Below are 60,948 nucleotides of genomic sequence, written 5' to 3'. Positions count from 1 at the left end.
TCAATACAATAGCATTGGTGGTAACAAATATGGCTTTGTGATAGTGGATGATTATACTAGATACACTTTGGTACTCTTTCTAGTGGACAAAAGTGATGTGTTTGCAACATTTAAATCATTTGTTAAGGGCATTCACAATGAGTTTGAAACAACCATCAAGAAAGTTAGAAGTGACAATGGTAGTGAGTTCAAGAACACTAGAATTGATGAGTTGTGTGATGAATTTAGAATTAGACATCAATTCTCGGTCAAGTACACTCCACAATCAAATAGCCTTGTTGAGAGAAAAAATAGAACACTTATTGATATGGCAAGGTCTATGCTTAGTGAGTACAATGTGAGTCAATCTTTTTAGGCCGAAGCTATCAACACGGCTTGCTATTGTAGCAACCGCCTCTATTGTCACCCATTAAAAGAGAAGACGCCATATGAGCTCTTGAATGGTATAAAGTCCAATATTGCATATTTTTAGGTCTTTGGTTGCAAGTGCTATATCTTAAAGAAAGGAACTAGATTGGGCAAGTTTGACAAGAAATGTGATGAAGGATTCCTACTTGGATACTCAACTACTAGCAAAGCATATAGAGTTTAGAATTTGGATATTGGTACTCTTGAGAAAGTTCATGATGTTAAATTTGATGAAACCAAGGGTTCACAACAAGAGAATGAGAACTTGGAATATGTTAGAGGCATTCAACTTTCAAATGCCATGAAGAACATGGATGTTGGTGAATTGAGGCCTAGGCAAATGAATGATGATGAAGATGATCAAGTGCAAGTGCTCTCTAACTCAAATGTGCAAGAAGATACAAATCAAGCTAGTACAAGTGACTCCCACAATAATGAACAAGATCAAGTGGCTAGTGCATCATCTCAACCCAATGATCAAGCAAGTGCAAGAAATCAAGTTTCAATACTCCAACCAATCAATATTGCAAGGGATCATCCATTGGAAACTATCATTGGTGATATTTTAAGAGGTGTGCAAACTAGATCAAGATTGGCTTCATTTTGTGAGCATTTCTCATTTGTTTCATCCCTTGAACCAAAGAACATAGATGAAGCATTGAAGGATGTTGATTGGGTGAATGCTATGCATAAAGAATTGAATAACTTCACAAGAAATCAAGTATGGAAATTAGTAGAGAGACCAAATGGACACAATATAATTGGAACCAAATGGGTTTTTAGAAACAAGCAAGATCAAGATGGGATAGTAGTAAGGAACAAAGCAAGATTGCTAGCACAAGGATATACACAAGTTGAAGGTCTTGGCTTTGGAGAAACATATGCCCCGGTTGCTAGATTAGAAGCAATTAGAATCTTGGTAGCCTATGCTTATGCCCACAACATCAAACTCTATCAAATGGATGTCAAGAGTGCATTTCTCAATTGTTACATAAATGAAGAAGTATATGTTGAGCAACCTCCTAGTTTTAAAGATGATAAGAAGTCCGACCATGTGTACAAGTTGAAGAAGGCATTGTATGGCTTGAAGTAAGCACCTAGAGCATGGTATGAGAGATTGAGGTACTTCCTACTCTCTAAAGGGTTCATGATGGGCAAGGTTGACACCACACTTTTCATCAAAAAGATTCGCAAAAATTTATTTGTGTTGCAAATCTATGTTGATGACATCATATTTAGATCAACCAATCAAGACTTTTGTGAAAAATTTGGAAAGATGATGACTAATGAGTTTGAGATGTCCATGATTGGAGAGTTAAGTTACTTCCTTGGTCTTCAAATCAAGCAATTGAAGAATGATACATTTGTGAGTTAAGGCAAGTATATCAAGGACATGATCAAGAAGTTTGGCATGAGTGATAGCAAAGCTATTAGTACACCAATGGGAACAAATAGCAACTTGGATAGAGATGCAAGTGGCAATATGGTGGATCAAAAATTATATCGGTCTATGATAGGAAGCCTACTCTATGTGACCGTATCAAGGCCGGATGTCATGTTTAGTGTATGCATGTGTGCAAGATTTCAAGCCTTGCCAAGAGAAAGTCATTTAAAGGCTACAAAGAGAATATTGATGTACTTGAAGCATACATAAAATGTTGGTTTGTGGTATCCCAAAGGAGCAAAGTTTGAGCTAGTTGGTTACTCCGACTCGGATTATACGAGATGCAAGTTTGAAAGGAAGAGCACCTCGGGCACATGTCAATTGTTGGGAAGATCACTTGTTTCATGGTCATCAAAGAAGCAAAATAGTGTTACATTATCAACCGCCGAAGCCAAATACATATTCGCCGGTAATTATTGTGCACAAATACTTTGGATGAAGGCCACATTGAATGACTTTGAAATCAAGTTCAAGAAAGTGCCATTGCTATATGACAATGAGAGTGCAATCAAATTAACCAACAATCCGGTTCAATATGCAAGAACAAAGCACATTGATGTCCGCCACCATTTTATAAGAGACCACCAACAAAAAGGAGACATTTGCATTGAGAGTGTAGTCACCGAAGATCAACTTGCCGATATATTCACCAAGCTATTGGATGAGAAAATGTTTTGCAAGCTAAGATATAAGTTGAACATATTGGATTTCTCAAATATGTGTGGATGCACCCCCACTTATATGACATGCCTCTCCTTCGAGCAATCCAAGGTAAAAGTTGATTGGCATGGCATACATCCTTGCTAAGGACATGTTTAGTGCATCTAGTCATTTTTTATATTTAATAGGCTCATTCATGAAAAACAAATGATTTTGATGTTTGTATGGTACCACTATTGCTTCTATGCTTGACTTGGTCTAGTGGTAGCATATGACATGTTTGTGGGCTTGCAAACCTAGTGTTTGATCTAGAAAATGAGCTCTAAGCATTTAACTCAACATGGTACAAGATAACCCTTATTTAGAGGTGTGAAAAAGCTTGTCCTTGAATCAAACCGAGTTAAGTATCTTTGGCAAATGATTTAGATTGGACCAAATTTGGGAAAATAATCCTCACCCCATTGATTGACATTGATAATCTCAACCTATCTATATTTTGAACCTTTGTGGTCATTGATGACAAAGGGGGAGAAATAGTGTACAAAGATATAGTGAGAAGACAACAAGAGGGAGAGAAACAAAGATATAAGTGATAGGGGGAGAATTTGACATAGGGGGAGAGATATAACAAAGGAAGGGGATCTATTAAAATTTTAAGCACACAAGTAGGGGGAGCAAGCTCATGAAATTGTATGATGCATTTGAATGTGCATTTCATATATTTGCTTGCATGGCACAAGTTTTAAATTTCAATATCTATGCTTGTGTGGTGTATGCTAGTTGTAGGTTTAAATGATGAAGTGAAAAACTAGCATGCATAGGTTAAGTAACTAGACTCATGCTCACATTATGAAAACTAGACCCTTACTTCTAATATTGATCTCATGGGGTATTCTAGTTTTCGTGTATGTCTGGTTATTCATGGTGCTAAGGATGGAATATTGATGCACTCTGATTGGTATCACGCTTCAAAGCTCCATCTTTTATACCTTAGCATCATTTGGTAGACATTGTCTCCTATATTTCCTATCTAAGCATATGTGCAAGCAACAATCCAAACTCTTAGCACATATGAAGGGGGAGCAATTGCTACCATTTGGGGTTTATGAAACTTGTCCATATCCTTTTACACATGGTAAATATGCTTGGGCAAGCAACATGGATTCAATTAAATTTCAATTCATATCTTTGTGTAAGGATTGTCATCAATTACCAAAAAGGGAGAGATTGAAAGCTCTAGTTTGGTTTTGGTAAATTGATGAAACCCTTAGTGCTAACCTAGTTTATCAAAATGATTATGAGATAGGTAGCACTACTCCAAGTGATGAAGCAAGTGAACATCATGACATGATAATGATGATGGCATGGTGATGATCAAATGCTTGGACTTGGAAAAGAAGAAAGAAAAACAAAAGCTCAAGGCAAAGGTGAAATTGATAGGAGCTTTTTGGTTTAGTGATCGAGACACTTAGAGAGTGTGATCATATTTAGGATTGATAGCCGTACTATTAAGAGGGGTGAAACTCATATCGATATGCGGTTATCAAAGTGCCACTAGATGCTCTAACTCATTGCATATGCATTTAGGATCTAGTGGAGTGCTAACACCCTTGAAATCATTTGTGAAAATATGCTAACACATGTGCACAAGGTGATACACTTGGTGGTTGGCACATTTGAGGAAGGGTGGAGAAGTTGGTGAAATGACAGAGGCGAAAGGAGGTCACTGTAAGTGACTGGACGCTGGCCTCAACTGGACCGATGTGTCGGGTCAGTGGAAACAGTGAAGGCGCTAGCATCGGTCTTCGACCGAACGCTAGGCCACTTCGTGACCGGACGCGTGGTGGGTGCATCCAGTCCTACTGATGTGGTGGCGCAGAGAAGAGGAGAAGGACCGAACGCTGATGATGTGTCCGATCATGACCTACCGGACGCGTCCAATCACAGTTGAGCAGCTCTAGGAGCTCTCTGGGCTCTACCGGATGCTGCCCCTCCTGCGTCCGGTCATGATCGAACTGATGAGTCTGGTCGTCATTTGGCTCTCTCGAGAAATCCCTGGAAATGACCGGACTCGGCAGAGGTGTGTCCGGTCTTGGCACTGTGCTGCGTTCGGTCATCACTTAACCATTGAGATCGGGCGCTCAGCATTTGAAGGGAGGGATGATGTGGCAGCCATCCATTGACTGAACGCTAGTAGGGTACGTCCGGTAGATCTGATCGGCGCATCTGGTCGCCTCGTTTTTCAGTGGACTAAGGAGTCAACGGCTCTATTTCATGGGGGCTTCTATTTAAGCCCCATCGCCAGCTCAAGCTCACTCTCTTGGCCATTTACATTGACATAGCAACCTTGTGAGCTTAGCCAAAGCCCTCCCACTCATCTACATCATTGATGCATCGTCTTTGTGAGATTAGGAGTGAATCCAAGTGCATTGCTTGAGTGTTTGCATATAATGGCACTTGGTGTTTGTGTTTTGCTGTGCGATTCACTTGTTACTCTTGGTGGTTGTAGCCCCCTAGACGGCTGGGAGCAGTGAGGATCGTTGAGCGGAGGTTGGTGATTGTCTTCGGCTCTGATCGTGGTGATTGTGAGGGGTTCTTGACCTTTCTTCGGTGGAGAGCCAAAAGGTACTTTAGTAATTTGCTCGTGTCTTGTGTGATCCTCATCTTGTGTTGGTTGTGCAACACCCTATTGAGGGTTTGGCTTGTGATGCCAATTAGCGCGTGAACCTCCAAGTGAGTGAATCACCACAACGGGGACTAGCTTGCCGGCAAGCAAGTGAACCTCGGAAGAAAAATTATTATGTCTTGATTGTCTCCTTGGTATTCTTTGGTATTCACTCGTTGGTCACATGCCACGGTGGTATACCTCTCTACCACTCTCTTGTATTTCATTATACATTCACTTGGATTGAGCTAGTGGTAGTTAAGACTAGATAGTGTATCATTTAATTGTATTACTCTCACTAGGTTGATCACCTAGGTGTATATTAGTGACATAGCTTTGTTGTGATATACTAGTGATCATAGAAAATAGAATTGGATAAGTGGCTTGCAACCCCAAGTATAGTGCTAGCGCAAAATTCGCTTCGCCATCTTATTGACTAATCATTTGTCTTAGTGTTGTTGTAGAAATTTTTAATAGGCTATTCACCCCCCGTCTAGCCATTAGGACCTTTTAGCATTGACATAGCAATCTTGTGAGCTTAGCCAAAGCCCTCCCACTCATCTCCATCATTGATTCATCATCTTTGTAAGATTGGGAGTGAATCTACGCGCATTGCTTGAGTGTTTACATCTAGAGGCACTTGGTGTTCTTGTTTCACTGCAGGATTCGCTTGTTACTCTTGCTGGTTGCCACCACCTAGATGGCTTGGAGCACGAGGATCATCGAGTGGAGGTTGGTGATTGTCTCTGGCTCTGATCGTGGTGATTGTGAGGGTTCTTGACCTTTCCCTGGCGGAGAGCCAAAAGGTACTCTAGTAAATTGCTCGTGGCTTGTGTGATCCTCATCTTATTTTGGTTGTGCGTCACCCTATTGAGGGTTTGGCATGTGATGCCAATTAGCACGTGAACCACCAAGTGAGTGGATCGCCACAACGGGGACTAGCTTGCCGGCAAGCAAGTGAACCTCGAAAGAAAAATCATTGTGTCTTAATTGTCTCCTTGGTATTCATTGGTATTCACTCATTGGTCACTTACCACAGCGGTAAGGCCCTGTTTGGTATTGCTCCACTTCATCAGTGAAGTCATTATTTTTGGCTTCAGCTCCATGAGCGGCTCCATCTGGGGAGTTGGAGCCATTTTTGTAAAACTGTTTCAAATAGAGCTCCTTAAAATATGCTCTCCCAGAACCCCATGCTGGGTAAAGCCACTATTTTTGGCTTCACCCTCCACATATCATTTGTGAGAGCATGATTTAGGGTGGTGTTTGGTAGGGCTCCTTCGAAGGAACCAGAGTCGCTTTGGAGGAGCCAAAATCTAGCTCCACTATTTTTCAGTGAAAACGGCTCCTCCAGCAAAACTTTGGCAAGGCTCCTTGTCGGTGTTTTATAAACCAGACTAGTAAATTTATATAATTGTCATGCTGCTCTAGGAAGACAACGGTAGCATCCAAAAGACACGAGAATTTATACTAGTTCAGGCCGGAGCCCTACGTCCATTTTTAGAGATAATCGAGTGTGTGTTCCTCGCTTAAATGCTCTGAAGTTCTTACAATGCAGGTGCAAGAATGGTGGAAGAGGTAGGAGAGCTAGAGCTAGGAGATAAACTGCCTGAAGGGAAGCTTTAGGAGTCCGGAGGTTGTGAAGAATGTGAAGATGTAAAAAAGATGTCCCGGATGGATGCCCTGTCTGCCCTTATATAGAGTTTGGGTCTAGAACATGTACAAAGAAGAAGGTTCTCCCGACTGAATGGTCATAAGCCTAAGGGAGGGGACTAGCTAACTTGGCTTGCAAGCTATGTTGTCTTGCTACGCACATCCAAGCATGGTTGTCGTCATGGTCTTCTAGCCACGTCGTGGCATGGTGTGGCATGGTGCTACTGTGCCAACCATGGCTACACTGTAGGCACGATGGTGGTTCGCCAGCCGTCCTGTGCGACGGGGTCTCCGTTGTGGCCTTTCATCATTGCCTCTTGATCTCCTAGGGGCATTATATAGGAGTTGGTAGCTGCCCTCAGGTCGTCGATCGCCTGGTTAGCTTGTGGAGTTGGTGGCCATAATCTCGAGCTCCGGGGTCGTGGCTCCCGTCGGCTTGGATGGCCTCTAAGTCAAGACCTCCGTCGTGGATCCTATTTCATAGTGGGTAGAATCGTACATATGTCTTGTTGGACCGTATTTGGACGGTGGGTCACCGTACTGGCAGTCACCGCTGGGCGGTGTTGTCTCGTCTGTGCTGCGTGGCACAGTGATGGCGTCTGACCGGACCGAGGTGGCCGCTGTCCCCTCGGTCCTCTCGGGGTCAGCGTGGCATGTCCGCCCCTATCAGAGCGGTCCCGCCTAGCTAGGATTGGCCTCTCCTTGTTCCTCCTAGGGGTCAGGACGGTGAGAGGTCGTGAATCCTTGTTGCATGTGCGGCTAAGACAGATAGGAGGGGTCATGGCCGACCCTAGTCTTAGCATATGGCCTGGTCCGCTCGGCTTGGCTGGGCCTCGATCATATGGGCTTTCGCTAGCTAATGTGTTGTGGACCACTCATCCTGCTAACTAATCGATGCCTTGAGACACCCAGGGATCATAACCCCGACACTCCTCCTTCAGAGGAGTAGGAGCTAGAGCTAGGGAGGAGCCCTACCAAATAGGCCCTTAAGGGGCTCCTTGGTTGAAGCTGTCCAGTTTTACCCTGTTTGGCACAAAATGGCTCTAAACGGCTTCAGGAGCCAATGAAGAAGTCGTGCCAAACGGGGCCTAAAGAAAAAAATAAAAAATGTGTACTATAGGAAAATTTAAAAATGTATCATGTGTGTAACATGAATACTTTAGGAAGATCAAGAGACATCATCGAACATCTAAAAATATTACATATAATGATAATTTGAAATACAAATTATAATAGTATGAGAATAGTCTTATTATGCTGCAGAAAAAATCATCCATGTAAATATCACCACAAGATCATGAATACAATAAAAAGAATACTATGAAATATATAGGAAAGAAATGAAGACATAACCTTTTTTATCAAGCAAGGTAATGTTCTAAGATCAATAAATAATGCTTTGCCTTTAGAATAAAAATGTTCTATTTTTAGAAAAATAAAAGTATATGCTTAGAAGAAGAATATGCTATAATATACATATTAGTACTAAAAAAGAACATTTAAAATATACCACCGAACATCATATGGATACTACACGAATAACCTAAAATTCAATATGAATATCTCATAGGAACTGTGTGAAAAAGTTTAAATATATCATGGGGGAGCAACCAAAAATACATTATGGGACATCTCACAGGCACTATACAAACATTGCAAAATACATCTTTATGAAACATGAAAGCTTGGAAAATTGTAATACACCATGGAACATATTAAAATACTATTAGAATATATTGTCTATCTAATGAATAAAAATACACCACGGAACATAAAATAAAAAGAGAAAGGGAAAAGAAATAGAAGAAAAGAAAGAAAAAATGAAAAAGAATAAAACATGTAAAATAAAAAACTAGAAGAAAAAATAGTTAATTATAGTGTAAAAAGGAAGATTAAAATATAAAAATGAAAGAAAAATAAAAACATAGAATATGAAATAAAAATGGAAAAAAGAATAAATAGAAGCAAGGAAAGAATAAACAGAAAAGCAAAAAAAGGAAAGAAGAAGAAAAATAAATAAATAAAAGAAAAACCAAAAGAAGAAAATAGACACTACACACGGGGCACCTACGTACTAATGCACTGCATGCAAATGCAGCTGTACGCGCGTACGAACCGGAAGATTCAAGCTACGTCTTCGACAGCCCAGAGCCGCGGCCCAAGACCCAACAAAAAGACGTGTCCACAACAGGAGGCTGCCCCGACAAGAACTGGGCTACTGGGCCCAGTGAATCTCCGCGAGCCCAGCTCCTTTTGATCCGTATTTTGTTAGCACGTACGTAGTATTCCGTATGTTTTGTTTTAGTCCCATACGGCTTATGAAAGTTGCTTATCGCGGCATCAAAAAGTGTAACCTGGACAGTTGTGTCACCGTAAGGCAATCATGTTAAGCTAACATCAAATTGTATATGATATGCTGATATAAGATGTATGTATGTTGTATGTATGATATGATATATGATATTGTCCTACATACACAATGAGCACACTACTTGTGTGCAAAGCTTTTTTAAATTCCTTTTTGAATCTTATGTAGGACTCTTTGTGGCATCCTGCCCGGTTTGGAATTTGGCCTATAGTGGTCCATGTGCAAGTTAATGAGATGTTGTGAAGAATTTAGTCCTACCTTGATTGTTAAAGGTGGGATATAGGATGGTGGTAGGTGTGATTCACTTAGCGTGCAAAGTGGGAACTATAGGGCGTTAAAAATGGTATCGGAGCCGACCTTCGCGGCCATGGGCGCTTGCGGGTTAGGGTGCAAACATGGGGGTTCATTGCGCGTGTAGGCCCTGCGACGTGCACGGCATGGCACATGTGCCGGCACTGGATGCACGGTCGCATGTGCTAAGAGAGAACGTTCATGGTCATCGTTTGCCCGATTGTGGGTGTGTTGGGCCGACGAGGACGTCAGTTCCTTTGAGGGGGATGTATGTGATATCCGGTCCAGTTTGGAATTTGGCCCATAATGGTCCGTGCAGAGTGGATCTAAGCCGTTTGAACTCTGGGACGTTACACTAAAAGGGCGTACCCAGTGCAGAGAGCTCCCGCTCTGTGCGGGGTCTGGGGAAGGGTATCAGTGGCAAGCCTTAACCTCGCCTGTGCAATGCGAGTAGATTGCGACTCGAATCCGGGACCTTCCGATCACAGGCGGTAAGACTCTACCGCTTGCACAGGTCGTTACACTCTTATCGAAATCCAATCCCACACAATGAGCACACTACATGTTGTGCTCTAAGCCATTTTAATTTCTTTTTTGATATTTATTTTCATTGGAAATTGGAGTCGTTGAGTATGTTACCTATACTTTCAAGCTCGAATAAAGTTTACCGGATTTTGTATTTTTCTTGGTTGTTTTTTTCTCATTCATGCCATTTATAGTAGTGGGAATCGCTGAACTCTTTTTTGCATTCGGCAAAAGTGTAATCATTGAGCGTCTTACTCCACTTTTCAGTCACTATCAAAGTTTTTCTGAAAATTTTGGCATTCTTTGTCACACCCAAAAATCTCCATTTTACACTGTGAACATTTTCACTAAATAAAATAAATGATCTAATAGTTTTTATAAAATTTCTTAAGCTTTTAATTAGTTTGTTGCTAGTTTATAGAGAACTAAAATTGCTTTACTAAAATTTTCTAAATTAACTTGTCATTTATAATATTACTCGTGTCACCCACACAGGACACAAACTCTATCACGCACTGGAACACAGGTTCGTGCAACTGCGCATCCCAGTCAGGGGCGGAGCCTAGTGGAGGTGAAACTTGGGCTCCCACCTCCCTTGCTCTGTGTGGCTTCGCTGACCTCAACAGTTGTGTATAATGGCAGCTGCGGTTGGAGACGATAAACAGGGCGTCGAAGTCATTGGAAATGGCTGGTGGAGAAGATAAACAACGCAGTTTTAGAAAGGGTATGGTTGAATAGGCTATGTACCGGTGGCCCAAGTAAAAGAAACATGGCCCAATAGCACTAGCAAGTAGCTAGAGGCCAAAGCAATTCTGCATGGGCTAGTTCACACAACCCAAATTGCCCCTCCCCCCCTCGATTTGCTGGCATGCTCCGCCACTAATCCTAGTGCTCCCAAGTGCCACAACCCACCACTAGAGAAGAAGGTTGGGGGTTTGGGTTCCACAACTTACCGACAACTCTAGAAGCGACTTTGGGTTCCTTCATGACACTAGAGCGAGCAGCGGCCCAATAGTGCGACGGGGTCGTTGTCGAATCTGTGGGGAGGCAAGAGGGTGCTAGGCAAGGTTGGTGGCAAGGGCGTCGCGATGTGAGTGATCGCTGATGACCTTGTGATTAGGGGAGGACAGGATCAAGGCGACAACAAGCAGGAGGGATGGTGAGGCGGCGGGGGCCACTAATGGTGGAAGTGCGAGGGTATTGGAATGGAGGAGGGGTGCGCAAGATGGGACACACAAGGGTAGCGCCCCGGAACAAGAGGTCGATTGGGCACAAACAACGAGGGTTGCATGCTCGTCGAAGACATGACCGGTTGTGCCTTAACTCTTCCCACACATAAGGCAAGAATATTAGGTTGTTGTACAAGAAACTTTAAGATATCTTGCTAGATACTACTAGTTACAGTTCTGTTGTAGATCTACGAGTAACATGTTTGTGTGCGTGAAGCTCAGCTCGGCGATGTAAATAGCGGGTGTGGCAATCCCTCAACGACAGATTGTGTAGTTAATACCAACTGTCCACCACTCTAATTTCATTTAAGGGAGACACTAGCGCCCAAACGCCCGCGCCTTCTCCCTGACACCCTCCTCTCTCGCGCGAGTCTAGACGCTCGGGAAAAACGCCGCGCCCGTCACTCCTTCCCCCTGACCCCCTCCTCTCTCTCCGCAAGTCCAAATGCCTGCGCCTCCTCCACGCGCCCGCCGCTTCTTTCCCCAGAACGCCCTCCTCTCTCTCCACGTTGGAGCCGGGATGAGGACGAGTGCGCCACGTCCGCACGACTCCAGGTGCGCTGCGCACCTCGACCGTCGGCCCCCAGCACGTGCCATCCGCCGACCCCGACTCGCTGCGCCCCATCCCCTGGCGCCCGGGCCATGCCCCCATGACTCTCTACCTATTAAATATGAAACACTTGGATGCAACATACGTCCGAAGCAGATGAAACATTTGAAATATACACTTGAAACATGTGTGTGAAACATATGCAATATCCAAATAAAACACTTGCAACATGAAAACACTTATTGGCAACATAAGACTAAAACAGCTTAAACATTTCGAACATACTCTTGCAACATATGTGTGAAACATATACAACATTCAAATCAAAACGCTTGCAACATACATTTAAAAACAGATGAAACATTTTGAACAAACGCTTATAACATACCTCTGAAACACTTGCATCATATACAACATCTCGATTTACTTTTGCAACATCCATAGACACTTGCAACATACCTATGAAACGTCTAAAACACTTGAAACATACATTTGCATCATATGGGAGGGGGGCCGGGGCCGGTCGATTCTGGCCTCAGGGTGGGAGCCGGCGGCGCGCGAGCTCCACTAGCACGGGGTCACACTCGTGGTGCCCTTGGCTCGGCCAGGACTGACCTAAGGCGTGCGACGACAGCACCAGCACCAGCAGAGGCGAGCGACGTGGAGCGAGCGGCCCGACCAGCAGAGGTGGGCGCAAGTGACGGGCAGGAGATAGGAGCAAGCAGTGCAGGCAGGGCGCGTACGATGGGGAAGAGACGGCGGCAGCGAGGCGGAATGGGGCGCGTGGCGTCGAGACAGATGCTCGTGTGGGAGCATTACTGTTCTTTTATACCTTTACGTAAATAATACTAGACTTTGTTTTTTTCGAAAGATCAATACTATACTTTGTAAGAACGTGTATTGGTAGGATCAACGAACATGAAACTATCAGCGTGATTCCACCGAAGTGTCGTGTAACTTTTAAAGGAATAACTTACTGGTTCTACAACAAAATCTCAATCATCCCGTAGATAGAAATAAAAGTAGGGCCTGTTTAGTAGAGCTATGCTTTACTTGTGGAGTAATTTTTTTTTCTTCAGCTCCACGATCAACTTCATTGGTGGAGTTAAAACTGTTTTGTTAAAAATATTTAGTAAAACAACTCACGGTAGATAAAAGAGTTGTTTATAATACCCTTAATCTTATTTTCTTCATTTACTATACCCTTAATCTTTTTTTTCTTTTCTCTCTTCCTTTTTCTTCTCTGCTTTCTTCCGTACCGGCAGCCCCCGGGCCCTGCGCCGCGGTGGCCGATGTCTTGTCTCCACGGCCCTACATCCAGGTTCTCCGGCAGCCTCGCGACTCCATGCCCCGACACCCCGGTGACCAGCGTCTCCGTGGTCCTGCGCCCCCGTGCCCCGCTCGCCGCGGCTCCATGGCTCGGCGGCGCCGCACCCCAGTAGGCCTCACCCGCGCAAGGGCATTTTAGAGAAGACCGCATGCATCGACAAGAAGCCGAGTGGAGTTTTTTTTTTTTCACTGCCCAGAGAGCAAAAATTGCAGGTGAAGCGGGGCGGAGCGGCTGTCATTCGGACTCGTTTGGTTGGCGACAAAGCGAAGCTGCTTGTAGAGCGGTTCCAGAAGCGCTACCAAGCGCGGCCTTAAGTAGCCTCTAACAAGAGTTTTCATGGTCTTATAAAACTTTAAAAGAATCACATGCATGCGAGATTCCATAATTGATCACTAGTCATGTGCGATAAATATTACACTGCCTCAACCTTGTCACATTCTCTCTGTTTCATTTTAATCGTATCCGTCACACAACGGAAGTCCAAAGATATTTCAGAAAAGTTTGAGCAAGATAATAAGACATGAATACAGGTCAACATAACTCAGCAACGCATACATCAGCTCAGCAGTTAAGCAATAAGGAATACGGCCGAAGATATGTTTGTCAAGCATACAAATACTACTCAAATGAAGCAAGTTCATGGCAGTGCACTTTCTTCAAGGATAACAACACAATTGGACAAGGATCAACAATGTTCGTACTAATAGCAAGAGATATCCATGTACATGAACTCCGTTTCAAAGGCATCACCTAGGCGTTCAGGCGTATCCAGCTCACCTTCAGGAACGCCTAGTTCCCTTTGAAACCATATACATTAAGTCGACTCAAACTAGACAGATTATCAAGGCCTAACAGAAATTAGACAATCATCTTTTTTACAGCTCATAAGACATGGAAGCTGCAAAATAGCATTAGATGAACAAAAGCGAGATTGATAATATAAGCCAGCACTTAAATTACAGGTAGATGGTCTAAGCAGGTGACTAGAGATTCTATCTTCACCCTTCACGAACCACATTAGACAGAAGAGTAGAATATAGCATCCTTGTGGCTCCAATTTCTACTCCAAAGTCTTCATTTCATCTAAGCTGAAACCTGATCAATGTGAAAACAGGAATAAGATCCGAGGGCAATAGAGTAAGAAATTAGAAATTATCTAGCCATGGGCACGGTTGAGGGTTGACGACATATTTTCGTTTGATTGAACTTCAGAACAATGCAGTTATGCCAAAGTTGGGTAAATGTTCTATTAAAATGAAATTAGTGTTAACTCTCACAATTATTAGATCATTTTCTACCAGTGTTGACCTAATCATTTCACCACAAACACTAGTAGCAGAAACAACCGATTCAGCTCATTATGAGAATACAATGGATTAATAATACAAAACCTAGCAGATAAAGTAGACTTCGAAGCCAACAATTAAACAAATAAACCAAACAAAAGATAAATTGGATATGACAGTATTGGCGATTTATATCTCACAATATTCTCGGATACTTCATATCTCACAGAAAGAACTGACACAGAAATGAAAAAATAAAAATTTGAATGATTATACAGAACTACAACCTTTTTGAACAGGTAACAACATAACTTCACCAGAGCAAGGGAAAAGCTAGAATAAAAAGAGAGTTCATGGAAGAGAGTTGAAATTCATCTATAAATTGGCACCTTAGGTCCAACCAGTCCTGATTTCCTAACTAACTTCATAGGCATACTTTCTTTCATACAAATGGACATTACATTAAATGTTAGGAATATAAATGCATGAGTGTTGCAAGTTATCTTACATATGTTAAGTGCAGACAGGAACTTCATAATCTTGAGAACTCTATCGTCAACCACTTCACACTTGATCTCAACTATCTTAAGGTGTTCTGAAATTGCAGTTGATCTCTTCATTGAACTGACACATAGTTTGATTTCCACTTTATGTTTAAACCACTGCAGAGAACAACCGAGCATGATCAACTGTCAACTAATAACTCTACAAAGTAGCAGTTGAGCATTTGTGAAGTGCATACCATGTTGTGGAGTTCAAAACTGAGCTTCTCTAGAACAGGTGAATGTTCAAGAATGCACGCTAGCATGGAAATCATAAGCCACATATCAGTAGCCATTCAGCAACAAGGTCTTGAGATTTGTAAACACAGGGCACCATCTCAAATCTCTTTTAAAAATAAACTGCACAAAGTGCAAACAAAAAAGATGAAATAATCAACACTGTGAACGTATTTGATTCATAACCATAGTTGGTGGCAGTGCATGCAAAAAACAAAGCATCATATATCAAATTTCAACTTGACGACACCTAATACAAAAAGGGTAAAAGATGAAACTTTAAAGTAAAACTATACCATGTTAGATGCAGATTTCAACGCCAAGCTCTTAGCCTCCGATAAACCTCTTAGAAGCACACAGTTGATATTGCCATTGGCTATCACAAGATTCACAATCACAAGTCCAAAAGTAATTTGCATTAGTGCAGCGGTCCCTACACCCCCCTGCTATTTTGACAGATGCCTCAAGTAATGAGGGCATCCCCTCAAGAATGGGAGTCCTCCCCTCAAAATGCTCAAGGCGCAGTGAGGCAACATTTGGGGTGTAAATGTTGATGCGAGAATCAGAGCTGCCTACGGAAAAAATGATGATAAGATGTTTCAGGGACTCGGACACAATCTTGTTGACCGATGACAACTCACAATCCATGAGCTTTAGATGATCCAAGGATGGACAGTTTGTAAAGTTAAGAAAACTGTTGTGGACCTGTACACCAGCGAGCTGCAGCCTCCTTAGGTGTTGGGAGATGAGAGGCAGGTTGTCTAGTTGAAGACAGGGCTCATCCAGACTGCGTACAAACATAGAGAGGCTGAGAACATGAACTTTGCACATCACAACATGCTGGAACCAGAGGTTTACGTGGGACACATCATCATGGCTGCTGAGCTGAGCATTGAACGTGAAATAGCATTTCTCGAGGGGTGAATCTCTGCGGAGGAGCAGCAGATGGTTCACCAAGCTCCGGAGATCCTCCACAGACTCCGGTTGATCTGGGTCGACGGACCCCACCCACAGGCCCGTGGCAGATTTCCAGAGGTGGCGCCATCTGCAGGCGAGCACGCTCGTGCGGATGGCCTCCTCAGACGGCAAGAAGCCAAGGATATGTTCAAGGACTCCATCAGGCAGGGGTTCAATGCCCCTGCTACTGCCAGCGGCCTGCAGCACCCCTCCCTTGGCCGTTTTCCCTTGAGGCATTTTGTCGAACAGCAACCGGGCCTTGGCGCGGCAGGACAAGATACGGTCAGAAGACGCGGATCAGTTATGCTGAGGGCAAACAGACGACAGGCGGCGAGCGAGACGGAGACCTCGCTGGAAGGCTGGTGCCGGCCTCACCTCACTGTCGGCGGCAGCACTGGTCTCGCAGACAGCCCATGTCCCTGGTCGCTCCCGCACTGGCCTCTGGCCGGCTGGGGCAGGCCGTCACCCGCCTCCGCTTTGCTGGCTGGCCGCCCTGCTCCCGGACCGGCTGGCACCCGGCCGTCTGGCAGCCGGTCGCCTGGACGGCTGGACGCCGACGGCCCTGACCGCGCCGCGCCCCAGCTCAGCCTGATGCCCGCGCCGGTGCCGCTCCCTCGCTCCTGCTCTTCTGCTCGCTCGCCCCGCTAGCCCGCTGTCCGGTGAGCAGTGGCCACTAGGGTTTGGATTTGGCCGATTGGGGAGGATTGGGGATTTTGGGCATCGGGGAACTTCGCGAATTGGTGACGCACTTCGGCACTTGTGGAGAAATAGTCCGGGCGATAGCGGAAATCTTAACCGTGCGCCGATGGTTCCCCGCCGCGCAGAGGATTCCTGCGCCGATCTCGCTTCGTCCGTTAGCATGCGGCCCAGATCGAATGATTCTGCTGGACGCAAGATGACTGCACGCAAACTGGCTGGATGCAGGATTCTCTGGTGCGAGCAGGTAGGCAGTACGTGTTTCCTTTCTTTTTTTTTTCTTTTTTGTTCATGTGGTTTTACTTTCACTTTTTTATTTTTTTTATTTTTCTATTTTTTTTATTTCTTGTTTATTTTCTAATTATATTTTTTCTTTTGATTCATGTTTTTCATTTTTAATCTTTCTTTCTTTTTTTTTCTTTATATACTTTTTTCTTTTTCTTATTATTTTTCATTCTTTTTTTTTCCTATCCTTTGTATTTTCCGTGCATCAATTTATCTTTTATTTTTGTTTTATGTGAATTGTTATTATTTTTTATTTGTTACCTTTTACTAACAATTAGTCTAATTATATAAAAAAATTTGTATTATAAAAGTAGTTACATTAGATTTGTATTTACAAATCCTTTCTAACGAACAAATTGTTGTTCCTATAAATTATGTAATATAAGAGAAATTATAGGTCAAAATATGTTCTTAAGACCATACTAAGTCAAATCACACCTTATATTCGGGGATGGAGGGAGTATGTTGCACGTGTATATTTCAAATGCTTTAGCTGGTTCAAACTGAAAGGATCTGGCAAGTGGCCTAGAGGGGATGAATAGGTTTTTTTCTTAAATTTAATCAACTTCACGAAACCAGTCAGAACGCGGAACCTCCGGGTATGATCACAGAGGTTCCGGGGCGCGGAGGTTCTGGGATTGAGTGTGGAACCTCCGGGATCAGAGTATGAAATCGATCTACTGCAAAATTTAACGAATGAAAAATAGATCGAATGTAATACCAGCTTTCTTGGAGAGTGTGTTGAGCTATTCAAACAGTCAGTTGCACCTAGAAGATGAGGAATTCGTAGATCGGATGCAAACCCTAAAAATCAAGTCAAATCACAAATAATAGTAACAACAACAGCAATCACAGAGGACACGAGGATTTATCCTGTGGTTCAACTCGCCACAAAGGCTTGTCTACGTCTACGTTATTGAGGTTAGCCACAAAGGCTATGGGGTCTCTTTCAACTCACTCCTCTTCTCCAACCTATCACCAAGGCAATGGATTGGAGGGTTCCACTAAGTCACAAAAGGGTAATACAAACGTCCCATTACTCAACCACAGTGGACTGGGAGCTACCGGGTGACCGCTAGCCATCTAGAAGCCAAGCTCTAAGAGAAACAAACATAGCAAGCGGCTAGAGCTTCACCAAGTGCACAACAATGGAGGATAAGGATCTTCTCGAGCTTTCTCACACTCTCTATAGCTAAATCCCTCAAGAAATCACAAAGATTTGAGCAAGAGAGTTGGGAGCACCAAGCTTGGAGAGAGAGCTTCTGTTCGTCAGGAATGAAAGGAATAGAGAAGATAACCGTTGGGGGCGAAGATGTATGGTATAAATACCACCCATGTCACCCATAAAACGGTTGGGTCTGACAGACCCCGAAGCCTCCGTGTTTGAGCACAGAGGTTCCGCGCAGGCCAGAGCAGATAAGAATTCAGCTCGGCTGGCTTTCTGTGGCTGTGATTATTTGAGATGTAGATAGAGTTTTGAGCACTTGGTTCTCCCCAGCACACCATTAGTGTCCCCTTGATAGTACGGCTTGTCCTATGACTTAATTTAAAATATAAAATAAATTAAACTAGCTCTTGGAGTCATTGCAAGCTATCCATTCGAGTTGGGGGTCTCCTCCTTTGTTTCTTTGCATCCACGATTAAAGATATGTTGTCAAACACTTGTCAAAGCTATTAGTCCTTTAATTATATGGTCAACATCACCAAAACCCACTTAGAGCTAGATTGCACTTACACAAACGTATGTAGCAAGTCTTTTACCTGGATGTTGCATATATTGCACTGCCTATACCTGCGTTGCAAGTGTATGTTTCAAATATTTCAGCTGTTTCAAACTTATGTTGCAATTATTTTATCTGGATATTGCATATATTGTAGTAGGCATACACATATGTTACAAGCATATATTCTAAATGTTTCATCTGTTTCAGACGTACAGACATACGTTGCAGCAAATGTTTCATGTTGTAAGTGTTCCATGAGCAAACGCAAGAAGTGGGCATAGGCGGAGGTTGTCACCACGGGCGCAGAGCTCCCATGTGCGCCTAGGAAGTGAAGTGGGCGCGGCGGCCCCCATGTGCATGCGCAGCAGCAGCGCACGGCGGCAACAGTAGCAGCAACGCGCAGCTAGGCGCTCCCACAACGTGCGGGCAGGTGGGCAGGAGCTGCGTGCATATGCGTGGGCGGACAGGAGGCGCAGGCACCAGGACACGGCGGTCCGTCCAAATATCCGAGCTAGCCATGAGGTGAACTGAATGCTATGCCGTATGCCCGTATTACCGGTAGCCCAGTACTACACTTATATCTATCATGTACATTCCATTTCCATATATGTATGCCAATAGAAGAGGGAGAAGAAGCAAAAGGTCTGTAGCCACTGAAAATGGCTGCTCTCAGTTTCCTGCTTCTCAAAGGAACAGCCATAATCTGGCGGCTTCCGATCCTTCACAACATGCCATCGGTATGTTGTAGCGATTATTTTTAAAATTTCTTTTAAAAAAAGATTTAAAACATTGTCCACGCCTCACCACCTTGGTATCTTTGTTGGGCCACCAAATCTTTAATGAATGATATGCTAATTTTCGGTTTCCACTTCTCGGTCCAAATTTTGCTGTCACCCTATTCATGCATCATTCATTCATCGGGCATCCCAGTGCCCGGACGTCCAACGCGAGCGCTACGTCTGGACGCCGCTCCCTTTCCCAACCCCCCTTCACCCCACCCCGCGCAGAATCGGATCCCAAACCGCCCACCCCCTGCAGAATGGAATGAAATGGAATGGAACAGGTTCTGGACACCGCTCCCCTCCCCAACGCACCCCGTTCCCCCACCGCGCCCTTGTCCCAAATAACACGAAACACTTCAAGTGTAATATCGCAAACATATGGAAAAACTATGTTGTGCAACATTGGAATATAAATACTGCAACACAGCAAAAAAAAATGTAGTGCAACATCGAAAAACATGTACTGCAACATCGGAAAAATATGTACTGCAACAACAAAAATTATGTACCGAAACATCGAAAATTATGTACTACAACATCGCAAAAACATGTACTACAACATCGAAAAAATATGTACTACAACATCAAAAATTATGTTGCTGCAACATCGAAAATTTATACTACAACATCTCAAATAGTAGTACTGCAACATCGCAAAAACATCTGTTGCAATGACCCAAAAATTCCATTACAACATTCGGAAATCATCTGTTGCAACATAAAAAAACCATTGCAACACTGGAGAAATAACAAAAAAGCGTACAAAACAGCCCCTAACCCATCACCTTCGAGCTCACTGGAGGGAGGAGGGAATAGGACCCTAGAGCTCACCAGAATCCTAGCCACCGCCACGTCCCTCAGATCCAGAGGAGGTGGAGGAGGAGGAGGAGGGCTCAGATTCAGAGGAGGAGGAGGAGGGCTCAGATCCAGAGAAGGACCGACCTATCTCGTCGGAGCCGCCACGGTCGTCCTCGCCTTCGGTCGGGGGAGGGAGGGAGTGAGCGCGGGCGGACAGGACGACAGTGAGCTGGCGCGCGGGCGCGACGGGGACGCAAGCACGCCCGGAGAGCTGTGCGGCAACGAATGGGCGCGGGGGAGCGGAGGGAGGGGGGTCACGGGCGCGGGGGAGAGTGCGGGTGGAGTGGGCACGGGGGAGCGGAGGGTGCGGGGGGGGGGGGGGGACGGGTATGGGATCGGAATAAAATGGGATGCGTCGGGCGCGCGAGTTGAGGACGGACCACCTAATAGAATCATTATCGTTCATTCATTCCTAAGCTGTTTCCTTTCTGGCATGCATGTTTGTTCTGTTTCGTGTTGGGCTTTTCGTCTCATTAGTTGGCTTCGGTTCGGCCCATTTTATTAGTTTTCTTCCTTCCTTCCTTTACTTTTTGTTGCAGACTTGTGTTAGCTTGCTACGGACTACGAGAGTGGATGTGCGTTCTAGATGAGAGATATTTAAATGTATGGCCCTCAAAATAACGTGTCTTTCTTTTATGGTAGGTTTTTTTTGAACTTACCTATAAGGCTTAAAAAGCGAAATTCTCTTACCTGTATGGCCTTCCGTCCGTTTCTGGCACTTAACGATGTTAAGTCAAGGGTAAAATAACCATTTTACCCCTAGCGAGAAAACAAAGCATACGTTGGGATCACATATAGCAAGTGAATTCAATATGCATATCACAAATCAAAGGTCGAGCCTTCTTTTGATGCGTGCACTAAACTCTACACTTTGTTTTTCGCTAGGGTTAAAATGGTCATTTTACCCTTGACTTAACACCGTTAAGTGTCGAGAACGGACAAAAGGCCATATAGGTAAGAGAATTTCATTTTCAGGCCTTACAGGCACGTTAAAAAAAAGGACCATAGAATGAAGATACCTTATTTTAAGGGCCATACAAATAAATATCTCTTTAGATGAGATGGCATGGCTTTGTTGGTGTGCCTACTTGTGGCTGATATATTTTCTTTTTCTTAGTTAGAAAAATGGGCAGCTCCAGATCGGCAACAGTCCATCTGAAATTTTTCTGAACTTTAGATAACAACTTCTTTACCTGCACAATAAATATTAATAGCTAAACGTTCAAGTGATAAAAGAGCGCTCGTGATAAAATCCGGAAAAGCCTAATAAATCCCCATGTGTATGATGGTAAATGGTGGACTGGTAGGGAATTGTCAACACGCTTGTCCCCACGCATTGAATCATATTAGTATTATGCAAATAAGAAATTTCGTGTCATGTACTCATGTCTTTTCATAGCATTAATGAAACGCAAATACATGAGACCGTTTTTCCAATCTGGCGGCATATGACGACGACTGGTCGAGAAATTGTGGAGATACCATTCAACCAAAACGACCAAGACATTGACTGCAGAAACCGATGCCACCGAATAAGATGAACTGAACGGTGAATGCTATGCCGGTACTGCACACATTCACATACATTCCCAATAGAAGAGGAAGAAGAAACGAAAGGTGTGTAGGCGCTGAAAATGGCTGCACTCAGGTTCCTGCTTCTCAAAGGAGCAGCCATAATCTGGCTGCTTCTGATCCTGCACAACATGCCATCCACTTCCTCCCTTCAAGCTAAGAGATCGAATGCAAGTTGCATCGCGAGTGAGAGGGATGCACTGATTTCACTGAAAGTCAGCTTATCAGATCCTATGGGCCGACTCTCATCATGGAGAGGAGATGATTGCTGCCAATGGAAGGGTGTCCACTGCAGCAACATAACCAGTCATGTTGTCAAGCTCGACCTCCACGGCGAAAATTTTTACTGCCGCCCTGCATATTCTATAGCTGATTCTGCCTACGCACTGGGAGGTGAGATGAGCTCCTCTTTAGTTGGATTACAGCATCTGAAGCATTTAGACTTGAGCTGCAACAACTTCAGTAGTGCAAGCATCCCAAACTTTATTGGCTCCCTTAAAGGTCTTGAATATCTTAACCTTTCCTGTGCGGTATTTGGGGGGAGAATACCTCCACAGCTTGGTAACCTATCCAAGCTCGTCTATCTTGATCTTAATTCAGGTTGTTCGGGCTCTCCATACTCGGAGAGTCTTTCATGGTTGTCACGTCTTTCCTCTCTGAAGTACCTTGGCATGAGCTTCACCAATCTTAGCAGCGCAGTAGACTGGATTCATGCAGTTAGCAGCCTTCCTTTACTAGAAATTGTTCATCTTGAAGGCAGCGATCTAAGAAACACAATTGGCAGTCTCATACATTCTAATCTAACTACGCTGCAAGTGCTTGACATCCAAAGGAACTCCTTTCATTCTGCAATTTTCCCCAATTGGTTTTGGCATATGACAACATTGACTTATCTTGACCTCTCCGCATCTGGCTTCCATGGTCCAATTCCTTATGAGATGGGAAATATGACATCACTTGAGCAAGTACACATAGGTGGCAACAATATTACAGGTTTGATACCACCAAATTTGAAGAACCTGTGTAACTTGAAGGTTTTGGATCTCTCATCAAGTAATGTCACGGGTATTATAGGTGATTTGATGGAGAGGTTGCCAAAATGTTCATGGGACAAGCTATACTGGTTGGATTTTTCTTATAACAACATTGGTGGGAATTTGCCTACTTGGTTAGAGCCTCTAAATAATCTGAACTACTTAAATTTGTATAGAAACTATATCACAGGAACTTTACCATTGTGGATAGGAGGGCTTCACAATTTGACTGTACTAAATCTTGGCTCTAACCGCTTGGTTGGCGAAATATATCAAGAACATTTGGAACGATTGCCAAATTTACAAGTATTGCAAATGTCTGATAACTCCTTTTCCTTGGTGGTACGCTCTAATTGGATTCCTAAATTTAAATTAGAAGTGCTCAGTCTCAGGTCCTGCCAGCTTGGACCTGCCTTTCCATCATGGATTAGATGGCAAAGGAGTATCAGTGTTCTTGACATTTCGAATGCAACTATAGATGACAATATACCTGATTGGTTGTGGGCAATACTTTCAACAGCTACCTTTTTGGACATGTCAAAAAACCGACTACGTGGTACATTACCAACAAATCTTGATGAAATAATGCCAGCAGGAGGCATGATTGACCTTAGTAGTAACAGAACTACTGGTCCAGTTCCACGTCTTCCTAGGAACATACAGTATCTTGACCTCTCCAGGAACAATTTATCAGGTACATTACCAGCTTTTGGAAACCAGACGTTAGATACGTTTGCTCTTTACAACAATTCAATTTCTGGAAGCGTACCATCTTCATTGTGCCTAGTGCCATACTTGTACATATTAGACCTATCAGGAAATATGTTATCAGGAGAGCTGCCCACTTGCAACAGAGATTTTGGCCCATTCAGATATATGGCTGCACTTAATTTAAATAGCAATAATTTTTCTGGAACTTTCCCGTCAGCTCTTCAAATGTCCCAAGAACTAGTATTCCTTGATCTTGCATATAATCAATTCTCTGGAAATTTGCCAGCATGGTTAGCAGATAAGTTGCCATCCCTTGCACTTTTACGATTGCGGTCCAATAAATTTTCTGGCAATATTCCTGTTCAACTTACAAATATTCAAGGGCTTCAGTATATGGACCTTGCATGTAACAACATTTCCGGTCAAATACCTGAGTCCATAGTGAACTTGAGTGCAATGGCTGACACTTATGGATATAGTCATTCCCTTGATCAGCTTGAATCATTTGGAATGGGCTACGGGTATACTTATCATGCTATGACTTTCTTTAAAGAAACCATATCAGTGCTAACAAAAAGGCACCAACTAGAATTTTCTCAAGGAATCATGTACATGGTAAATATTGATTTATCATGTAACAATTTGACCGGAGAGATTCCTCAAGGCATTAGTGCTCTGGTTGCTTTGAAAAGCTTGAATTTTTCTTACAATCGTTTGAGCGGGAGAATTCCCAGTAATATTGGTGGCATCGGGGCATTGGAGTCCCTAGACTTATCACACAATGAGCTATCTGGACAGATCCCTTCAAGCATATCTGCTCTGACATTTTTGAGCAGCCTCAACCTCTCGTATAATAATCTAAGTGGAAGAATACCAACAGGGAATCAACTTCAGACACTGGCAATTGACGACCCAGCATCAATGTATGTTGGAAACATTGGCTTATGTGGGCCTCCACTCCCAAATGGTTGCCCTGGAAATGTAACAAATAATTCTCCAGCTGAGCCTAAGCAGCATCAGGACGATGGGTTGATGAACTCCATCAAACTGAGCATGATTTTCGGCTTCATCGTTGGTCTCTGGGTGGTCTTCTGCATTATGTTGCTGCATAAGGGACTAAGGTACTCCTATTTCCTCTTCATTGATTACTTGTGCCACAAGGTGTGTGTGCATATGATTGTCACTTGGAACTCCTTGGTGAGAAGGTAATAGTTCTCAATGCTTTTTAACTAGTGGCGGCGTGTATAAAATTAAAGATCTATGTACTTGCAGTGTGTGTTTGAAGCACCAGTGGATGATGCCATGATAGTTCCCTCTATATGTATTACTTGTTGTTTGTACTGAGGCACCAATGTATCAATCAGTGATGAGTCCGTCTATATATATCCAAGTGCAGTGTTTGTTGAGTCAAAATATTAATTATTTTTTTTTCATAAGCACGAACTTCCATTTTCTAAGTTCTCAGTTAAGATTGAGCTACAACTGTATTTTACTCATGCAGCACTCTAAAACTGTGTCTTTGCTTAAATGCATTTCAGTTTAGTGGCATTTGCCGTAGGACATTGTAACATCCAAAAATTCAAGAAAACCGTGAACAGACATCCGACATGATGCAAGATTCTTTAGAAACTTTGCATTGTGGTTGCCTGAGTTTTGCTCCAAAGTTTAGAATGTTGTATCCTGCTGCCACCTTGCCATATTTTGCACAGATTTTTTTTATCATCCTTGAAGATTTATCAAAATGTACTAGGTTATCAGGAGGTACCATCTTAAATTTAATCTTTCGTTCGATTTCACCAACTCCAGGTCTCTCTCCCTACTCTTCCGTTCCGAGCGATGCAGCGCTCTCAGGTGTTACCAGACTGTAGTTAGGCCCATTCGGCACCACTGTGTAGCTGGGCTGGCGTGTGCGTGTTCCTTATTGTGGCCCCTATGCCTCCGTCTCCCCCATCAGTTTGGTTGGTGTGGACACCTGATGCGTGTGCGTGTTGGCCCATCTGTCAAAAGGGTGGTCGGGACGGAAATCTTCCGGTCCGAACACCGGAACCGCGCGCCGAAGGTTTCCTGCGCCGATCCCGCTTCGTCTGCGCTTCCGCCGCTCGCTCGAACGAGACGGCCCATTAGCATGCGGCCCAGATCGAATGATTCTGCTGGACGCAAACTGACTGCACGCAAACTGGCTGGATGCAGGATTCTCAGGTGCGAGCAGGTAGGCAGTACGTGTTTCCTTTCTTTTATTTTTTCTTTTTTGTTCCTGTGGTTTTACTTTCACTTTTTTCTTTTTTCTATTTTTCTATTTTTGTTTATTTCTTGTTTATTTTCTAATTATGTTTTTTCTTTTGATTCATGTTTTTCAGTTTTAATCTTTCTTTTTTTTTCTTTTTTTTTCTTTTTTATCCTTTTTTTCTTTTTCTTGTTATTTTCTTTCTTTTTTTCCTATCCTTTGTATTTTCCGTGCATCAATTTATCATTTATTTTTATTTATGTGAATTGTTATTATTTTTTTATTTTTTACCTTTCTTTTATTTATTTTTTATTTTTGCTGTAATTGATTAATTTGTTTTTTTTATTTTATTTTTTGTTTTTATATTTTTACTCTTTTTTGTTTTGTTTCTTTTTTCCTTTTGTCTTTATGTTCTCTATAAGTTTTTTATTTTCTCTTTTACTCTAATTAATTATTTTATTGTTCATGCTTACTTTTTAAATCTCAGTACTATATAAGATGCTATGATATTCACGTAGTATACAATAATGTTCTATGATGTATTTTTGATGTTCACGTAGCACAGCGCCTATATGCAGGTAAATCATTTGTGCAACAAGAGAGGACAAAGGTATAAAATAATCTAGAGAGCACCTCGGTAAAGAAATAATCTGAACTATTGTTACGTGTATCCTGTAAGTTACTTTTCATAAGTATAAAGGGACCAACAAGAACATGTAATGTAAAAAATAGCAGCATTCATAGAACCAAGCCCGTAGATACTGCCAAATATTTTGAAAAAAATAGTCTATGAGTTTCAGAATTCATCAGAGCCAACGGCATGACCATTTCATGTCCCCAATTTTTAATAACCCCGCAACTGAACTGAGGTACTACATGGAGTAAGCAAATTTAGAGCAGGAACCAATGTTGCTGGATTGGTAAAGGGCAAAATAGTGGTTTCTTGTTGAAGCAACTAATTTAAAAGGCAATCAAATTCATAGACATATGAAGAAACATCTGAATAGGCAGTAAAGGCACAAACAGACCATGCGGATAAGAACATCTAATCGTATCTAAACACGACCGCAAAGCAGAAATCGTGGTTGATGACCGTGGTTTTTTAGAATGGAACAGACTGGCTAATTCTTGTTGAAGCAACAAAGGGCAATTCGAGCAGCACAACGAAGGCAGTCATTTAGAAGACAAACAGGCTCACAAACGCAGGTTAACAGAAAGGAGCACCTAAAAACAGTCTGTGTTGGCTAGACTGGGAAAACAAGAAGCAGGGGACTGGCCAGCCCTGCAACAATGACAAAGGCGAACACAGCTGTGACAGCGACGACTCAGTGGAAAAATATAGGCTGAAGAAATGAGTGCAGCCATGTGGAATCGATCCATGTCTATATACAAAGACTAAACATATACAATGTAACAGGAGTATATGTTAGTTGATCTCCACCAATAGGTCTATTGGGCCTTTATCTCTGTTCCCTGATCGGGGGAGCCCAACCCTAATCCAGTTGGTGGGCCCCTGTCGCACAGCACACATAAAAGGAAGGTGGGGATGAGGGCTCGGACTACGAGGTTCACTGGAGCCGCCACACCCACCTAAAGAAAACCCTAATCCGATCTAAAGGCCGTGCTGCCAGCGACGGGATGTGCCCCACCACCGCCGTCGTTCCACTGCAGCACCACCGACGTCTTCTTCACCGTTACAACGGCGTCTACCCGCTGCGGTGCTACTGTCCCAGGCGAGTGGAGAAGCCCTAAAGGAAGAGATCGTCTCCGGATCTACGGTTACACACAGAGGTACACATCATTCGATTCTAATAATGGTATCAGAGCCGGTTGCCTCTGTGTAATCCTAACCTTAACCGGGTAAAAGCAAAGAAAAAGGACCAGGGGTGGCGGATGTCACTGGAACCCGGTCACCACCGCCACCGCGTGGGGGAAAAGAACAGATCCATTCGGATCAGAGAAGAGATAGGGCCCTCAGCTCACCCTAACCCAAGAACAGAACAGATCTAATTCGGATTTGGCCGAACCCTAAGACCTAACCCTAACTCGCATGGAGGAAGGGAAAAAGGAGAAAGCCATTCGGATGAACTCCAAAGGGAACAACCGAATCGGATGAATCAAAAGAAAGAAAAGGAACCCCAGACCCAAACCCTAATTCCCCACATCAGTTCGGATAAGAGAAAATCAGATCCAAATCAGAGTAGGGGAAAGGGGAAGAAAGGGAAGGGAACCGATTCGGATGGTAGATCCAAAGACAAATCAGAGAAGGGGAAAAGGGGAGGGTCGGATTCCAAACCCTAGATCTAAATCCTTGTTCAGATAAGAGAAAAGCAGACCCAAATCCGAAGAGGGGAAATGGGATAATCTTGGAGAACTCGAATCAAACAAAAAAAAGGAAAACACGAATCGGGTTCAACCGAACCCTAACCCTAGATCCCCTTTTCGGGTGAACGAGTGAAAAGAAAAGAAAGAAGATAGAAATCGAATCCGAAGGGAGAAGAAAGTCTACCTCGCCGCGCGTCGGATGTCCCTTCGCCGGTGCGGGAGAAGAAGCCGAGCCAGGGAGCTGGCTCTCCGGGCTCGGCCAAGGGGGCGTCGTGGCCAGGCCGCTCGACGGCGACGTGCTCACCCGTTGGGGAGCACGCGCGTCGGCGAGGGGGCCGGCGACGGCGCCATGGTCGCTGCTCGCTCTCGCTCGGTATCCTCTCGGTGGCTGCGGGTGCGCTGAGAGAGAAGAGAGCGGTGTAGATGGAGAAGAGGAAAGAGCCGAATGACTCTAGGGTTTGGAGGGCGCGGCCACGGGCGGGGTTTTGTTCTCCCTATCCACGCGCGCGACCGTCCGATCAGAACGAACGGCGCAGATCAACCGGGCCGCCTTTCGGCCCAGGCGGGCGAGGGCGTGAGGCCACTTTCCCGGCCCAGGCCCAGGTTGCGGCCTGGGCGCGGGTGAGCGCGTGGGAAGGGCGCGTGCAGCTGTGGGTCGTGGGCCGTTTCAGGCCGAAACAGTAAAGAGCAAGAGCCCAATTTTGTTTTTTTTTATTTTTTCTAGGAAATTGAATATGCAAATTGGCTCAAAAGAAAAATAGAAAAGTAATTTTTTCCTGTGGGTAAAATTCAAGAAATTGAGTAAGTACATTCTCCAATGATTTTGAACAGACGTGATATTTAACCGGAGAAAAGGAAAGTTTTTTCAGTAAATATTTATTTCCTAGAAATTGATTAATGGATTAAAGGAAATAGAAAAAGCAATTTTCCCCGTGGGTAAAATTCAAGGAAAAGAGAGTTTTTCACAGCCAAAGAAGTTGTTTATTCTCCAGTTAATTTGTACCAACGTGATATTTAATTAGAGAAAAAGAAAGTTTTTCCGCTGCTAAAGAAATTGTTCATTCTCCAGTTATTTTGAACCAATGTGGTATTTAATTGGAGAAAAAAGAGTTTTGATATGATTATGATGTTGTTATTTTCTGACCAACGTTGTTAATAACAATATCATAATTTTAATGATTTATGCATTGATTCTACTTCTGCCCAACGGTGATGTAGAATAGGTGTATAAGAAAAGTTGATAATGTTAATGATTTATGCATTATTTCTACTTCTGTCCAACGGTGATGTAGAATTAGTGTATAAGAAAAGTTGATAATGTTAATGATTTATGCATTAATTCTATTTCTGCCCAACGGTGATGTAGAATTAATGTATAAGAATAATTGTATGTTTTGATTTTGACCAACGTTGGAATCAAGGCATGCAAATGATGTTATTTTTATGTTAAGAAAAGTTTTGACCTGGTTTTCATCTTGTCTAAGGTGGACTGGGTAGTCACCTCACCGTGTTCCACCGAGTTTGTGGCACCGGTGAGGGAGACAAAAGAGAATGATGCCACTTGGGCAACTAAAGAGAGGGATTTTGAATCCCAAAAGATATCCTATGACTCCTTGGACATAGGAAATGAATCACTACCAACAAGAAAAAGTTTGACTATGATAAAGAACATGATTGAGCTTGCAATTGTGGGCTCAATCTCAAAGTGTGACACGGTCACCGAGTATCTCGATAGAATAAAGAGTCAGTTCACTGGCTCTTCAAAGACATATGCTATCCAGCTGATAAAGCAGCTGGTGACAGATAGTCATTCTGATAATGGTGGCATAAGAGAGCTCACAATGCGTCGTCGAAATCATGGCACTATCGTTCAGGCCATATTTCGAGGGGGAGAATAGAAAGACTAGTTAAGAATGATATTCTTCCTCCATTAGAGCTCTCAGATTAAGAACAATGCAGAGAATACATAAAAGGAAAGTATATAAAGAAAGATGACAAACGAAGCACAGGAATTTTACAGATTATCCACACTGACATCTGTGGTCGGTTTTTCTGTAAAGAGTGTGGATGGTTATGATTCGTTCATAACATTCACAGATGATTACTCCCATTATGGCTATATGTATCCAATCAAAGAAAGAAAAGATGTATTGGATAAATTTAAGATATTAAAGATACCCAAAAAGAATGGCATAGTAGCCCAGTATTCTACACCGGGCGAACCTCAGCAGAATAGAGTAACTAAAAGAATCAATCGTACCCTGATGGATATGGTGGGAAGTATGATAAGTTACTCCACCTTACAGTTGAGCCTGTAGATGGAGGCGTTAAAAACCCCATTCATACTCTCCAAAGAGTACCCAGTAAGTCGATGCCCAAAACACCGTATGAGTTGTGGACAGAAAGAGTGCTCTCACTAAACCACTTGCGTGTGTGTGGGGGAGCCCTACTGAGGCTAAAGTAGTTAACCCAAACATTGGGAAGTTAGATCCCAAAACAGTAAGTTGCCATTTCATTGGCTACATAGAAAAGTCAAAAGGTTTTTGTTTTCTACTGTCCAGAGAGACATACAAAGTTTGTGGAAATGAGACACGCTGTCTTCCTAGAGGATGAATTGATGAGGGGGAGCATGGTAGCTCGAGACTAGCCACGACGCGGGCGATGACGGGCCTTAACGGCACGGCGGCGGCAAAGCTCCAAAATTGGAGCTCGGCGTGACGCGAGTCAAGGCGAGGTGGGGTCGGCTGGAGAGGAGACGTGAGGGCGGAGACACGAGCACGAGAAATTGATGAGAGGTGCTCGCTCTCTGGCTCACCATGACGCGACTCGACGGCGGAGGAAAACAGAGGGAGGGAGAGATGGGGCGTGACAGTGGGTTTGGCTCATCCACGCCATGGCGGGACTTGGCCGACCGGACTTAAGGTGGCATCTGCGCACCCACTACACGACAATGCGGTGAAACCACATGCGCGCGGGCGGAGGAAGGTGGGGCGCGGCGGGCGTGGCCGCAGCAACATTAAGGCGGTACGACGGCGTGGGGCATCCCACGTGCGAACTAGGACAAGGCAAGCGGCATCAACATAGCATCGCAGTGGCGTCGGTAGCGGCAGCGTCGCGATGCGAGGCGGGTCGGCAGTGCGGACATGATGATGAGTCGATGGCACCGGCAGCGGCTCCGCGCTGCAGGGCCAGCGGCAGCCGAGACCTAGCCAGGCCAGAGCGGCCACGGTCGGCCACGGCCGGCAGCGTGTGGACACACACGCGCGACCCACGCGACGACGCCCGAGCGCGGTGATCGCGGCCACGCGGCCAACCAGCCCAAAACCGTGACATGCACAAATTTTAAAGCGCTCAACACGACCAAACGGTTGCTCCTAAACCTAAACTGTCTTCACCATGCTCAAGATGGCACATGAGACTACCAAATCGAGCTATAACACTACACCACTCCTTAACCCAATCTCTCACAATAAATTGCTAAACATAGCAGTGTCTAACTGTTGGCAGACTTGAAAAATTCAAAGTTTTTTAGCTGAATTTGATTTCAAGTTCCGTTTCTAGACTATTAGAAATACCAGCTAGTAACATTATTTTTTGACTATAAGTATTTCACTGTCATCTACAAAGTTTGTACTTCAAGCTTTAATAAGGTGACCCATATATGTTCTATAGCATTTTTGCTTAATAAAAATTGGTTTTCAACCTTAAGTGGTATAACATGACTATTGAATCAACTTTCGTTTCGCAATCTTAGTTGATTGTTTCGAGTTACAGAAATTGATCTACACACTTTATCACATGCATTAACATATAAACATGATGCTCATGACATGTTTTAGTAAGTGATTTACTCTACCTAGGACGGGGATGGACCTGTAGGTACAAGTACGTTGTGACTAGAGACCTTCTCCACCTCCGTCCTTGCCCGCTCCATCCTACCCCACCTTCTTTACTGATCCACATGACCTCGGTCAGTTACCCCAAATCCGGGCGCCTAGATCATACCGCCGCTTCTTCTTGACCTACTCCTGGACTGTGCCTCCATCATCATCCGACCGCCTGCAAGTCTAGCGTGCTTTTTTGTTGTGCATCACATAAACAAATATAGAGCACATAGAAGATAATCATATATAGTATCATCATCATTAACTCAACCAAAACACATATTACATATATAGTCATTATATCATCCATATTAAAACTAATCTCCGCATAGAATGTTTCAAGTCCAAAAAGTAATGCTAGTATATAGTACATATACAAGTACTAACTTAAATATAAGCTGACGCTTTTTAGATAAAGAAAATGAATCCAGGTTCATCTCTTGTGACAAAGAGAATCAGTTAAACAAATTATTGTTATACAAAAGAAACAAAAACAAAGAGTATAACTCAAAACTTATTAGGCCATAGACGGAAGTAAAAAAGTTCATTGATGCTGTCTCTTGTGCTCATTCTTTTATTTGCATGTCTGCTGAACATGCAGAGCACAAAACACAAGCTTCACTGGCTTTGACCTCCATCAGCACCCAATCCTTCCTCAAATCCATTGGCAGCCCCATAAGGGATCTGAACCAGCGGGCACTATCATCGTGGGTAAGACTGCGATAGGCTTTCATCATATCATCACGATCCAAGCCAGGTATCTCTTGAAGCACGGCCAAGATCACCGCCTCCGGTGAAGCTGCCTGCGTAGTGTCGTCGATTGCTTGCAGCTTATTTTTAATCCTTGAGCTCATCAAGTTTTGCATAGCTTCTGCTTGTGCAGCTGGACCTGGTGGCTGGCCCGTGCTTGGTTTAGAGTTGAAGTATTTGGAGACCCTGCTGGGCAAGAGACGGTCCCACCAACTACCACACCACCGTCCTTCGGGGTCACGAACAAGGTTTAAAATAGCGGGCTATTGCAAATAGCGGCATCTTTTTTTCAGAAGCTATAAAGCTATAGCGCAGCTATAGCGGAGCTATGACAGATAGCGGTTTTTAAGAAAACAAAAAAAATTAAGTAATTATTTCATAAAAACACAAGAATCGTGAAAATTACTGAACACAAATATGTTTTCAAGGCTTTAGGAGTCTAGGGAATATTATTTAATATGGCATTATAGCACAATTTATGAGACTCAAGTGTTTAATTTTCTAAAAGATCAACTTAACAACAAAAGATAAATATATATAATAAGTAGATTGTCACTCTAAAAGCTAAAGTTGAAATAACAGCCCTATTTTAAAGTCACAGCTAATCAATTTAGCGATTTTAAAGCATAATATAGTGGTTATAAATGACATAGCGGAAAAATAGAAATAGCGTAGTGGGAGCTCTCTCCAGAGGCTATAGCAGCGCTATAACGTTGCTATAGCCCGCTATTTAAATCCATGGTCGCGAAAGACCGATTGTAGCGTCTTGCTCTTCATATCGACCATGATCCGCCACATCGTCCCATCGCCATGTTTTTCATGGTGTTTCTCGCACACCTCGAAGCAGATGGCGTCGGGTTTGTCCATGCTCACGACACGGCAAGGTTTTAAATCTTCGGCTATAGCCTCCACTATTTTCGACTATAGCTGTTTGAGAAGGATTTAACTAAGTTTTTTCATGTACAAGTTAGCTCTTAACTGACGTTATAGCTCGCTATAGCCGGTTATAGCCTGTTTTCGTTCATAGAAAGCTAAATGGCTTAGCCGGCTATTTAAAACCTTGCGACAGGGTTGTCCAGCTCGACGTGTGGGAGGCCCTTGTAGCCGTCGAGGGCCCAGACCTGGGTGGCGTCGAGACTGCCGTCCATCACCCAGGCCATGTCGATGTCCATCCTCAGCGTCCAGGTGTGGATGGCGTAGGCATGGTGAGAAGCACGGCACTTGGATTTGCCGGCGCCACCGCAGCAGCAACGGGGAAAGACGTTGACGAACTTTATCGGTGCTGCCGTTGGCGGTGACACAGACACACCCTCCGCAGGCCGAAATCAGGATCCTTGGGGAGGGGCACGTACCGCAGACACCCTCCGTGGAACACGACGTCGGAGAAGAGGAGGCCGCGCGCCAAGTCGACCCAGCAGAGCATCTGGCGTCGCCGACGGGGATAACAAAGTTGTTTTGCCACGAGGATGCCATGTCGTCCACACATTCACCGGCGTCGGCGTAGCCGCTGATCACAGGCCGCTTGACGCGCCACTCGCAGGAGACGGACCGGAGCAGGTGGAGGGCGGCCTCCTTGTGCACCTTGTCGTCCCTGTCCTTCACGTACTCCATCTGGAGCTCTGCCACCAAGAAATCGGTGTCCAGGTAGCGACATCCGGGACGCCTCTCCTCGTCTTCATAAGTGATGGAGTGCGGCGGGAGCAGCGACAGCGACGGAGGGCGCGGGGGCTCAGCGGCCGCGTCGCCCGCACTGTAGACGAAGTGGTCAGTTGACTTGGTCCCAAATAAGGTCCGGCGGTCCTCGATCGGCCCGATCTGGAAGGACCCCCGAGTCGCCGTGTGACGCGAGGACTACGGCATAGGGCGTCACGATGCCGGCATGAAGGAAGTTGGACGCGTACGCGCGACACCTCGGGGGGCGCCGCGAGGGAGAGCGAGACGTTGATGGGATGGCCGGCGGTGGTGCGGCAGCGCGCCAGCGTGTTCGTGTCGGCGATGGAGGAGGAGCAGCCCTGGACCTTAAGCGTGCAGTAGTGCTCGAAGATTACCCATGGAGGGTAGGCCGCCGCCGCCGCCATCCGCCGTGGGTTGAGATGGGTTTGTGTCTTCGTGATGCTATACCTATAGATCGGGCGCGACACTCTTTTTTTCCCTATTTTTATAGCGAGTAAAATAAATCAGCAATATTAAGCTTTCTCAACTTCCATTGTTTTTGGTTGAGATGGGTTTCGTGATCCTATACCAACAGATTCTCCCATGTTTCTATAGGGAAGTAAAATACACCACGTCTTAGAGCATCTCCAAGAGTGCTCCATATCCCTTCCCCATCGTCATTGGAATTTGAGAAAAAAGAGAAAAACTAGTCTCAAGAGTTCCCCGGATCTCTTCCCCATCTTTCCGCACTTCGCAAAATCACTGTGACCGTGCGTAAAAATACGCGCTGCTCCGTCGCACGCATATCCTCATTCCCGCTCCTTCTCGTGCTTCCCGCGATAAATTCCCGCGCCGTCTCCTTGGCGCCATAGCATAGGCTCCATCGATCTACTGCTACGTTCGTCGAGGGCAGAGGATCTTCGCCGCCGCCGACCAAGAGGTAAACTCCATGGATCTACATCTCCATTAAGGTGTTTTGTCGTTTGTAGGGTTATCCACACTACATGAAAAACGGTTTGTAGCAACGGGACAAATTTTTTTAAGGGCGGTTAGTGATGGAGCCGCCCCTACAGTGGCGTGCTCAGGATCCACGAGACCAGCTACCCCTACAAATGGGTAGGATTTGTAGGGGCGGCTCACTCACCAGCCACCCCCGGTGTTGCTATTTGTAGGGGCGGTTGGTAATTGAGCCGCCCCTACAAATGCCGCGACGGAAAACTTACAAGCAGCTAACCTGGGCCCGGGCCACGCCGGCCTTTCTGCCCACCCGAGAGGCGCTAGTACTTGCACGCATATAAAACAGAGGGTGCACGCTGGCTAGGGTTTGGCACCCGCACTTGCCGCCGCCGGTCTCCTTCCGCAGTCACGCGCGCCTTGGGGATCCTGTCGTCGCGCCGCCGCTCCATCTGCTTCTACTCCCCCCACTCGCAGCGAGTGGCAGCGAGGGCGAGCGAGGGATGGCCAAGGCCAGGTCGTTGGCGAAGTAGTCGCGTGCGCAGGCGCAGCAGTCAAACGGCGGCGGTGGCGGCCACGCGCTGTCCTCCAAGCTCGGTAGGTACCTCGACCCGGAGGCCTCCTAGAACAAGGTACGCCCCGCCCCTCATTTCCCGCGCACGCGCCGGTAGCTGCTGTCGTGCTGACTGAAGCTCTCGTCTCGGCTCGGTCGGGCTGTGGCAGGATCAACTGCTGGACGCGATGCACTGGATCCGCCAGGCGGTGGGGCTCATCTGCGGCCTACTCTGGGGAGCCGTCCCCTCGTCGGCGGCGTCTGGATCGCACTGTCAGTCCCCCCTCATAACACCTCTCTCTCTCTCCCATCTTGTCAAGCTCAAGCCTTGCCGTGTGTAGATCTGTAGCTTCACTTACGCGCACATAAGCGAAACTAAACCCTTTTGTATATACATACACTTTGTAATTTGTTATAATTAGATTAGATAGATACCAGATCAATTTTATAGCCTTGCCGTGTGTAGATCTGTAGCTTCACTTACGCGCACATATGCGAAACTAAGCCCTTCTTTATTTCAATTTGCTTGTCCTCATTGTATTTTAATCTTATCTGTTGATCAAATTTAGGATCTCTGTTATCTAGTAATTTTTGGAGACTGCAACTATTCCTGTTTAAATATGTGCATGATTACTTAACTAGCAAAGTAATGGTGAATGACTCAAACGCAACTATTCCTATTTTCACGTCTCATCTCTTCAATGTTGATGAAGCTTATCATTGGTAGCTTTTCTGTTTGAGGGAAGGGAGTAGTATAGGGCATCACTTTTTCTCCATATAGGAAATTAAAAGATCTGATCGTTGTAGGAATCCTTGAACTTCACCTTTTCCAGGCCCTAAAAGAATTCAACCTTGTTTATCAACAATGTGTAACACAAAACATTCTTGTATTTCTTTTATAGTGTGAAATACAATGTATGATTTTTCCTTGTTGAATGATGTTATTATACCTCATTTTTTCCAAGTAATTTTATTATGGATTTTGGTCTTGAAGTAGATATTTGTAACTTAAATGTTCAATTTAAGCAACATAAAAACATTAATAACCAACCATTTGGATGTTATATTTAACTTGGGATCCTATCACCATCCGAGTTTTGTTTGTTCTGTCTATCTAATGCCTTCTGTCACTGTGCAGGTTTATGGCTTCTCATGGATTGTACTTGTTGTTATGGTTCTTCTTTTCAAGGTTTATCATGTTAATTCTTTGAACATTCAAATGTTGCATGTTTTAAAATTATATATGGATGAACTCTAAGCTAAGCTTTGTCCTGTTGTCTTTCAGCTTTTTACTGCAACTCCAAAGAAGTCAACAGCTTTGCCGACTTTTGTTCGGTTTCTGCAGGGCGTCCTTGCTATTGGGATAATCGCAGGAATTGCCCTTCTTATCGTGCTCACATCGTTCACTGTTGCTGATTTATTTGCAAGTGCACTTGCTTTTATAGCAACTGGCTGGTGTGTCTTATGTGTAAGTACAACATCCTTATTTTGTTTGAGAAATACTTGCATTATATCAATCTGCTACTTAACTGAAGCAATTTTGGAATATTACAAGTGCCAAGTTAATGGCTGGTAACTTGCTTGGTGCCACATGCCTCACCAAAATTTTCCTTGTCATGACAGCTGGCCGTCGCATGGAAGAGGGTAGTGAAAGCCCTTGGGCTATGGGATTCAGTCCGTAAGATTGCAAGGATGTACGATGCAGGAATGGACGCCATCATCTTTGTGCCCATCGTCTTCTTCTCGTGGTTCCCCTTTGTGTCAACATTCCAGTCACGTTTTCTTTTCAATCAAGCGTTTAGTTGTGGCCTGGAGATCTCCCTAATCCTGGCAGCTACCAATTCTATGATTTCCTGCGGTTGTCCTGATATATCAGCATGTCTACTAATTGGAGATTTGAGATGGATTGTATATATTCTTGTGAATTGGACTTGTAATGGTAGTTTATATAATGCTCTTGTGCTTGTGGTCAGATTTGAATTATATATATATATATATATATATATATATATATATATATATATATATATATATATATATTCTGGTCGCATTTGAATTGTAAATTTGAATTTTTTAGCTGAAAAATATACTGTAGGGGCGGCAGTACCAACAGCCCCTACAAATCGATTTGTAAGGGCGGTTTGGAAACCGCCCCAACAAATCAGCGATTTGTAGCCACCCTTTCGTAGGGGCAGCTGGCAAAACCACCCCTACAGAGGGTTACGAGCCGCCCCTAAAAAACGTTTCCTACGTAGTGCCATGCTGCCGCCACCGTGATTGGCCGCCTGGGTCTTGTCGTGGAGGCCTTCGCGGAGAGCAGCACCCAGCGATCCGATCAGAGTCGAGTGCTCCAGACCGGAGCTTTTCCCTCTGGCCTGTGCCCACGATCCGATTAGAGCGGCAGACAGCCGGGTTCGCGGGCGCCCTGGCTGCGTCCTCCTGGGCGTGGCTGCCTGCTGCCTCAGCCTGCCATGGCTAGCAGCTGCCTGCTATTTTTTTATGGAACTGCTATTTATTTTTTGATGAAACTGCTATTCTTGCCTGAATGTATATGCTACTGTGCCGGCGTGTATGGTACTGTACCTGCTGACGGGAGAGAGGAGGCTACATGGCACTGTGCTGTCCTAAATTGGCCGGCTGGTTTTGATACCTGTGCTGCTGAATGGCTGAATGATTGGTTGACATGATTGTGCTACATATGGCCGGCAAATGCCAGTGCTTTTGATGAAACTGTTATTTTTTTCATTTTCTGATCTCTGATCTAGCACAAATATGTTTCATGTACATGGATTAAGCATTGAATTATTGTAGGATGGACCCAACGTTCGATGGTCGATATTGGACAAACATGGTCACCGGAGAGGAAGATGTTCCTGGTTTGGAAGACTACACTTTTCCCATGACACAGGACACCCAGGAAATTGATGAGATGTGTACTGAAGTTCAAGCTGTTGATGTGTCGGTGCAGCCAAGTGGAGGTGCTCCATGCCCACGCAGTACAAGGCCTTATTCGAAGAGGACAAAAAACTTTGATCCGAAGGAGGATTTAGTTGTTGTGGCAGCTTGGTTGAACACGAGCAAAGATCCGTGCGTGGGGATAACCAACCTCGTGGGCCCTTTTGGATTAGAATTCATGCTTTCTATGAGAAACACCAGACAACTGAAGCGTTCAGAACGGAGAGTTCCATGCATAGGTGGATGACTATTTTGGACCAAGTGAACAAGTTTTGTGCATGCTACGAAGCAATTGAGCGTAGGAATCAAAGTGGTGCAACCATTTAAGACAAGGTTTAATTTGTTATTTGTTTCATCTGTTCATTTATTTTGTTTTTCTATTTGATTTATTTGTGGAGATATACACATTGATGATTAATAACATGTGCAGGTTTCTGACGCGTCTGAGATGTTCAAGGGATTAGATAGGGAGAACAAGACATTCACTCTAATGCACTGTTGGAACAAGTTGAAGGGTGAAGACAAGTGGAAGGCCGAGAGAAAGAGAATGGCGAAGCAGTAAGCTAGTAAGAATAAGAAGAAACAGAAGATTAATACGGATTCCACGCCTGCGAATGTACAAGTCAATAACAATGAAGATGTCACTAAGATTCCACCACCAGAATCTGAAGCACGAAAGAGGCCAATGGGTTCGAAGAAGGCAAAGGAAGTTCTAAGGCGAGGAGGTGGTGAAGCTTGCATGGAGGCTTTGGACAAGATGTGGGCTAAAAAGGAGGCTTTTGAGATGGAGAAGGAGAAGAAGAAAGAGGAGAGGTTCATGGCTTCACTTGAGCTAGAGAAAAAGTGCCTGTCATTAGATGAAAAAAGGTGGAATCAGACCTCATCGAAAAGGAAGACAAAATAATGTCAATCGACATTACTAACCTCGACCCGCTGTAGCAGCAGTACTACACGACGATGCGCTAGCAGATCATTGCTCGTCGTCTTGCGAATTAGAATTAGCTCATGTCATTTTATTTCTATAGCCAATTTGTTTTGGATTCAGTGATTCAGTGAACCTTTGCATTACTTTTTGATTCAGTGAACCTTTGCTTCATCATAAATGGTCAAGTGCTTTTTAATTTGTATTATTTATATTCAATGAAACTTTGTTCTTGCCTGAATGTATATGCTGCTGTGCCGACAAATGCCAGTGCTGCTGCTGTTCCTGGTCCTCAACGCCTGTTCCGGGACCAACAGCCTATTCATTTGGCTGTGGCTTGTCGTAAGCGATCGTAAATTTCTAGCCAGAACAGTATTTTTCTCTCACACAAACCAGCCAGCAGTACTTCTTCACGAACCAGCAACGATACGAACCAGCCAACCGAACAGGTTGATTGTGGTGCATGGAACTGTGCTTTTGACATGACTGCTGAAAGCCTGCAGATTGCCTGCACATGAACGGCAACTACTGAATGCTACTGGTAGATGGCCGGCTAAAATTACACTTGAAGTAAAAATGTTCATTACACTTGAAGTAAAAAGTTTTGATTACAAATAGAGGACAAAAATAAACCGATCCTAACAAAATAAAATAAAATATGTGTATATTGCTAATATAAATCAGGATGATGATTTCATAGGTGCTCGATGAGGTCTTCTTTTAATTGGACATGTGTTTCCTTGTCTCTGATCCTTTTGTGCGCTTCAATAAATTCATTAAGGGTTCAATTATTCTCATGAGAAGGTTCCACATTTTGGCCACCATAATCGAACCGCTCAGTAGGGTCAATAACTCCTTCATCCTCGATAATCATATTGTGCATTATCACACAAGCTTTCATGATGTCTCCAAGTGTCTCTGTGTCCACATGCGAGCTGCTCCTCGAACAATGGCGAACCTAGATTGCAGATCTGCAAAAGCTCTTTCGACATCCTTCCTCGCTGCTTCCTGTGCTTTGGCGAAATATTTATTCTTGTTGCCCATAGGCTGAGAGATGGACTTCACTAAAGTAGCCCATGATGGGTATATACCATCGGCTAGATAATAACCCATCGTATAATCATGACCATTAATGGTATAGTTCACCTTAGGAGATGTCCCCTCTGCCAGGTTTGCAAATAAAGGAGACCGATGAAGCACATTGATATCATTATGAGACCTAGGCATTCTAAAAAAGGCATGCCATATCCAAAGATTGTTGGAAGCAACAGCCTCCAAAATAATAGTGGGCTCCTCCACATGCCCCTTGTACTGACCCTGCAATTCTACAGGACAATTCTTCCACACCCAATGCATACAATCAATGGACCCTAACATACCAGGAAAACCATTTTTCTCACCGAGTGCCAGTAAGCGTGCTGTGTCAGCCTCATTAGGATATCTCAGGTATTCATCTTCAAATAGATCAACAACTGCAGCAAGAAACCTACGTAGGCTCTCAATTGCAGTACTTTCGCCAATGCGAACATACACATCCGTTGCATCAGCTGAAACCCCATATGTTAGCATACAAAATGCTGCGGTGACTTTCGGGAAGCAACTTAATCCAAGTACATTGGCCGCACTCCTTTTTTGCACAAAGTAATCGTCGTGTGATTCAACAACATTCATTATGCGTAGGAAAAGCTCCCTACTCATCCTATACCTGAAAAAAAAATTACTCATACAACATTTAAGTACCATACTATGTATGTATCACAAGTGAATGTACACAAACCTCCGGCGAAATAAATTTGGGTTGTATGTCGGCTCATCAGCCGAGTAATCTTGAAACATTCTTTGGTGCCCGCCTTCTCGATCTCAATAAATAACATTGTGCCCCGGGACAGAACCACCATGTCTTCCTTTTTGGTTTGAATATGTCTCGACAATTGTAGTCGTTGAGAAGATCAAAATGTTATCGTCGTCTGATGATGAATCATCCAACTCCCTCTGCAGAAGTGATTTGGAAGCATTCATGGCGTCTAGCGTGGAGGGCTTGCTGAGAGGTGTCTGCAGCCTGCTGGGAGGTGCCTGCCGCGTCCTGGTACGTGCCTGCGGCTAGCCTGGTGCACAACAAGGCAAGGCAGGAGGACTGCGTGGCGGCCTAGGAGGTGTTGCTGTCGCCTGGGAACTGCCTGCTGCGGTCGGCAGGAAGGAGGCGGCGGCGATGATCAGCCCACGGCGCATGAAAGAGGCGGCACCCCTGCTAAAAGAGCGACGTAGGTTTCTGCGGCACGGGAAAAAAATGACGACAAAAAATAAAAAAGGCTATGGGCCTCAAATTTGATTTATTAGAACTCAATTATGGGAAACTCTTGGAGATGGGCTTTTTTCCCCTCCCAATACCTTTTGGGGAGTTGTAAAACTACAAGATTTGGGGAAATTTTTTTGAGGTACTGTTGCAGATGCTCTTAAACTCTATGACATGGTGTCACAACTTCTCGACCCATTCCGAGTCCTATTATAGATTCACCTACTCTCTATTCTACGTGAGATGACGGTTTATTGTTGACCTGTATCTAATAGTGGGATCCATTTGTCGGTCCTACCCCTCCACTTTATGTCTCTCTCCCGAACTTCTCTCTCTTTCCTGCTTGTCCGACGCATCACCGCCTAGGTCCGAAGCAGAAAGGTGTCACCCTAGTTTATAATTGGATCAAGGGATGATTTGGAAAAGGAAAAAGACCGTTAAGGTTCAAATTTGAGACATCACAAATGCATTAGACTCATCCTGTTGGGACTTGGGACTACCCCATACTCCTTCCGTTCTTTTTAACATGTGAAAAAATCGTTTGAAATTTTTGAATTTTAAATATAAGAATTTAAACGTAATTTTCGTTGGATAGATGATTTTAAATGAAAAAGTTGTCAACTACAAAGTTGCATAACTTTTTGAGATCCTATAACTTCTGATTTGGTCGCTTCTACATCCGAGATCCTTAACTACCACTACAACTCACTTATCACTATAGAGCATATGGATTCCTTTGGTATTAACTTCTATAAAATCATGTGAATCAAATATTTTGGTATCAAAATGACTTTAAATAAAAAAGTTGTGAACTACAAAATTGTATAAACTTTCGATATCGACAACTTTTGTTTTGGTTGTTTTTCCATTCGAGGTACTTTCCTATCACTGCACACTCACTTGTGACTATAGAGCATATGGACTCCTTTGGTTTTAACTCTATAAAATCTTGTGATACATGTTTGGAGATCCAAAAAATCTCAAGTAAAAACATTTGAACTACAAAGTTTGGTATAAAGTTCGTCTTCATCGGACACCATATGAGAAAGTTATGAAGTTTTTTATGCAGCCTATCACTGCCAATTGAAGCAAAAAACCGGCAGTGTTACCCATTATCACTGCCTACTCATAGCTAAAATGGGCAGTGATATGAACCGGCATTGATGACCCCAATATCACTGTCGGTTGGTCCTATCACTGCTGATTTTAGTCACAAACCGGCAGCGATAGACCGGCAGACATCACTGCCAGTTTGTAAAAAAACAACAGTGATCGGCCGGTAGTGAAGGTTAGTTCTGTAGTAGTGGCGGGAAAAATTTGCATGCTCACCAAATCAAGTGAGTACTTTAGATGTAAGTTTATATCCCTTATAAAGGTAATCCTCACTACAAGCCTATTTAAACATACAGATCATTCACATCCCACTAAAAGCCATATCATTTCACTAACCTCCGACCTCTTAATACAAAGGTATCTACATCATTTTCACTTATTTTTATTTCAAATTTTTCGTAATCGCTGCAGCAACGTGCAGGGTATTTTCTACTCTCTCTGTTAAAAAAAACTTGATATTTAGTTTTGTCCCAAGTAAAACTATTTTAAGTTTGCCAAATCTATAGAGAAATCTGCTAAAGTTTGTTACACTAAATAGGTATATACTATAGAAATATGTCAACTGATGAATCTAATTTCTTATTTGGTAATATAAGCATTATAGTATTCTAGTGTATAAAATTTGGTCAAACTTTAGATAGTCTGATTTAGGACAAAACTAAAGCATCTAAGTTTTTTTTGAAACAAAGGGGAGTAGCAATCAGCGTCGATCGAGCAACACATCTGACATAAGAACATCCCATTTCCATCGCATCACGAGACCGACCAGCTAGAAGTGTGAACCAATGACCACCACAGGACGTACGTGCCCACTTTGTTGCATCGGGTCCTATGTTCACACTCAAATTTGTCGGTCTGATTTAGGCCGCACTTAAATTTGGTCAGTCTGACTGATTTTTAAATAACTGGTTTGGCAACTTTCTCGAAATGCAAATTTGATTTTACCATTAGATTCCTCTTGTCGAGATATATATAGAAAGCTACAGTTTTTTCTCGATCAAGCAAAATGTTTGCGCGTCTTTGTATTAAGTGGAGAAAATATTTAATACAACACGCCTTAGCGGCGTCCTAGGGGTCAGAAGAATTATACATAGACGCTCAGATTTATTCTAGTGTACTAAAATCTATGGTGTTACATTGGACACTGATCAACCTGAAAAGAGACGCCAGCTAGGAGACCTATGCCTGGGCAGCCGAGCGGCGGTGGCGCCGCTTGCGCGGACCCACGTCGCCGTCCGGCGGGAACAACTCATGAAGCGCCTGCATGTTACCGGGGTCGCCATTGTAGATTTATTTGTACGCCTTCATGGCCGACGTGGACGATGATGACATCCCGCTGGTTAGTCCCAGGCGCTTTAAGACAAGCTGCTCACCTCCCTTGAACGTCGGGATATGCGACATGCTCTGCACCGCTATCCGCTTGCTCCTGTTGGGAAGCATGGGCGGTGCACCGTCCGCCGTGGGCCGCATAATCTCTGGGCAGCTCCAGGAGAGGCGGTTGCCTCGCCTTTGTGACTCGCTCGATTAAGTGCTTGAGGCGTCCGTCGGCGGTGGTCGTTTGAGGGGATGGAGTGTATTTGACGCCATCCATGGCATCCACGATCGTCGCGTCTCCTAGGGTGGCAGCCCTGACCAGCACTTGCTCAAGGCACGTCTCGGCATCCACGATGCCAGGATATCCCCCCTTAGTGGCGTGGTCTATGGTGGCCCATGCACATGCGACGATGGAGGCGAGTCCGTCATCCACTATGTAGTCTTCACAGGAGAATGGGTGTCCATCAACGATGCGCCCACTTCCTGCGAGGCGGTCACCGAAGCAGTCAAGCACCCAGGCGCTGGTGCTCCTGCTGGGGGCTCGCAACAAGCGAGGCGGCGAGCTCCTCCAGCATTGGGTCCACTCAAACAGGGCGCCCCGAGCACGAGCACGGCTCCAATGACATCGGATTTGACTTGGTAGCGGGGAAGCAGCGTGCAGCAGCAGCGGCAGTGGTAGCGGCATTGTCATCGTAGTCAGCCGGCGCGCCCAAGCTGATGTCCCTCACCGGCTTACTTCAATGTCGCCAACGTCGTCGTCAGGTTCCGCTGGCGCCCCTCGCGCCACCCTGCGCAGCCCCATCCAAGCTCGGTGGACCGTCGCAGGGAGCGTGCTAGGAGGACGGCGGGTTGCCGCCACGAGCAAGGTGTCGCGGTCGGTCGCCACCAATGTCGTAGCATGCCTGGCAGTCCTTGGCGGGGTGGCGGAAGCCGTGGCAGCGCAGGCAAAGCCGTGGCAACCGGCAAGTCGCTACCCGGTCCGAGTAGGAAAGGCAGTTGAAGCATCTGCCATGAAGCTCTGTCGGTACCTTTCGGGTCTGCAGAGGTTGCTTTGTGTCGTGGAGAGGGTCAGCCGAGGCGGTCGCAGGTTGCACTCTTGCCGGGGGAGGATCTCCCACCACCCATCGGCGTTATGGGTGGAGACCTGTCTATGTCGTCCGAGGCACCGGCAGGCAGGGATGCGGCAATCCACTAGCCGAGGAGGCATGCCGCACACCAGCTGTGCCCGCAGTCGGCTGCGCTTCCCCCGCCTTCTCCTAGGACCCTGTCAGCCCGCCTCCGCTTCTCCACGACCAAGAAACACGATTGAACAAGTGTGAGCGCGCGACGGAAGCGCAACGACTGGCTTCACCGGGCGACGAGCGGCGTGCAACTAGCTGGCGGGGTGGTCATCTTTAGACTCTCACCGTCGGCGTCCGTCCATAGGCATTGCTTCGTACGCCCTCTCGCGGGGCCGCCTGGGAAGAATGGAGCCACGTCCGAAGAGAGGGGTGGGCGAGCTGGCAGCGGAAGCAGCGTCCTAGCCGCTACACAGAGACATGGGTGGTGGCGGCAGCAGTTTGTTGCGCTGCACAACACCGCGTCCCTCGCGAGGCGAGCTGGGGGTGTTCACTGGTGGCGCGTTGGCCTGCGGCTGACTGGACGCCACTTCCCTAGTCCCTGGCACGGCCAGAGCGGCCTGCCACGGCGCCGGGCCGACCTCTAGAAAGGAGCTGCCTTTCCCGCCTATGGCCGGCGACACCGCAGCAGCCTCTCTCGGACAGCCGCCCATGGACCCAGTAGCGCTCGTAGCTCCATCCTGTTGGCTTGGCGCGTAGGAGCCGAGCAGGGTGGCTGCGGCGTCTCCTGTAGTGGCGGTGGAGTCACACCCTGACGGGGCGAGCGATGTGCCGTCGGCAAGGGCATCCTCCTAGGCGCGCAGAGGGGGCGGCCCCTAATGCTGGGCCTCTATGGTGGTGCCGGCGCCGGTCCCCAATGTAGAAGGTGGTGGTGGCGCGTCAGGTGGCGTGGACCCCACAAGCGACTGGGTGGCGTCGGTGAAGGAGCCCGATCTAGGCGGTGTCGGTGGCCTAGCCACACGTGCACCCCAAACATGGGTGAGGAGGTGAGGCGGGGGAGGAGGAGGGAAGGGAAGGATGTGCCAGCGTGCCTGCACGCGCACGTGCCCGGGGAGGTATGGAAAGGCGCATCTAGGTGGGGACGTGGTGGATCTGGGGAGGGGAGGGGAGGGGGAGGTGGAGGCGGGCGCCGGTGCTGAGGCGATGACCGATGCCATCGGCGGCGACAGTGGGGAACAGGCCAGGGGAGGGGCTAGGGTTGGGGATGGTTATAGTTTACGATTATTGTATTGACGAGGAAACTACACTTTTGGAAAGATGATCCACTCCATGGGAAATGGCTAAACCTATTACGAAAAGTGGTTTTGGCAGCTCAGTCCAAATTTGAGTTGTATTTCAACCATAGAAAAAAAATAGCGGGCTATAGCTAGCGCCGCTATAGTGGCCGGAGAGACTCAACGCTAAGCTATTTTTATTTGTGCCACTATGCCAACTTTAACCGCTATTGTTTACTATAGCCCCGCTGATTACATAGCTTTAGCGTTCAAATAACGGCGCTATTTCAGATTTTTGCCATCACTAATAGATTTTGACAATTAATTTGTTATTTTCTACTTATCATTTGCTACTAATTTAGTATTTTGGATAATTAAACACTGGACTTTCATGAAACATGTTGTAATGTCATATTCGTAATGTTACCTAGACTTGTGGAACCATAGAAATATATGTTCATCGAATTTTATATTTACCATGTTTTTTTCATTTGTTATTGGTGTTTTTCATGTTTTCTTTATAAAAACGCTATCTGTCGTAGCGTCGCTATAGCCTCCTAACTGTTGAAAAAAAAGTTGCTCTACTTTCAATAGCCCGCTATTTAAAACTATGATTTCAACATGATTTGTAAGGAAATTGAACCGTTACAAGATAAGTCCACCACATTCTATTCTAAATAAAAATATAAAGGACTATGACCTATTGAGGACATCCAATGGATCAAAAATATAATTAATCCACTGGTTTAACCTTTAGTATATTCTTTTATGCAGGACAGTGGACACGTCAGAAATCCCACACACGTCGGACCACCCAATAATAATCGGTGACGAGCAACACCAGTCTGAAGAAAGAACATCCCCATTCCCATCCCACTACGAGACGGACCAGCCAGAAGAAGCCCAGAAGTGTGAACCAAGGCCGGAGCAGACTACGTCACTACGCAACGTTCCCCTTCCACCAGGACGTGCCCGCTTTGCATCGGTTCTTCGTGTTTGTCAACCCCCGTCACGACGCCGCCGCCGGCCGCCCCAATCCCCCGCCTAACTCAACGTGTCCATCCGCCTAAAATAATGTAATCCCCCACAAACAAACTCAACCTGTCTGAATGACACGAGAAGTCAATCAGAACATGGAGCCCCACGTAGAAATTCAGTTCGCCTGCCACTGAGTGCCGCTCAGTGCCAAACGGCCGGCCGGTAAGCCGATCATTCAGTCGCCCGCCCCCAATCTCCACGCCACGCCAGCTGACCACCGCACTAACAAATTAAAATTCAGATAATCCACCACTATCTCCGATATCCGATCCAATCCACCGCCTCCAATCACTCCTGAATCATAGCTCAGCACACTCCACCACCCTTCTCTCTCGATCTCTCTCTATATATACATACAAGATCGTTGATCAAAACTATTCAGATGCGTTAGTGAGGAGAAGAAGCAGGCAAGCAGCAATGGCAGCAGTGATCGATGACTCGTGCAGGAGGCCAGGCTCGATCCCGTTCAAGTGGGAGATCTGCCCGGGGACGCCCAAGCACGTCAGGAGCAGCAGCGCCAGCCCAGCACCTTCATCGTCGCCATACTCCACCTCCGCCGCCGCCGCCGCCACCGTCTCCAGGGTGGCGGTGTCCCCGAAGCTGACGCCGCCGCCGGCCATGTCGCCGTCGCCTTACCATTCCCCTCGCGTCTCCTACTACTCTTCCGCGGCGGCGCGCTCGGCTTCCGTGTCGCCGTCCCGGCGCCGCCAGGCGCCGCAGCACCGGCCCACCGCCTTTCTCGACGTCAACCCCCGGGTCGCCCCCGCGTACCGCGCCGGGCATGTTGACGACGACGAGGCGGCGGCGCCGGCCAGCAGGTGCTTCCCGCTCCCCGTGTTCCGGAGGCGGGACGGCAGCAGGAAAGGTGGCCGGCGGTCGTCCGGGACCGGGACGACGTCGGGGTCGGGCTCCTCGTCCGCGAACAGCTTCTGGTCGGACTACGGCGGCGCGCTGCCGGTGCCGGGTGGGCTAAGGCGGTCGGTGTCGACGTCCTCGTCGTCGTCGTGCCTGTCCCTGTCGTCCAGGAGTAGCGGTAAGTTGGCCGAGGCCAGGGAGGTGGAGGCCGCCGGTGGCTGGTTCTACTGAGATAGCCAGCAAAGTGAAGATTGTTTGTATTTGTGTGTGCGTGTTAGCGTGTGATGACGAATGATGAGACATTGAGACCCAGCAAGGTCGATCGGTCATGCAACCTCTCTTGGCTGGAGACTGTTTGTATGCGCGAGTGGAGTTCGTGTACTATGAAACAGTTGCTCGTCGAAAATAATTACATCATATATATGCTGTCAGTTAATGGGCATATTCACAACCCTGGAGAGACATAACATTATATCTAAAAAAAGGTGAGCACAGAACGAAAACAAATAAGGAGGAGAAAACTAAGGAGCAACCGGTTTATTTGTAAAGTCGTATTTGTTCCCTTAAACTTATAGCTGAATTTAAAAAACACACATGAACTAGAATCATGGACATCTTATTACAGCCTTAACTTTCAAAACCAAATAAATTGTCCTCCTTAAAGAGTTCTGAGTGGTTTCAAAACCAAATAAATTATCCACCTTAAAGGGCCCACATGTCTTTAGTTTTTTTAGTCATGTCATCCTTTATTTAATATTTGGGCTCTCAAATATTCTCAAATGAAAAAAAAAATCAATTAGAATGTTTTAGATCTCTTCAACCACTACAAATATGGTATACAGCATGTTTCCATCACAGATTGTTTGAAGAATTCAAATATGTTAATTTTGTAATCACAAAACCTAAAAAAATTGGTCTCCTAAACAAATCTTGTATAGGTCGTGGCGATGTCCGATGTTGTTTGAAAAAAAAAATTAAAATATGAGAACTTAAAATAAATACCCTCTAAATGATCTCATATAAAAAAAATATCAACCACAAAGTTTTATATCATATTTAGAGCTATAATTTTGTATAAACCATGTCAATATATGTGGTTGTTATAAATATACCAAAATAGGTTGAATTTTAAAATGTGATAAATTAAACAACAAAAATTTGTTTGTCTAAATGATCTCGTATAGAAAAAGTGTCAATTATAAAGTTATAGATCACATTTAAAGATACAACTTTGGTTTATAGATCTTTTATATGTTTGATGCAATCATGCTAATGCATTTAATTTTCTCTAGTACTTAGAAGTAGCTCTCTGAGTGTTTTTTCCTAGAAATCGTTTTTTCTTTTCTGAAAATTTTCCTCTTCATAGTGGAGTATCTATATCTATACCTAATAATAAAGATGCAATATTTCTTCCCATTTTTTGTATGGTCTATCCTAACTAACTTCATGAATGTGGAAGTTGTCTCTGTTATGTGTCTACGACCCTTTTATTATATTTATGACATATATGTAAGGTTTTTTAGACTAGGACTCCTAATCCAAATAGATTTTGATCCCGAATAACCTAAATAGAAAATTCTAACTCGAATAGGAATTTGTTTTTGCGTTCTCTTTTTTTCCCGTGTCCAACCCATCTACTTTGGCGGATCCGCACGTCTCTTTTTTCCGTGTGTAACCAACTCTCGTTCATGATTTTTTTTCTTTTCTTTTCTTTCTTTTCTAGAGTATCTCATGTTTTATTATATAAACATCAAAAATAAATAATGAATACAATATTATGAGTATTTGAACTTTGACCATTCCCTATACCCATTTCTGATAAATAAATATTCTCACCACTAAACTATTGATCTTATTTGGGTTAGGAATAAAACTTATTGTTATTAAAATCTGGATCAGTGGATGGTCTAATTAAACTCTGAACTAAAATCTTGAGTAGTTTGTCAATTTAATCAAAACAAATGTATCTTCAATGTTTGTACGCATGCACCAGTGCAATCCTCAATTCGAAATTTAATCGAAAGAGGTTTTGACAACAACTAACTCCTTGCGACTTTAATCAAATATTAGGGTTACATATTTTTTATAGATGGCACGTAGAAGTCTGAGACCTTCCACAACAACTAGCTCATTGCATATTTTAATCATAATATTAAAATTACATATTTTTATGAATCCTAAAAAGAAGTAACTTGATATCTAACTCTGCCAACATATATGTAATATGAAAAATAAAGTTATAACATATTTATAAGTAATTTTTTTTGTGGCTTACAATGCTTGAAAATGGTATCAAGGTTGTAGTTTAATTCAATGTAGACTTAATATAGAGCATTGTCATATTATTGCCAATATTAACTTATACAACATTGTTATATTATTGCCAATATTAACGTCTCTAGCACCGGAGCAAGCGAAGCCACATCAAACGAGATCGTACGAAGGAGCGCTTTTGGCCTCCATACACGGAGCAAAGCTATTTTTGGTGGCTGCAGCCAGAGCGCCAAAAGTTGGTCCACCGGTAGGCCTTCGACTCCGGCTCTGACTCCGACCACAGAGCACTTGGCACAGAACTATATCAAATGGGCCCTTATATTATGGATGCTATAGTGATCATAGAATAGATTATAGCTATTAAGTTTTCTACTAAGCATAATAAATAGATATGTACTATCAAATCATATTTTTTCATTAAAGTTTGAGAGTTTTTTTTTCTCCCGTTGCAACGCATGGGCAAATTTGCTAGTATTAGATATATGCCCGTGTATTGCACGGCGACCACAAATTTTAGCCCACATAGCGTGGCTTGCAACTTAGACGAACATATTAATTAAGAAATATATGAATTTAATTACATTAAAAACATAAAGCCTGTTTCATAATCTTTATCACCTATATCATATAAGTAGATCCAGTTTATAGAAGCCTAACAAAATTGATTTTATATTTTTTTAATACTTGTGTAATTAATGATCTTTATCACCTATGAGTTAATGGGTACTGCACTGCGATGGATCCTCTTTCTCAATACCCATTAACTCACTGCACGATTTTAGATGATATATATGATACGCTTTGCTGATAATTTTTTAAACCTGATTAGCAATTGAAATTGAACCCAATTAAAAAAGGTATTACCCTGGGATTAGATCTGGTAATGGTGGAAGTCCAAATCCAAACTAAAGAAATCTAAGGCAAGAGAGTCATCGCGTATTACGTATTAGTGTAAAGTATGTTTATTTTTTTGCATAGTACTTGACGTTATTGGTGTAAAGTGTATTGGTGACGTTTCTATTTCACGAAGTCGATCTAAACTTAGGGGTGTTTTTTTCCATGCATGTTTGCATGTGGTCTTTGTGGGTTTGGAATTGCCCGTGTGTTGCAACGAGAGAAAAAAGTACTGAAAAGTAGGGGTTATGCATTGGGCTTCCTTGGGTAGGAACCAGACATCGAAAAGTTAGTGAAGGCTTCAGGAACACCGATGACGAGGACATCCTCCTCATACTTCTCGGCCACCTCCGCGTATTCCGGGTCTACCTATAGCACGTTCTCGATCCTCGCCGAACCTATATTCATGCAACATATGCAAGGATGATTTAACACACTTATAGACAAAACATAACCTAATAAGATTCATTACATCTAAGGATATATCATATTTTTATGAAGCTAACAAAACTGGTTTGGTATTTTTCTGTTTTTTCTATGATTTTTAGCGATTTTTGTAAGATCCTTGTTTTTATAGAAAAAGAGAAAAAAGAAAGACTTACATGGGCTTGGTTCAGCCCACAACAAAGTCAGTCTAACTGTAAGGATTCAACCCAGGTTAAAAAAGAAGCCCACCAGAGATTTAGTCAGATCTAAACATTTTGCATCAGGAACCCCAATTTATTTTAAAAACTATTAAGGTCCTTCCACATTTTCTTTCTCTCTTATATCTTTACATCAGAAACACATATATCTTTGTATTCTCATTCCCGCTCCTAATGTAATCCCTATTCGCAACATTAAATTAAGGAACGGACACGGATGAGCGATACCCAGCGGCAGGGCTGGACGATTTTTTTTTGTGCCATATTTTTTCGAGACAGGGACTGGTTTTTTAGGTGTTTTTTTGCCGTGTTTTTTTTTCCCCGTGGGCGGGGCGGAGGCGGAGGAGCAGACGATAGCTCTTGGGATTTTTTACGTGTATATATATATATATAGTAGAAGATTCTATGAAGAGGAAAAATTATGTTTCGTTGACCTTCTTGTGGCCTTCTTCTTTGCCCCTTTGGGCCAAGCACCGTCATATCTTTTTTTTTTCCCTTCGACGCCGCTCCTCCCGTTGGGCTCGACCCATGGATCACCTGCACCAGCCCAGCAAGGGGAGTCCCAGGCCTCCTCTGTTCTTCAGTCTGGATCAGCCCTCCTCTTGTTCTTCGTTTGCTTGCCGCAGGCAGAGCCCAAACCAGACTCGAGCCATTTTCCAACAACAATAACAAAAAAAAAAAAAAAACAGACTCTAGCAGGACCCAATCGAACCGCCGCCTCTACGTCTCGGCCGACTCGCCGAGGGGATTTCGCGCCTCCTGCGGTGGCCCCGGGTCGAGATCTCCCTGGTCCCTGCTTTCCGGCACCAGTTCGCAGTTTGTGCCTTGTGCCACACGAGAGCGTCGAAATCGCGCTGCCCCGTCTAAGAAGCGTCATCGCCGAGTTACAAGCCATGTACAAAGCACACATACAACAATTTGTTTTCAGCCTCACGTATAAACAACTAAACAGATAGCTTATATAATAAATTATTCATTTATCTGTCTATGAATTCTTTTTCTCTCATACGCAAAAGATTTGCGTATCATTGTAATTAAGAAGAAGATTGTAATTAAGAAGAAGGAGAGTTTAACCATACATACGACACGCTTCTAAGGAGCGCCCTAGAAGATCTTACAGTTGTGACTGGACCATGCTAGTAGACTGTTTCAAACTTCGATATTACATAAAAGTAACAACCGAACTACGAGCAGCGCAGTAACCTACGGAGCTGGGCGTCTCCGCTAGCGACCGCGCGACTTTGCTCCGTCATCCGAGAAGAGTCTTGTAGCAGTCGTAGTATTGCTCGCCGGAAACAGCGCGTCCAGTGCTTCCACTTCGCTCGACGTCCAGTTCCTTGCGAAAAACTCGTCGTAAGCTCCCTTGGACGCGGATGAGATTGGACCTGCCGGCGGTGCAAAGCTCATCCTCCGCATGAGGAGCACCTCGCCCCGCTTGGAGATCGGAATGTGCGCTAGTGGTTGAGCGGCGATCCGTGTGCTCCGTTTTGGCATGGGTTGCCTCATGGTCGGCACCTTCTGCCTGGGCGGGCTGGCGATTAATGGCGGCATTCGCTCGAGCTGCACCTCCTCAGTGAATCGTGCGAGACGTCGGGCAGCTTCACGTGGTGTGGGCGTCGCGTCGCTGGGGGTGGTGCAACCCTCTGCGGCGCTGGGTGCTCCCGCTCTTGGTGGCGTGAGCTGTGGTGGCCCCTGCACTGGCGACATCAGAGACAAGTCTGTCGCTCATTGAGCAGGTGTCGTCGGGGAACCGGTGTCCGCTACTGGTGCTTCAAACTCCTAAGGGGCTGTCGTAGCAGGCAGACACTTAGGTGTTGGTGCTCTCCTTGGTCGGCTCACGACGAGCGAGGCGGCGAGCTCCTCCAGCATCGGGTCGAAGAGAGATGACCAATGCGGGAGGCCCCGCACTCACGCACAACGCAGTAGAAGTAGTGGCATTGTCGACGTGGTCGGCAGGCGCACCCCATGCCGATCACCTTCGACTTAGTCTTGCGTCGCCGACGTCGTCGTCGTCTCCCATCGGCGGCCACCAATGCCCCCGGAGCATCACCCTTCGCACCGCCGCGCGGCGCGTGCTGGGAGGACATATGGTCGTCGCGAGCAGAGCACCGTGGCAGGTTGGCACCCCCGCCGCCGCGGTCGAAGCAGTCCTTCGCTTGCAGTCCTTGATGAGGTGCCCAAAACTGCAACAGCGCAGGCAACATCGCGGCAACCGACAAGTCGCCACTCGGTGCGAGTGGGAGAGACAGTTGAAGCATCTGTCGAGAAGCTGTGCCAGGATCTTCTTGACCTACGAAAGTTGCTTTTGGCTGGGGTGAGGCTCAGTCGAGGCCGCAGCGGATCCTGTGACCTGGTGGGGGAGAATCTCACGCCACCCATCGGTGTTGGGGGCGGAGACCCATCCACGGTGGCCGAGGCGTTGGCGGGCAGGGACACGGCCATCCACCGGCCGCACAGGCAAGCTGTTCACCAGCTGCGGTCGTGGCCGGCTGCGCTTCCTCCGCCAACGGCCATGTCCTTGTCGGCCCCGTTCAGCACCAGCACGGCTGTGCAAAGGCCCCGCTCCGCGTTGCCCCAAAACTGCGGCTGAACAAGTCTAGGGGCGCACAGGGGGCACTGAGGCCGGCTTCGCCGGGCGACGGGCGGCCTCCAGGTATGTCGCGGGGTGGTCGTCATCGGTCTCGTCGTCATCGTCGTCCGCCCACCTCCGGCTCTTCGAACGCCCCCCCGAGGAGCATCCGGGGAAGAATGGTGCTGCGGCCGGCGAGAGGGAGGAGCTTAAGGCGTCCAGCGACGCCGTGATGGAACCCCGAGGCCCGGGCGAGGCCCCGGCGTTGCTGGCATCCAGCCCCAGCGGCGGAGGGGGCGAAGCGCCAGAGCTGGTGCCCTCTGCCGCCAGCGTCGCGGTTGTGGCGGCGTCCGTGGCAGTGTCGTCATCCCCCGGCGGCATTGGCGCTGGCTTCACGGGAGGAGGCGGCTGTGGAGCGGCCGAGCCGTCGCCGCGAGCTACCCTAGCGCCGGTGTCAGCCGCGCGCGTCGGAGATGGCAGGGGTGCGGGGTTCGCCGCGCCACCAGTCGAAGAGGCGGCGGTGAAACGGCCGATGGTGGTAGCGGCCGAGCAATCGACGTGAACTGCCCCGGCGCCGGAGAAGGCCGCGCGTGCCGGTGATGGCAGGGGGGCGGGGTTCGCAGCGCCGCCAGTTGAAGAGGCCCGAGATCCGGAGCCAGCGACCGTCGGGCCATCAGATCCGCCGGGGTGGTTGCCGGGGGCGGCAGCGACAGAGGCTGCGGGCGCGGCGGCGGCGGCGTGGTGAAGATCGGCGTCACCACGACGCCAACAAGGTAGGGCAGGGGAGGGGAAGGGGAGAGAGAGAGGGAGGCGGGGGAGGAGGAGGTGGGGGTGGGGGGGGGGGGGGGGGGGGGCGCCGGCGCCTGGGTGGCGGCCGGCGTCGTCGGGGTCAAGGCGCTAGGGTTTCCAGCCGTCGGTAGAGTCTGCGGTCCCCCATATGTCTATGAATTATTTAATGTTTTTATGTATCCATAATCAAACATGGATATGGTCTCTATATATCCTGTGTCTTGCTTGCTGATACAAAACAAATCAAACATAAATATTATATAGAACCATCAACATAAATAAATGATATATTCATATAGTTATAATAATAGAACTATTTCTAGCTACATAATAGGATGTTTTTTAGCCGGGCCGTCCGACAACAAGGACCGAACTCGCGAGCACGAGAGTCACGAGTCCCGTCCGACCCACCGCACCCGTCATAAAGACAATAATAATAAATATTGGTCCATTAATTCACCCAAATCTCTCCAGAAAAGTCAAGATCGGGTCGGATTCGGAGACGTCCGCACCATCGCAGATTGCTCGCGGCCTGCCTCCTCTACTGCGCGGCGTCCTCAGCGACGCCGGCACTCGCGGCCTGCCTCCTCTACTGCGCGGCGTCCTCAGCGACGCCGGCACTCGCAGCCTGCCTCCTCTACTGCGCGGCGTCCTCAGCGACGCTGGCCTCGCCGGCGCCGGGCCGACGGACCTCGGGGCGCTGCGGGCGCCGTGCGACGGGATGCTGGGGCAATGCGCTGTGGAGAGCGACGAGGAGCAGGAGGTGGGCGGCAGCGACGCGTTCCTGCGGCGGGCGCTGGCGCAGCGGCATCCGACCAACCGGTACACCAGGCTCCGCCTCAAGCATGAGGAGCAGGGGAGGTTCGGTGGTTGCCGTCAAGCACGAACTGCTCTCCCCTGCCGGCGACGGGCGACACATAGCCGGCGGCGCACCCTCGATCCGTGCGAACGACCCGATCCGGCAGTGGCGGCGCGCCTTCGATCTATGCGCACGACGCGGTCCGGCGGTGGCGGCGCATCCTCGATCCGCGACCCGCCCCACACGGACGTCGCCCTTCGGCAGTGGCTCCTCCTCGATCCTGACGGTGGGTTTTCCATATGCAGTGTTCTACCCTACACCAACGATGGCGCCAGCTCACGGTGCCGGCTCACGGAGGACGACGAGCGGCGCACCCAGGCCTGGGGTGGCGCCCACATTCGGGTAACTCTTCAGTTACCCATAGCATGTAGAGTATTCTGGTAACCCATTCCTATTTACTAGAATATATTCTTTACTATTTTTTTTGCGGACACGTAACCTTACTATTTTAAGGTATGTTATATTCTTTTTGTCAAAAAAAGGTATGTTATATTCTCGTAACAAGAATATTTGCGGCTGGACAATAGTATTCTCGTAACCTAGCTTACTATTTTAAGGCATGTGCATGAGTGCATCTACACTTCTGTGTTCTCGTAACGCATTCACGATTGGTAGCTTTGCATGCATACGACAGGATCAACTTGATTTGCCGAAATTACTGTGATGATTTGACTCATTAATAGCTTTCCAAATTTACCGTCGCATGCAACATGCAAGTGACGCTACCTATAATTATTACTGTGAGCCAGACCAGGGAGGCAGAAGCGTGCTAGCGCACCAACAAGGCAACAACCCACAGGCCTGGTTCGGTCAGTGGCTTGGCTACCGAATAAGCTTTTTTTTTTAGCCGTCTATAGAGTATACTCTCTCTTTATAATAATGTAACATGATAGTTTTTAAAATAAATAAATAAATAAAACGTAATAGGATTATATAATCTTAATCTAAATTTTCATATTTTTTGGAGCTCATACCTGAGATATACAAAAACATGCCAAATCATTGAGCTATTCAGTAACTGTTATTGTCTTTGCAAAATCTTTGAGCTATTCAGTTTTTCATGAATGGAATAAATGATAAAATGAGCATGTAACACTTCTGTGTTGAGTGCTTACTAGCTAATTTCCTTGCTATACGCTGCTGATGGGTTTAGACTACCATACTGAAGTGTTTGATTCAAAAAGACGGGGTGAAGTGTGGTAGGAGGATGCGAGAAGTAGGAGGAGGGGAATGGGAAGCACCCAGTACACGAGGGAGATGGACTTGGACGATGGTAAGGCAAGCTGTGCAAGTGATTTGGTGTGGGAGCTCAAGGAAATGTTAGCTCATAACCTTATAAGTGTTTATAACTACTCTCTTTAAGCTCCCCTAAAAAAAAACTCTCTTTAAGCGCCCAAAAATCCCTGGCCTCTAGGGGCATCGGCACTGTATGGCACTGTTCATTTCTCTTTTTTATTTTTTCGCTGCAAATTTTTTCTTTTTTCTTCTTTTGAAGGAAATTCTTCCCCTCCAAAAAATAAATGCGTACAACAGGCGCACGCAGCAAAGCGCGTGTACTTCATGCCTCAAGAGTTTGTAATCATGTAGCCCACTCTCTAGCAGTTTGGGAGTTGAGTCTAGGGCATGTCCTTGTTTAACAGTACGAGTGATCTCAGATTTGGGTGAACGACGGAGAGGACTGCCTGAATATCCCTTCTCTTACGAGTCTTGGGCACTTACGTGCTATTACAGTCACTGGCCATTGACTCCCACAAGACAGCTACAAGAATTAGAAAACACAGCTACAGCTATTACGCTACTTGGCTTGGAAAACGTCTTTCTCTTGTACGTCCTCTTCTTGACTTGTTGGCTCTGCATTGATCCCTACAAGTTCTTCGCTGAACGACCATAGCCTCTTTGCCAGCTCTGAATCTCTTGCGACAGCAGTCGGTGTTGCTTCATTGCAATCCGAGAAGTATTTACCAGATACATCTTTGACATTAGGGTGCAATGCCAGGTAGCAAGTAGTCGCAGCTCCCTACAAACCATGTCCGTCAGATGATATTCGTACGATTATGACACTGATTATGTTTTAGAGAGCTACTAGCTGGGTGCTAGGATTCAATAACCTGGGGTATGCTCTTCAGAACAAGATTTGCTACAGGGGAGAGAACCGAAATCAGCGCATCTGTCAAACATACATTTGTATTAGTTAACTGAATAGAGGATCCAGCAATATTATTTTGTTTTTGAATCTTCTTGTTGGGCCTAAGCTTGCAATGTTTTTGAAAGATCTGAGCTTGCGATGTCATTACTGTTATTTCCTGCAACATAGCGAATGATATTGGTGATGATTACTCCAGGATGCAGGGAATTCGCTGTCAGATTGCATCCTTCTTCCTGAAATGCATGGCAGCAAACATGTGTTATATTGTGAGGATGTGAAATATGCAGTTAGCGGCAAGGCAGCAGATTGCATACCTGAAAACGCCTGGACAACTCACTTGCGTGGAGAATATTGGCTAATTTCGAATGTGCATATGCAATGAACGGCTGGTACCTGTAAATTTGCAGATGGAAAGAAAAAAATCGGCTACTTATAACACGCTCATGCATGTAACCAAAATCAATAAGCATAAATAAAGGATAACATTTTGCTAACCTAGCCTTATCGTTTAGCTTGTTCAGCTCAAAGCATGTACCATCACTTCTTTTATGTGCGATGGATGACACGTTTATGATCCTGCCTTGCACACCTGTCTCTCTGGCAGTTGATTTCATCTTGTCCAGCAGGAGATTTGTCAGCAAGAAATGGCCTGCTCATAAGGTCAAATTCAATAGATGCTTGTGCCTAATTAATCATGCATTATTTGCTTCTAAAAAAATCAGGGGATTTTTCTGAACAATGTACTGACAGCAATTCAGTTCAGGACATATCAGCAGGCTGCAGAGCAAATCCCCTGATGCTATATGTGACAGGGATTTATTGGCATGAATGACCGGCATTCCTACTCACCAACATGATTGGTTGCGAACTGCAGCTCGATTCCATCCTTGGAGAGCTGGTAAGGGCAGCCCATAATCCCTGCATTGTTTCTTCAGAGGAACATGTTTCAGATTACCATGTGAGTGAGTCCAGCACTACACCCGCTGTGCTGAATTCTGAATATCTGCTGTGTTTCAGAGACTGCGATAGATACGTACATGAGGAGGTTCAGATGCTCGTGAGATGAATCGAAGGACCGCGCGAAGTCGCGGACGGAGCTGAGAGAGCTCAGGTCCATCTCCATGACGTGCAGCTTGGAGCTCGGGACCTGATCTGCGAGGCTCTCTTTCACCTTGAGGCCACTCTCCAGTGTCCTAGCTGGTATGATCACCTTCGCTCCCCTCAGAGCTAGCACTCTGGCTGTCTCCTTTCCGATGCCATTTGTTGCCCCTGCATTTCGCCAAATGAAGCCAGGGGAGAACAAAGTGTAACAGACAGATCATGCCCATGCATAGTAATTACTCTAGAAGATTGTGGGGTACAGAGTATGCGAGGTTGCTATGTAAAGAAAGATGAAAACATCACTGATCCAAAGAACAAAATAGACATGCTAGAATTTGTCCTGGTGAATGGCGATCAATCAATACTAACGAAAGTTAATTCCAATACAATCATGTTCAGCAAGTCATAAAACTGAAAGATTATTCAGGGAATAAAAGCTGAACTATTATGGAAGAGATACAGCTAGTACTAAGATTAAGTTGAAATTAACTATACATGTGAGGCTGTTGGTCTGTTCTCACGACGATATTGTCTGCGTTTTTTACAACAAAAAAAAAATGGCACCAACAATTCTGTCCCTACTTATGATATCTAGAATAAGGCCTGAATGAAAACTGAAAGCTAACTGTAGTACTTGCTCTGCTAGTCTGCTAATGTATAGTCTTTCGTCGCTCTTCCCGCCAACAGTAGCAGTTTTTATGAA

The 60,948-nt window shown here is 45.4% G+C and overlaps 3 protein-coding genes and 1 long non-coding RNA gene across 4 annotated transcripts in view; 2 read left to right on the top strand and 2 right to left on the bottom strand.

The window, feature by feature from the left end:
- Positions 1-13,794: 13,794 nt before the first annotated feature.
- LOC136481624 (uncharacterized) lies at positions 13,795-15,306 on the bottom strand. Its single transcript, XR_010764799.1, has 3 exons — positions 15,149-15,306; positions 14,915-15,068; positions 13,795-14,215 (listed from the first exon to the last, which is right to left on the bottom strand). It is a non-coding gene; the product is annotated as an uncharacterized lncRNA (long non-coding RNA).
- A 6,765-nt stretch (positions 15,307-22,071) lies between these two features.
- Positions 22,072-25,169, top strand: LOC136483587 (receptor-like protein EIX2). Its single transcript, XM_066480706.1, has one exon. The coding sequence runs from the start codon at positions 22,122-22,124 to the stop codon at positions 25,011-25,013; it is 2,892 nt and encodes a 963-aa protein (XP_066336803.1). The 5' UTR covers positions 22,072-22,121; the 3' UTR covers positions 25,014-25,169.
- A 23,322-nt stretch (positions 25,170-48,491) lies between these two features.
- LOC136483598 (uncharacterized) lies at positions 48,492-49,394 on the top strand. Its single transcript, XM_066480714.1, has one exon. The coding sequence runs from the start codon at positions 48,532-48,534 to the stop codon at positions 49,198-49,200; it is 669 nt and encodes a 222-aa protein (XP_066336811.1). The 5' UTR covers positions 48,492-48,531; the 3' UTR covers positions 49,201-49,394.
- A 9,233-nt stretch (positions 49,395-58,627) lies between these two features.
- The window catches only part of LOC136483593 (short-chain dehydrogenase TIC 32, chloroplastic-like), a 2,789-nt gene continuing 468 nt past the window's right edge, over positions 58,628-60,948 (bottom strand). Inside the window, exons 2-8 of the mRNA XM_066480710.1 lie at positions 60,182-60,413; positions 59,994-60,073; positions 59,640-59,793; positions 59,459-59,537; positions 59,293-59,377; positions 59,107-59,165; positions 58,628-59,015 (exon numbers count right to left, since the gene is read on the bottom strand). Coding sequence (XP_066336807.1) covers positions 58,794-59,015; positions 59,107-59,165; positions 59,293-59,377; positions 59,459-59,537; positions 59,640-59,793; positions 59,994-60,073; positions 60,182-60,413 — 911 coding nt within the window. The 3' untranslated portion in view covers positions 58,628-58,793. The remainder of the gene's footprint in view (positions 59,016-59,106; positions 59,166-59,292; positions 59,378-59,458; positions 59,538-59,639; positions 59,794-59,993; positions 60,074-60,181; positions 60,414-60,948) is intronic.

This window comes from Miscanthus floridulus, chromosome 9 (assembly GCF_019320115.1).
Source record: "Miscanthus floridulus cultivar M001 chromosome 9, ASM1932011v1, whole genome shotgun sequence".
In the NCBI taxonomy this organism is placed as follows: Eukaryota; Viridiplantae; Streptophyta; class Magnoliopsida; order Poales; family Poaceae; genus Miscanthus; species Miscanthus floridulus.
Note: the sequence above shows the minus strand (reverse complement) of the source record. Positions and strands in the feature narration are given on the sequence as shown.

Excerpts from the sequence above, each read along its gene's own strand:
- LOC136483587 (XM_066480706.1), top strand. The coding sequence starts at position 22,122 with ATGGCTGCACTCAGGTTCCTGCTTCTCAAAGGAGCAGCCATAATCTGG.
- LOC136483598 (XM_066480714.1), top strand. The coding sequence starts at position 48,532 with ATGGCAGCAGTGATCGATGACTCGTGCAGGAGGCCAGGCTCGATCCCG.